This window comes from Aricia agestis, chromosome 11 (genome assembly GCF_905147365.1).
Source record: "Aricia agestis chromosome 11, ilAriAges1.1, whole genome shotgun sequence".
In the NCBI taxonomy this organism is placed as follows: domain Eukaryota; kingdom Metazoa; phylum Arthropoda; class Insecta; order Lepidoptera; family Lycaenidae; genus Aricia; species Aricia agestis.
Genome location: NC_056416.1, coordinates 15,867,687 through 15,928,634, shown reverse-complemented (window position 1 = coordinate 15,928,634; position 60,948 = coordinate 15,867,687). Strand labels below are relative to the sequence as shown.

At 36.6% G+C, this 60,948-nt stretch overlaps 1 protein-coding gene across 3 annotated transcripts; it reads right to left on the bottom strand.

Moving 5' to 3' along the window:
* Nucleotides 1-15,088: 15,088 nt before the first annotated feature.
* Nucleotides 15,089-24,959, bottom strand: LOC121732017. Of its 3 annotated transcripts, XR_006036312.1 has the most exons (7): nucleotides 24,859-24,959; nucleotides 24,251-24,689; nucleotides 20,370-20,561; nucleotides 17,353-17,547; nucleotides 15,710-15,907; nucleotides 15,575-15,583; nucleotides 15,089-15,439 (listed from the first exon to the last, which is right to left on the bottom strand). XR_006036312.1 is itself a non-coding variant. In XM_042121757.1 (5 exons), the coding sequence occupies exons 2-5, from the start codon at nucleotides 24,683-24,685 to the stop codon at nucleotides 15,773-15,775; spliced, it is 957 nt and encodes a 318-aa protein (XP_041977691.1). In that variant the 5' UTR covers nucleotides 24,686-24,689; nucleotides 24,859-24,959; the 3' UTR covers nucleotides 15,576-15,772. The 3 variants fall into 3 exon arrangements, 1 of the variants encoding a protein (XP_041977691.1); XR_006036313.1 differs by lacking the exons at nucleotides 20,370-20,561; nucleotides 24,251-24,689; nucleotides 24,859-24,959 and adding an exon at nucleotides 18,197-18,630; XM_042121757.1 differs by lacking the exon at nucleotides 15,089-15,439 and having other exon boundaries at nucleotides 15,576-15,907.
* Between the last annotated feature and the right edge of the window lie 35,989 nt (nucleotides 24,960-60,948).

Sequence of the window (60,948 nt, the reverse complement as noted above, 5' to 3'; positions counted from 1 at the left end):
AATCACCATTTTAGAAAACTGCATTTTCCCTCATTTAATTCAGCTCACGCAATAGCGCACTTAGCCTAAAAACAGGGGCTGTCCTCGCAACCGCAAGTCGCACCAATTTCAAATGAGCTGAAAATTTGCAGAGCATTTGCAGAACACACAACATACAATAAAGGTAATGAGATAATGAGATTATGCTAATATAACCCTCCTCTTGGTCATGTGTGCAATTGTTAATATTATTTTTATGCAAACATAGGTTTTTTTGGCCAAACGAATAGTTTTATAGATCGCGAAGCACCTATACTGTATATAGATTATAGAAGGACCATAAGGACGCATTCAGACGTGCGCGTTTTCTGCGCGCGAGGTTTCAGTTCACGTGTTTTGTCCAAGATGACGAATGACGATGATGAAGAAGACAGCAAATGCGAATTGTTCTAAATACAACGTAGGCAGAACTTAGGAGCCAGCAGGCGGAATTATAGGTATACGGGGGAGAGCCATGCTTCAGCACGAATGGGCCGGCTCGACCGGAGAAATACCACGTTCTCACAGAAAACCGGCGTGAAACAGCGCTTGCGCTGTGTTTCGCCGAGTGAGTGAGTTTACCGGAGGCCCAATTCCCTTCCCTATGCTCCCCTATTCCCTTCCCTTCCCATCCCTACCCTTCCCTATTACCCTTTTCCCTCTTAAAAGGCCGGCAACGCGCAGGTGCGTTGAGTGTCCATGGGCGACGGAAGTTGCTTTCCATCAGGTGACCCGTTTGATCGTTGGCCCCTTCTTAAAAAAAAAAAAAAGTAAACTCTAATGTTATTTTTAACATGTTGCGTTGGAATTTATTTATCACGATCATTACATTTTTATATAATTATTTACTACATCTCCTTTCCCCGGGCGGAAACGATTTCCATCCTCGTACTCTCACATCATCATTGTAGTTGCAAGTATTTTTCCTGTTTTCTTTTTTTTTTTTTAAGTTTGCAGGTGGCAATCCTGCGCTCTGACTGTCAGCTAAAAGTGAACGAACGTTAATTATGTGGTATCAACACATAATATTTAATTTTCGTTTATAACCGATGATACGACATTACTAATTATTATTAGTTATTACGCTTTTCCATTGCGCAGTGCCGATTTTAGCACTACCAGCACCCTGAGCGAGATTTCTTCGGCGCCCAGGGTGCTGGTAGTGTATCTGGCGTAGCTTGCGCTTCGGCGCCCTGGGCGGTCGCCCAGCGTCGCCCCCCCCTGCCGCTACTGCTATGGAGGTAGTTCACTACTCACTAGTCACTGGCAACGATTGACAGTCAGTTTGGTATGCCGTCTAAATTGTAATAGTTCGGAAATCCCTTACTGGCAACAGTTTATAAAAAAAACAAAACGCGCGATAGAGTGAGAAGGATTTCCACTCATCAAGTGAATGAGAATGATAAACTTATTATGTATTATGTCGCATATAAGCGTATTGTTACAATTAGATACTATATTAGATAGGGCAATGTTGCAGGTTGTATGCGTCCGTCCTCGGAGCGTCCGTGAAATATAACCGATAGAGGAAAAAGAATAACTACATCTCCTTCTATACCTAATACCACAGGCCGGTAATACGTAGTTCCACGAGGTAAAACTAAAAAAAATAATCATTTAAGAAACGCTATGGCAATCAATAATTCTGACGCTAGAAACTGTTACTTAAGAGCTCACCTGACTCTAAAAATCAAACATCGTCCTCTCTTCACACTCACGCCCGTCTTTTATATGCCAGGTGAAAAAGGACGGCGCGGAATCATCGCCGAGTTAGTTTTACTCAATGAGTTTCTAAAATACTAGAGTAGCAATGTCTTACAAAAGATTCTCAGAAATGCGTAACCACTTTTTTGTTCAAAAGACAATGTCAAGTCATATATTCGTTATGTCATTATGTATGTGAGATATGCCTGCAGGCATCTTCGAAGTGGCAACGCGTTGCTACCGTAAACTTCCAATCTAGTTACGTTAGTAACATAGAATATCATTGGTTTTACTTGAATAAAAGACGAACTATAATGATTATGAAAAAAACGTTTTGAGAAAATTTAGGTTTTATCAATACCTTTTTAGATATTAAAAAATATTAAAGAAAAGACAGCAAACTTCGAAGATCCAAGCAAAAATGTGTCTCAAACAAGGTTTTTTGTAAAAAAGAAACTATCGAGCATTTTTTGAGTAATCGTGTCTTCGTCTTGAGCATTTAATCTTTATGAACTGAAGTTACTTGTGTCAAAAAATTAGTTTTCTAGACCTTACAGATTTTGAGATCTAGGTTAATGTATGTAGTCAAGTTAGGGTCATATGGGCTCTTAAGGCTTTAGCGCCCCGCCTATGAGATGAAAACGTTATTGAGTGCTTATTCTGAGTCTAGCGTCAAGACTCTAGAGCCTTGCTCGCCAAATTGCGGCCCGTGGCTGTTATCTGAGTTTGTTTATTTTGTAAATATTAAAGCAAATAAAATATATATAGAACAATAATTAATGGTATTTGGGTTATATTTAGTTAAAAACTACTTGTGGAAAATGAATATAATCATAAAAAACTGGTTTTGAGTGTGTAAAACACCCAATAAGTTTCAAGGCCCAATCTATGCTAAAAGGAAATAAATTGGTGTTAGCAGGACATGTAAGGGATGTAGAAGAGCTAAGAACTAATGGCAATGTTATTTAATACGAGCCAATATAATTCGCCGAACATCGGTGACTTTAGCACCAGTATGAAACAAGTTCAAACGTAAGTACTCAACCAACCAAAAAAAGGAACTAAACATTTGGATAAAGTAAGTCTAAACATTTTTATTCATTCTTACAGATAGATAATAATGATCGGCCATCGGGTTGGTGCTGGAGTAAAATGCAGCTGCGTTTATAATCAGCTCAGTAACAAAAATACGAGCAATACTTTATACTTGAAAAAAAAATGTAATGTTTTTAAAAATCTTGTTTTTATTTATTTTTTACAACATGAATACTCTTGAAGAAAATCGGAGTCTATAAATTTACTAAAACACTGCAAACATTCTTCATGTTTCTGAGTTAGGTACACTTTCAATCAATGAGTTTCTAAAATATTAACATAGAATATCATTGCTTTCACTATGGATTCTTACCTACTCGAGCAATATCATAAGTCCTTTCGGTTTCCTCTTGAGAGTACTCGTTTTATTTTGCTCAAAATGGGGGCACAATCATTTTAACTTTTTTACTCCTTTCATCTAAAACTTGCTACCTTGAAAAACCTTTTTTATTCAATACTCTATCTCCAGCTTCTAAAAGATCAGTTAAACCAGAAGTAGTATCTGGTTTATCGTCATATTTTGTGAGTCACTATTTCTTCCACCTGATAGGTACTTTGGATTTAAATGAAATATTCTATGAAACTATCACTGCAAGTTTTGTCCAGAGAGAGAGACCATGGTGATCCACCATTCATCAACACTAAAATAATAGTTAGGTACTCAATTAATATCTTTATAAAATGCAACTCAAATAAAATTGACTTGACTGATAATGCAATTTTAGATACTTTTTCATTTTTATAGCAGCTATCCATTTATATCTGATCTAATTTTCTAGTGGATTTAGGAAAAACATTAAATTTGTATACTGACTACCTATTTCTGCTGTTATTTTTGCAGTCTACGATACAAAAATAATGAAGACCTATTTCTAAAAATTTCAAAACAATATTGACAAGTTTGATAGACTATTAGCTGAGCCCCTTTGGTTGCATATTTTTGCCGCGGCAAGCGTGGCAATCGCTTTCTTTACCCCCTCCACCCACTTCGCACGCTCCGAATACAGCTCGACAAGGCTTTAAATGAACGTGGACGGGGCGCTGCTGGTAAAAGAGAACTGTCAAAAATGTCGTTTTTGTATGATAGAAGCGTTAATTTTTTTATGAAATAAGGGGGCAAACGAGCAAACGGGTCAGCTGATGGAAAGCAACTTCCGTAGCCCGTAGACACTCGCAGCATCAGAAGAGCTGCAGGTGCGTTGCCGGCCTTTTGAGAGAGAATATGGGAGGATAAGGAAGGGAATAGGGAAGGGTAGGGAAGGGAATAGAGTAGGGGATTGGGCCTCCGGTAAACTCACTCACTCGGCGAAACACAACACAAGCGCTGTATTCTGTGGTATTTCTCCGGTCGAGCCGGCCCATTCGTGCCGAAGCAGGGCTCTACCACGTTAAACGTTTATCGCCACGTTCGATTCATTTAACGCCTTGTCGAGCTGTACTACACAATGGTGTAATTGCGCCATATTTAATGAATTTAATGATAAACGTAACTGGCCAATTCTGGCCGGTCATCATTAATGTTTAGTTAACAAATGCCAAAACTCCTAGGTCCTGATTACACCTATCGAGTAGAGTGCCGAGACAGTGTTCTCGATCTCGACCAAAAAAAATTGCCGAGAGTACTGTCTCGCCACTCGGTAGGTGGAAAGAAGGCATTAGTGTGAAACTGCTCTTGAAGGGCCTACTCTGCGGCCCGGCGCGCGGCGCTGGCAGTGCTGGCACTCACATTGTCATATTGTGTGTAAAAAGTGACGAACGCTGCTTATGCCTGTTTTCACCAACGGTTTCCTAACGCTAAGTGTTCCCTAGCGATCTTTGCGGATCAAATATCTCATTTTAAAAAAGTAATGTTCTGCAAAAGTTCTTACGCCCTAAGGACGAACGTGACACAAAAATTCGTGAAATCTTGAAGGATATACATTATACAGGGTACATATCCTTCAAGATTTCACGAATTTTGGCCGCTAGGGGACCACTAAGCGTTAGGAGGCGGTTGGTGAAAACAGGCATCAGAGTCGCAATTCGGGTAGGACGTGCAAATGAATTAAGCAGTCAAGGTGATGGGATCGATGTGTCCGCTCATGCGCGCCGCGTACCCACGTGCTCTCAACAGATGGCTCTGCGCAGCACGGCGCATGCGCGGACGTATTGAGCGCACGCACACACGAACATGCACACAGACGCGCCGCGTACAGTTAAATTACCTTCGGGTTGGGTATAATGACGCAAATAGAGTTTCAAACGGAATTTAAACCCTAATCTGAGAAGATAAGGTTCATATTCAGTTGGGGGTGTTTCATGAGAAGAGGTTGAGTGAACTAAATAGCACGAACGGCAGACATCAATTATTATCACCGATGTGAAGTTTCTTTGTCTAATTTCATTCTTTCCAGCAATTAAGGTCGTTATTAAGTTGTAATTATTATTAATTGCCGTAGTAACTACAGCATAAATTACGCTGTTACGACAAAGACGTGAATATGAATGCTTTGAATTTATTTTTATTAAGATTGCAACGTGATACTTGTTATAAAATTCTTTACATTATTTTCACGTTTAATTGAGCAGGAAAAACGTTTCAAGTCTCGACTTTCCGTTGTTTTCTTTGTTGTGTTGTTTTGATGTTTTATTTTGTTTTTAATTTTCTGATCGTAGCTGGCCAGATTCTACAATGAGTAATGAACTAATGACATACGATTACATAATATTATACTTACTTAAGATGATTTATGTCACACATAAGTCATAAGTCATAACTCATAAGACGTCATACTCATAAGTCATAACACACATAAAATCAGCCAGTGTTTGAAGTTATTGAATCCTCAAATAAATATTAAATATTTAATAAGTACTTACTTAATGTTAATTTATCATCTTGTTAAGTTGTTAGTCTTTACTACATTTTCTGCACACATTACTCTACATTGCCATCCTTAAAAATTAAAAACATGTTTTTTAGTATGTACTTATAACTCAATGCTTGCGACACGACTCTACGCCTTAAAAGATAGGTAGATTAAACTGTTAAACCTTAAACTAAAGATTCTTTCTTTATAGGTATGCAATACATAAATTCCCCCTAACGCGGTTATGGGAATTTACAGGACTTGGAGTCTGCACTTCCATAACTTAAACAAAGAAACTTTGCAGACAGACTTCCGGAAACAGTAAAAAGTTTTTATTTATTATTTCCCGTTTTTTCTCAGACTTTCCCGTTTCAATTATATATACAGTTGATTCATAAAATATCATAAATGATTTCTTTTATATACAATTAAGATGTATATAAAAGAAATCTTGTTTAAGTACTATAAATACAAGAGCTAGGAATTCAATAAAATATACTCTTCAAAATTCTTACGTTATTATTATTATACTTAAATTTATATTATTTTACTGCACGGAGAATTTTTTTTTTTTCACAAAATATCAAATTAAAATTTTAAACTAAAAATAAACCTGTTAAACAAAACGACAAAAAACAAAACCATAAAACAAGAAATAAACCTGTTTTACAAAATGACAAAATATCAAGAAGGGAACATAAAAGTGTCGAAAACGAACAAGACAAGATTTCTTCACCACGACGATTCAATTTGAAGTTTCGTCGTAAAATGATAAAGAATTGATAAAACCGTCATTAAATTTTAATTAATTTCAAGGCGACAAATGCTCAATCGAATCTGGTGACATGTACTAGGACAGCAGAGGTAGAGAGCGGGTGACGCAATGCGACACGATATCTCTCTCTCGGGAATGTCTCCGCTCTCGAGACTCGAAGTCGATGGCCGATGCGGGTACAATACTGAATACAACGAAACGGCCTACTGTACATTTTATTCATTCATTATTTTTAATAATACTTCGTTAAAATTTTATGATTGGATAAATGTAAGTAGAACAACTTTCTCGCTAGAAATTTCTTTGTTTCTACACTGCTGTCGTGAGTCGTGACTCGTGACACGTGAGCTGTTAGAATAATTAGAAGAGCCACCTAAAAATTTTTGAAGACCAAGAATAATTATTATAAGGACGAGATAAATTAATAACACTGATAAGATATTCTGATAACAGTTACTTACCCCAAATATAATCCCTAATGATAATACTTAAAGATATTTTAAGCAGCGATTTTGCAGCAGACTTGCATTTTGCGATTTAAAAAAAATAATCATATTATGATTCTCTAAAGCGACCATTTTAGTCCCGCTGTTGTTTTTGTCTGTCTGAAATCTGAATGTAACTTTTCAATCCGCTATGTGCCTACCTAAATATTATTCACCATTATAATTTATGGAATAATCTTTCTATACTATTAGCACACAATACGTCATATTACTTATTAGTATTAGCCACTGGTTAAGAGTCCATACTTATACGAAATGTTGCCGAAATTTTGAAGAAAACGACAGAAATAATCTATATAGATAAAATTCGAGAAAAAAGAAAAAAAAAAACAAATTGTGCCAAAAAACACGATTCAAAACAACCGAAATCTCACATTATATTACTCGCCGCAAGGCTAATGTGAGATTTAGGTTGTGTTGAATCGTGTTTTTTAGCACAAATTGCTTTTCTTTTTTTTTCTCGAATTGGATAGAATTTTATCTAAGTATAGATTATTTCTGTCGTTTTCTTTTTATGCATTACAGCTCCAAGTTGCCGAAATTAACAGCAATTCTTTGCCCATTTTCTCTAAAATTCTGCCGAGTTACATATTTTTTTACTCAACTATTTCATATTAAAGTGGTAAAAAGTAATTCCAACATTGTATAGACGACTTTTTCAACAGTACATTGTATTTTTTTCATACCGTTAAGACGTCAATACAATCCATAAACAGGTGATATTCTAAACCTTTTACAGCAAAAATCACAAAACTGTAGCGGGTTTGAGTTGGATTATTTAAAAATACTTAAAAAAAAAAACAAAAATCTAGCTCCAACATTAGATTATCATTGAAATGATCTTACATGTTGTGCATTAAAACTTATAGAAATACTGTATTTAAACTGTTAAATCACGTCTGTTAATCAGCGAAATCGGCAAAATTTCGTATACGTACTCTTAATAATAAACTTAAATATACGAATCAGTATGAAGATAACCTTTCATTACTACAATCGTCTTTATTATTTTTTTTCCTACCAAGCTATCTAGGCAAACGTAGTCAGTAAATACGGGGTTATAAACTCAATAAATTATTAAAATTTATAGTTTTATACACAACATCATAATTATTATTGTCTCCAGTTATCCCGTATTGTTTCTGTCACTCCAAGATCCATGTTGAAACCCCTCCCCCCCTACCCCCGTAACGGTGGATGGGCGTGTGACGGTGACAGCTGTGACAGGAGGCGGTAATTTATTGACGCCGACTGTCACCCGTTTGACAGTTCCTCTTATTTATTCGATTTCGGTAGAAGGGTTGTTGCGTAAACATAAATAAATAAACAGTACTTTGATTTCGTAAACAATATGAGTTATGACGTGTACTTTGATCCTATCTGTCCTCCTCTTATCGTTTTCCACATGTCTGCCTCTCTTTCATAACCTTCTCCACGAGCCACTCGGAGAGGATGGCAGACTTGAGTGTGCTGCTGTCCTGCTCTCAAGAGACCAGCGGGGCTAAAATGGTCGCTTTGGAGAATCATATTATTCACACTGAGACGGGCCGTGCCGGGGCTCAGCGTGCCGGGGCTCATCGCAAAAATTCGCCTCCATACTATTTGTACGGAAGCGGATGCGCGTATCGCACACTGTGTCGGTGCGCAGCGGATTTCCGCTTCCATACAAATTATATGGAGGCGGATTTTTGCCCCGGCACGGCCCGTCTCAGTGTGCTCACTCCTTTACGAATCAAAACAGGTTTCATTTTTTTTTAATCGCTAAATGGTCACTCTGCTTGCAATTCATGTCTAGTAATTCGTACTTATTTGACATTGGTCAGTTTAACAGTTCTGACAATAATTTTCTGAATTGATTGAGAGGAATTGCTAAATGTGACCATTTTAGCCCCGCTGTTTAATACTAGATGACGCCCGCAACTCCGTTCCGCTAAAACTCGTTTATTGCGCGGGAACCGTACATTTTCCCGGGATAAAAAGTATCCTCTATGTCCTTTCCCGGACTCAAGGTATATTCTCTACCGACTCTACCTATATCAGCAAAATCGGTTCAGCGGTAGGCGTGAAGAGGTAACAGACAGGCAGACGGAGTTACGACTTGCGGGTGTTATCTAGTAAGGGCCTGTTTCACCACTTCCTGATAAGGATATCCACCAATTAACTTGACAGATCAAGTATGGAGAATCTGTCAAAACAGTTGTGAATAGCCTATTAGGCACTTTATCAGAAAGTGGTGAAACAGGCCCTAAGTATTGTAGTACGGCCTACGGGAGCCCTAGAACATTTTTTTTTATGACTAACAAGCTAATTTTTTGTGAGTAGCTTCATTTTGATAAGACAAACAACTTTTTTAATTTCGAAAAATTTCGTAATTGGTAGCTAACAGAGATAGAAAGGATTTCATACTTAGACTTGATGGTCCTAAAATATGGATAGTTCTATTTAGGACAATGTTACCCTTAAATTATATAACTATTAACCTACCAATATACAAAAAATCAGCTTGTTAGGGTTCAGTAGTCAACCAAGTTTTGTTGATTACAGAACAATCCAGATTTTAGGACCATCAAGTCAAAGTATGAAATCCTTTCTATCTCTGTTAGCTACCACTTTCGAGATATTTCGAAAATAAAAAAGTTGTTCGTCTTATCAAAATGAAGCTACTCACTAAAAATTAGCTTGTTAGTCATAAAAAAAAATGTTCTAGGGCTCCCGTACTATTTAATTGTTATAATGTTGCCGATAAATACTTCCTGAATGGTAAGCGGTTACCGTTACATCGGACGTTGGATTTGTGACATTAAAGACACCAATCAACCTGGTCTTTTCAATTGAGTTAGATTCCTTAACTTTAATGAATGCTTTGACTTAACTCCACACATTTTCTGTCAAATTCTTCATAATTCATCAAAATTAAAGTCATCATTAGTATTCTCTTAGCGCGGCCGTAACTCCCCAATCAACTCGGACGTCCAAACTGAGTTATTTTGATTATAATTTACGCCAGTTACTGTAACTCTTTAATAAAAGAAGCCATACAGCCTTATTAAGGAGTGCCCCAAGGTCCAGCGCCATAAACTGCAACCAGTCTGAGCTGAATAACGCCATAACTCTACCACAAGCCGCACTTAAATACTCATTTTATTAACCTTTACTTTTATTGCACACTCTTCTGTTTTCGAACGTAAATAGTAACTTACCTCCTTTTTTGAAAGGCGGTTAAAATAGATAATTAGTAATCACTAATGAGTACTTACTAATGAACGATTGAAGGACCCAATGATGAGGGTTCTTAGTCTTCGTTTTAAGACGATTGGGTTTAAATTTATTAACGGTGTAAAAACAAAAGTTCAGATCTAAAGATTTAAATACTGCATTAAATAATATAATATTTAGATCCGTGAGGCTAAAATAGTCGCTTCGGGAAATCATATTATGATTTATGAATCATTTAATATGATTCATTTTTTTAAAAATCGTAGAATTGACACTCTGTTTGCAATTCAGATGTCTAAAATCTAAATTTATACTAATTTGACTTTCGTGTGTTTGTCAGTTTTGACAATTCATTTTGTGCGCATCTTAATTCCTCTCAATCAATTCGATTGAGAGGAATTGAGATGCGCTTACACGAGCAATAATTGCGGCAATAATTGCTCGGCGACATGAATGGACCGATCTGGAGCAATTAGTGGAGCAATATAGAGCAATTTCAATAAATTGCGGATATTATATCGCTCAATGTCGCAGATACGAATTGACGTATATCCGATGGGCTTGGAAATTCCAGGCAATTGTATTGCGTAATATTGCTGCTTGTTGCTGATTGTTGCCGCAAATTGCTTGGTGTAGTCGTGACGAGAATTGACGAGAATTGTCTGGAATTGAGCAATTTTAGTTGCACTTATAAGCGTAACTTTATTGCTAAATATGACCATTTTAGCCCCACTGAATTGCTGCTTTGCATTTTTGTTGCGCCGAAGTGAGGATCAGAAGAGCTGCAGGTGCGTTGCCGGCCTTTTAAGAGGGAATACGCTCTCTTCTTGAAGGTTTGCAGGTCGTATAGGTCCGGAATAGAAACTATCCTGTACCCCTTTAATAGGACTTAAAAGTTTAGGTATACCCTTTAGAACCAGACCAGCTGAATAAGTATGGATGGAATATCTAGAATGTAACAAAACTAAGTGAACTTTAGGAACTAGGAAGTGTAGGGTACTGAGTACGTCACCGTAAAAATAGCAGCGCTGAAAGAGCAAATATTTTTTTGTAATTTGTATGGGCAAACTCATGAGTCATGACTCATGACGCTGGGGCGCTTGCACATACAAATCACAAAAAAAAATGCTCTATCAGCGCTGCTACTTTTACTGTGACCTTTGTACACAAGGGACACAAACACATCCTAAAGTATTATCACTTAGTTTTCGACATTCTGCCTTTATAACTGGTCACGTTTCTCAATTTCCTTACCACGAAGGAATCAATTACTTACAAAGATTTACATAAACTTCATTCTGCCGTCGTCATCTTACGCAATTATTTTTTCTTCCCATTCACTACGACCGTTTGTCCCGCGGACGTCAAGCGAGACGTGCGCCCTCTCTTTCGCACTTGCACAGGTGTATATCTCTGTCTCGTCCTCTGGAAGATTAGGGGAGCAGTGAGAAACCAGCAGATGTTTGGTGTTCAAGATCCGATAAAGTTGACAATTTGGTATTAATGGATTAGCTTGCGCCCAAAAGTTGTGTTGTGTAAACTTTGTCGTTTTTTACAACGTGACAAAAAAGGTTTTTTTAAGGATTTACGTCAAAAATATACTGGTGTTTCGACACATTAAAGCAGCTTATTTTTGTATATTACATACTTAAATAAGTTAGATTTTAGGATACAGAAGACAACTCACTGGATTTGAAGCGACTAGTTACCAACATTACCAAATACCAACATATTTTATATTATGGTTGCAACACATATTAGGTTGGGGAAAAAGTTTCTTCGCATTTTATATAAAAATTCAAAAGGTTTTTTGTTCGATAACTTTTTACCATCTTGTTAGTAGGGACATTATCCCATTGCTATAAAAATTTTGAGGCTTCTGATGAATAAACTGCGACAAGTGGTTTTAGCAGTTCTCTTGTGATGTCAACCTGACATTGCCTAAGGAATTCTGCAGCGAGTAGCGACCGAAACAGGTGGAAATCTGAAGGTGCAAAGTCAGGACTCAGGACTATACGGCGGATGCAGTAACTTGAGTTTTTCATATGTATAATATCATTGGTAACACCTCCCAGCCAAACACCCGTGATTTTTGCTGAGTGGCTAAAGATGTGTGAGGTTACTGAGGTAGCGTTATCATGGTGAAAAACCACACCCCTTCTGTTGATTAATTCCGGCCGCTTTCTCTCAACTTCTTGCTTTAATCTCATCAGTTGTTTGCAGTACAGTTCAGAATCGATGGTCCTGCCTGGCGGTAACAGCTCATAATGAATAATGTCGTTCCAATCCCACCACACACACAGCGTCACCTTGTTGCGAGTTAACCCGGGTTTCGCCACAGTCTGTGAAGCCTGACCGGCCTTTGACCACGATCTTTTTCGCAAGTTCTTGTCGTTAGACTTTTGCTTGTCCTAATACATCATGATTCATGCTATCCTGGTGATTAGAATGAGACAGTGCAGAACGAGTGATAAAGAGGAACGGAGAGAAAAAAATGTGAAAACCTCTACTTTGATACTCGATAGTGTTTGACGAAATCTCGATATCGTACGTAGTTTGTTCGAGTACGCTCACTAGGTCGTCGCCCGTGCGACAGAGATGGAACATACACAGTTAAGGCCGCTAGTAAGAGAGGTAGCATGAAAGTACGCTCGTAAAGTAAAAGTCGATCCTTGTTTTTTGTTGCTCACTTAGAAAACGAGGTTTTACAATATAAATCACCTATTGCGAAAGGTAAAATTAAACATGGCCCAAGTCCCAACCGGATTTGATAAGCACACCAACGCATATTGATTCTGTTGCGACTTGCGAATTATTCACTATTAAAAAAATGCATAATGGCCAGCTCATTTTGCAAAATGGCATTCCAGTGCATTACAGCTGCTGCAGTGCCCGTTTTCATTATTCGGTATTCCAATAATTATTTATAGTGGTGCTGATTGGCTCACTCGTTTGGATTTGGAATAATATAAAACGGCCATAAGTTTCATTTCATAATTTAAATTTTGAAAATCAACCAATGAGCCTTAGACGTCAAGCACTGAGCTCCTTACTTACTCCGTAGACCTTACAAATAATACAGGAGGTCACACGTAAGTACAGTAGTAGGTACCTAATGATTATTAATCATAATTAATTAAAATCACACGGAAAATGTGTAGATTCGTTAAATGAAGGTATCATCATAAAAATATATCGATGAAAAGTGAAAACGTTAAAATTTTAATATATTTTGAGCTGATAAGGTTTCGGAACGCTTTTATTTGCGTTTTGAACAATTTTCACGCGTTTTAACTTTTCGCTAAAAAATGTTCATCGACAGACATCAGACATAACGTACACCAAAAATAACTAAAAGGTATTCTTTTGTTTGTAGTTATTTTTGCCAATACACATTTGTGAATAAAGTGAATGCTAACTGCACTAAGGGCCAAAATGCAGATCTGAATACAAGAGTAGTATATTCCGGTCACAGCTCATGCATACTGAACAGGATTTCCAATGCGCCAGACATTTCAAGCTGTTTTCAATTTCAATGAAAATTTCATGGACTGAAATCGCTCCCGATTTCGTAATAAAGTATGAAAATAACTGTACTTTTCACGCTTGAGATGCTAACGGCACTTTTTATCATAAATCATAATAAGGGGAGATCGCAGAAGACATACTTTTTGTGCGATCGCGTCTGCGGCGCCCATACGCGGCCATGCCGACTGTATGCGGCACGTGCCGACTGGATGTCAAAAAAAAAAATGCTGCTGTCATGTATCACACGTCTCTTTTTACCACGTAGTGTTACTGATAGTGACATCTCTCTTGCTCAGGCCTTTGTTTCTCTATTCCGCTAGGTATACTTTATGCTCGTACCAATGTCTCCATCCTTAGTTAAAGATAAAAAACAAGACTGTCGTCGATATATGCCTAAGAAGAGTTTTGGATTTCTTTGGTCACATCGCAAGAAAGGATGGCCATAAGTCATAACCTTGAACAGCTTGTGGTTACAAAGTTGACGGTCGCCGCCAAAGAGGCCGAAGCCCTATCAGATGGTTCATGGTCTGACCAAGTGCGCACTACGCCTTCATGAATCATGACGCTCTCCATTCTGCCAAGGATCGCCACTGATGGCGTAATGTGGTCATTTCTAAACTCCTAAAGGGTAATCACGACCCTCGGCAATGAGGAATAGAAGGAATTTGTTGCGATAAGAAATATGCCGTGAAATATACTCGTAAGCTATGCTATTATAAGCCCTAAAATTCCGAGACACAAAGTATCCCCATGGCTTTCATCCAAATTAGTTCAAGGTTCATGCCGACCGACAGACAGACCGACAAAGTCAAACGCACTTTCGCATTTTCAATAATATTTAATGCTATAATTTAATTTGAATATTTTGTAAATACCTACCTAATACGAATTTCGATAAAGGTTTACGTGATATCACTTAAGATGTATAATAATAATATGATTTCGATAAAGGTTTTTAAATAATTTTTTTCTTAGAAATATAACATGTATTTATTTAAATTGGAAATAACCTAGCTATTAAATATCAATCTTATGCTTAGATAACATTAACATCACAATTAACCATTAAGTATTAAAATTAAAATTCAATACTTATTTTAGTTAAACATTGCAAACAATTTACAATAGGAGAAAAGACACAATTTTACACATTTACAATAGAAAATGTAATTTATATTATCACAAGAACATAAAATTATGTTCTTGTGAATTGTTATAGTTAATATTAATGAGCGTAACATGCTTTCTGTCCAAAATCCACCTTACTTTTTACAACCAAACTTATAACTTTCCTCTTCCATTAAAAAAAACAATTATCCTTACATAATATTAGCATTTTACAAAACAAAATTATTTAACGTAAAAGTTTTCATTTATTTGGCATTATTTTTAATTAAGTACTGTACTTAATATAAAAACTTAAGTATTTAAAATTTTGTATCACAAGATTTAATTCATGATGTCTTCTGTCATGATTCTGTCGTCACTCATCTGCCTGGCAAGTCGACGCTATTTCGCCAACACTCCTTGAAAATAATAACTACAAATCAGCATGGTCTATTAATGCTAAGCCTGTTTAGCCATCACTCCCTGCTCAACAAGGACCGTTCAATCAGCACATTCGTATTTCCCGGCTATTTAACCAACACTCCCTGGCAAATAATAACTATTCAATCAGCACTTTTAGTAAATATAGTCCAGACTTCTGGCTTAGCTAACTAAAATACTCTTCAATGGCACTGTCGTATGACAATATATTTCACTCCAATGCTAGGATTTGGCCTCCTAGATCTTTAGCCAATTTCCTGGGAAATACTTTGGTTGCCTGGAAGAGACTGCTTCCAGCAGTAAGGCCGCCATTTCAAACTGTTTTTTTTTCTCTTTCTTTGTAACCTTTGTCAACTGATTTGTTTCTTAATTCTTTAATGGTTTGAATAAAGAGTTTTTTATTATTTTATTATTATTAACTCTTCAATGGCACTGTCGTGTTCCATTATCCATTATATATTTCACTCTGATACCATAATCTAGCCTCCCTAGATCTTGTCCAGCAGGTCAGGCGTGGACAGCCGGGCCTGGCGCTATCCGCTGATGATGTTCACGTCCTCCTCCTCGCCAATGTTGAGGATGGCCTTCTGGATGATCCTCTTCAGCCGCTTTCTGGACTCGTCCGAGCGAAGCGTGCGAAGCTCAGACGCTACGAAGTCACCGAATATCTGGAAGAAATGTAGGTATATAGCGAAGCGTAAATATAAAAATTAAAAACCATCACAGGCGAATATGGCGAAATCAATGAATATAAGAATATTGTTCCTCCCATTATTCTCGGCTGTCAAAATCGGTATCGCTACTGACTAGTACTGCGTATCCGCACTAAGTTTGCATGTTTGCTGTGACCCATATCGGGGCAAATGTCAAAATTGACCGACCAAAAGCCACAATCCCGAAAGCTGAGACCGCATTTATTGGGCGAAATTGGATAATTTGTAAAAGCCCATAGCCTCATTGGGATTGTTGTCATTAGAATGTCAATGCAAATGAATTTTAATTTAGATGACCAATTTCAATATAAATTAATCCCCAACAAGAATTATAAGCATAACCTAATATTCTCAATATCCCAGATCCTTATCTTGGTTGCAAGTTACAACGTATTTACCAGCTTGGTTGCAAGTTACAACGTATTTGCAGTACCGTACTTTTTGCCATGTCCAATAAAATGGTAATGAACATTAATTGTTGTACATACGGAGCGCGTAATCACATGGAACACTGCCCACAATTAGCTGCCTTAAACGGAGCCCAAAACGCCACAAATCGCAATTAAAAGTTGAATGCATAAATTATACGGAAAGCGACGCAAGTTTCTGAGTTTTTGTGGAGTTTTTTTAACCGGGGAAAGGTGTTTTTGAGGAGAAATCGAATCTTATGTCAAGGACTGCATTGCATACCTATTAAAATTGCGAAGAAAGAAAAAGAAATGTTGTAGAAAAGTTGTTTTATTTTTGATACTACTTACAGATTTTAAGTGTAACATTAATGACCGGTTTATATTATCTAATCCAGTACTGAAACGGATTAGATACTGGATTCTCGTTTCCCGTTCGATACAATCCGTTTGATTTTGATTATAAAATACAAGATCATCAAAATATCAAATTTTAAAATTATAGCACCTTTTTTGATGTTAGGCAAATTGAATCGAAGCAAGAAAAGAGGTTGATGTTACAATAAATAAAATATAATCGTGATACTAGTTATCTTAAAGTAGGTAATAAACAAGGGTTTAAGCTTTTATAAACCAAATCAAACACCGAAAGCTTCAGGTGTTCCGGCCATCTGTTATCGTTAGAGGTCATTTATCATCCCCTTACCAGACTGTTTTAAGAGGAATTTCCCTAAACGTCAGACACATTTTAAAATTATTTGGCTTAGGTTTGAAGGCTTTGAACTACTTAATGAAGAAACACTAAGTTTAATGCTCTTCGATCATCAAAAAAGTTTATCCAGATTACCCATTTTTTAATGATCAGTAATCAGTAGAATATAACTGGTCACTGGATACATCTTAATTTTCAGGACGTTCCCTTGTGATGTCGTATGACGTCTTGATTGTCGATGGGTCAGGCGATCCGATAACTATCGTTGGAATGGATCTTACCTGGCACTCGTCAGCTCCGGGTCCAGGCCTGATCTTGGGTTGGGGTTCCTCAGGCCAGAACATGGGGTTAGCGCTCTGTGGCAGCGGCGGCGGCGCGGACGCTGCTACGCGCTGCGGCGCATAGACTTTAGGAGGTTGCGTCTGTGCCCGCGCTGAGCCGAATTCCAGTTCTTCTTCTGCTTGAAATTCCGCCAACTGAAACAATATTGTCATAATATAGAAATGTGAGGACATAATATTTTCACATTGTTTAATACATATTTTGTAGTCACTCGATTCTCGAAAGTTATTATATTTATTCTTATTAGTTAAGTATTAGTAAATCCCTCATTGACGTGATGTTTATTATGACGTACTATACAGGGTGCAATTAAACCTTCCTGCCAAATTTTTTCCAGGGCTTAGGTATCATTAGGAGAGTCCATTTAACCAAAAAAAATTGGGTGTTATATTTTTTTTATTTACATATTTTATCCCGTTTAAAATCGTTGCAGAACGGTCACTCGCAGCGCGAGGGAATGAAAGGGCGTAACGCGGGGGGAGGCACGCGCGCGGGGTCACATCACGCGCGGGCGACACGTCGTGCCCATTAATTGTAGTGTTTTTTAGGATAACTTTCGAAAGCTATTTCTCAACATTTTAGTACTGAGTGATAATAAAAGAAAAAATACGTGTATTTTTAGTTTTAACAAGGATCAATATATCAAAATTTGGCAAGAAGGTTTAATTGCACCCTGTATATTGTGCACAGGCGAACAAGTTCGAAAGAATTAAGGAATTGAAGGTACAACGAATCATCTATCAGCTACCATTATACACTGAGAATTATATCGTCCCTCTTTACCTCGATATTAACATTTTCCATCGTAAGCGAAGTATCGAGAGACGGTTCCCGAAGCAGGAACAACAGCGAGTCAAAGTACTCCCACCCGCTGAGCCCCTGGTAGTTCGGACAATACCCGTTCTGTCGTTTCCTGATCTTCCGCAACTCTGTATTGAATTGGGACCTCAAATTGTGCACTTTTCTGCTAATCTCCTCCGTCGTGGTGCCGAATACCTCAGCTAAGTACTCCAGCTTCACCGCTCTAGCGTCCTTGTCCTTGTAATATGTATTTTTTGGGTCCCACAATTCCTTACACTCCTTGAACTCTTTAATCAGTTTGGTAGTGGCGGCGGAGTTCCAGTTGAATCGGACGTTGGTGGTTTCATCTTCGCTTTCGACTTTAATATATTCGAGAGTGTCGTTAGACATTGTTTAGTGTCGCGCGGTGTCGGCGAGCGCTCTAGCGAGACTACGGGCGGGGAGCGGTGAAGCGGGCGAAGCGGCAACGTCGCGCTCTGACGAGACCGCGGCCGGGTGTCGGAGGGTGGCGAGAGCGGTCTCGCTGCACGGCACGGCAACGTCGCACTCTCGTGCGGTATCCACGTGCGGTTAACATAATTCATAATAATATTTTGTTATTGTAATTTATGAGCTTAGAGACCGGCTCTTTGTTACTTGTTAAGTTGTTACGCATTGATTCGATAGTTATTCTACACATATTACTAATCATCACAAACATCTTGTCATTATATTTTAATAATACAAAATATATCTATGTATGTACTTTTTGGAACCCATTTGTCAGCGGTTTATCTGAACACTTTGAAAATCCGGGCTGTAATGTAAGTAGGTATAACCAAAGGTATACAAATCGATACATTGAACCCCTCCATTCAAAATGTCATAATTTAAGTCAAAAGTCAAAACTTAAGAACTCGAAATCAGGCAATTGTAATTATTGTAAGTTTGTCATGATACTGTATTGTCTATTTGTCTGTATTTGTTGATGGTCGACAGATATTAAACCTTTAGATACATTGTGCGTTTACCACTTTGTCTTTCGGCAATAACCGTTATTCAGTAGGTGGTAGTCAGTACCCATAATTACGAAGATTGCTGCTTGCTAGGAGCCATTAGGAACATACTTATTTATTAATCATCTATTTCTGGCCCATATTAATTACCTGGACTAACATACACATTATTAGAGTATTGACAAGAAAAAGACGGGTTGCACTCCGGGTGTGCCGGCAGAAGTGAAAACTTGATTATTAACGTTGTGCATTATTTTTTTTAACCCATTTTTATATTTTTATGAAAATCGGTTTTTAAAAAATCGATTTTTTTAATTAATCGAAACCCTTACAATTTTTTTAACCCATTTTTTATGAATTCGATTTTTTTGATTAATCGAAACCCTTACATTCGATAAAATTTTTAACCCATTTTTTATGAAAATCGATTTTTAAAAAATCGATTTTTTTAATTTATCGAAACCCTTACAAATCGATTAAAAAATATCGAAAATCGAAAAAACAATCGATTGTTCGAATCGATTTCGATGTTACAACACTACTCTCCAACCGTCTTACGGTTTTTCGATCAGCACGAGAATCTGACGCGAGTTTCACAGTTTTTATTTTTTACCCATCCCACAAAAGAGCTCAACGCCGCTAAAGAAGTTTTCACTTCAAAAATTACCATAATATTAAAATATGTAGGTAGGTACCTACATAGATGTAAGACAAAAACTAAAAGCTTGAAAGGTATCGAAGACAAGCGTGATAGAGGGAAAAGGTTATTCTTATGTTATTCTAGTTTTTTAATTAAGTGAACATTTTATTTTATTTTATCATACCCTACCTGGCAGGTCGGCACGCACTCGCGTACTAGCTGCCGCCGACCCGCCACGTAGGACCGTAGCACAAGTAGGGAATGAAATTTGCGTTCCTACCTGGCGCTATCGTTAGCACAGCCGTTGCGGCACTCTCGTCCCAATAGGCGCGATTTCAGCAGTTATCGTGTTAAGATTTTTTTTCTTATGTTATTCTACTTGTGGTTAAAAACCCATGAACATTTCGCACAATCAAGCACACATTCATTCATCAATTCAAGTTTTAATTGAGTGTATATCTCGGCATTGAAAAACACACTGGTCCTTCCTCTCCACCAGGGACCTTCTTAATAAGCTTACCTTTTCAAAATTCATTTCGATCTTGATCGGGTCTCTTGGGTCGCTGTCGAGGTCGCTTTCGTCGCTGGCCATATCATCATCCGGCAGGAATTCATCAAGTCTCTCCAGAGTCAAACTCAAACCATCATGGTTACGCTGGCTTCCACTCTCAGCTGCAGGATGGCTAACTTGAGTAGCTGGTTTGTACAGGGTCTGCGAAATAAATAATAATTATGGAATCTAAATTGTACAGCGACGTTTCACCACTATTACATATAAAATACCTACCCAATTCCCAAAAAATATTCTAATAGAAAAAATATTTTTTTAGGGTGTGTGTCAAGTCACACATTTAAATCATCACTTAGTTTTGTTACATTCTGTATAAATTACGTCCATCAATGCAATTTTGCGAGCTTGCCTTGCGCTGTTGCCGCAGCCCGCAGCCGAGGCATGGTCCGCGACGCTCGGCGTGCTCTCGCGTAAAAATTGAAACACTAGTACCAGGAGCGCAGAAGAGTGGAGGAGAGTCAACGTTGTCGAGCCTCTCTGTAATCTTTATTCTATGGCCAGTTGGCTACTTCACCTCCACAGATTTTTAGGGTTCCGTAGCCAAATGGCAAAAAACGGAACCCTTATAGATTCGTCATGTCTGTCTGTCTGTCTGTCCGTCCGTATGTCACAGCCACTTTTCTTCGAAACTATAAGAGCTATACTATTGAAACTTGGTGAGTATATGTAGTCTGTGAACCGCTTTAAGATTTTGATAGAAAAATTAAAAAATTAAGTATTTAAAAATTTTAGGGGTCCCCAATTCCCTATAGATACAACTGAAACAAAAAAAAAATATTTCATCTAACCTATTCGTATGGGGTATCTATGGATAGGTCTTCAAAAATCATATTGAGGTTTCTAATACCATTTTTTTCTAACCTGAATAGTTTGCGGGAGATACTCTTCCAAAGTGGTAAAATGTGTGTCGTCCCCCCCCCCCCCCCCCCCCCCTCTAACTTCTAAAGTAGGGGCATGATAAGTCTTAAAAAATATATGATGTACATGTAATTGGTTGGAATGAGATCTAGCCAGTAGTTTTTTTATACGTCATAAATGGTAAACCTTAATTTAACTTTCATTAAATCAACTGAAATATAAAAATAAATCAAAAACCTCTTAATTTCATAAAAATAAACCTTATTGCTGCTGCCGGAACCCTTCATGGGCGAGTCCAACTCGCACTTGGCCGGTTTTTATTTTCTGTTCTATGTTCACCTCACACGTCTGTATTTTGTTGTGAAGCTGACTGCCACCCAAGTGTTCGATTTTCAAAAATATCAATACATAGTCCGCATAGAATTAATATATTACCTATATACTACGTAGTATAATATATTAATTCCATGATAGTCCGTGATTCACTGTCTCATGGATATTAATTATTAAGTAATTAATAATTAAAAACGTTGTCACTCTAGTGGACACTATACTATAAAGTTCATAATAATATTATATACAGCAAATTGAGGCATACTTAATTTGTGCCTCGTTACAAATAAGTATTGATTTGTTTGATCTGTACCATAAAGTTAATGTACCTAGCAGAATAGAGAAACAAAGGCCTGAGCAAGAGAGATGTCACTATCAGTAACACTGCGTGGTAAAAAGAGACGTGTGATACATGACAGTAGCATTCTTTTTTTGACGTCCAGTCGGCACGTGCCGCACGTTGACAATTTAATTAGAAATCATGTTCAATCATGCTTGTGTGTGTATACGTACACATATTTTTACACACAGATGAAACCAATTTCGGTTACGTTTGACAGCTCGAGATTGTTGCTCTATTCCGCTAGGTATAATATTAACTTTATGATCTGTACTGTACGTTACATACGGTATACCTTACTCTTTCTCGGGAATCTTGTTATGTATAAATATGTAATTCAAAATTTTTATTAAACAAATTAAAAAAGATACAGCCGAACATAACATAACAATAACTGAAAAGTATCGACAAGCGCTATGTATGTTCAATGTTTTTAAACTACCTTGTAATATGTAATATACACTGGTTTAAAACAAAAGACATATTATGTACACAGATTAAAATCAATCAAAGCTAAAAGACAAAAACTGATTAGTTTAAAACCCAAGTAAACTGTAAAACCACTAACTAGCAATAAAATGGGCGTGTAGAAATAGAACAGAGAACACACAACAAAGAAGGAAATAAAATAGAATAACAGCCCTTTTCTGTATCTGGGAACTGGAACCAGGGAAAATCCCGGGGTTACACTGCAGCACTGATAGAACTTGACGTTTTAATTATCGCCATTTTGTGTGCAATTTGGCGGATTCGTTTACCAATTTGATAAAAGAACATTTCCAATAGACCATCGCTTGAATAAGAGATATACCATAGTTGTTGCATTATTATTTAAGTATCATATTTACGGCGGCACTCAGAGACATTTAATGACGATTAAACTTTAATTTAATGAAGAGTTTGACAGATAGTGTATAATGTATAGGATGTAAGTATATTGTATAAGTGGTCAAAATCTTCATATTTTAATTAATACAATAATTAGGTACTTACTTAATTAATATTCGTCTCTGGGTTATTCTATAACACTACACAATGTCAGTCAATGATAGCAAAATAATTACAATAGTGAGATTGATCTATGTCTGTGGTGAGAACACTGTACCTACATCATAATAATATATAATATATTATGCAGAATATAAAATACTTTAAATACCTATATAATTATATTCAACACTAATATAGACTATAGTGTGGGCCAAGTGCCAAATGCCAATGGAAGAATGTTATGACTTATGATTTATGAATAAAAAGGTAACATAATATTATGTCCATCTATATTCGTTTGAATTTATTGTCCCCGGAGATTCGTTATTCTACGGAAATAGTTTCGAAAGTGAAGTGCGGACAACATCTAGTACCCTACGTGGATGAGCCATGCTTCGGCACGAATGGGCCGGCTTGACCGGAGAAATACCACGTTCTCAGAGAAAACCGGCGTGAAACAGCGCTTGTGCTGTGTTTCGCCGAGTGAGTGAGTTTACCGGAGGCCCAATCCCCTACCCTATTCCCTTCCCTACCCTCCCCTATTACCCTATTCCCTCTTAAAAGGCCGGCAACGCACCTGCAGCTCTTCTGATGCTGCGAGTGTCCATGGGCGACGGAAGTTGCTTTCTATCAGGTGACCCGTTTGCTCGTTTGCCCCCTTATTTTCATTAAAAAAAAATAAAAAATACTGAAACAATAAAAAATACTCAAAACCTTAAACTAAAATAGTGATTATTATTGTTTAAACTATAAGTACCTAGTAGGAAAATTTAATGAAGGTTTATTCACAATTCACAAAGACACTGCTAACCGCTTATAGTTTAACGCGCAATTTCCGTCAAGTGACCAATTACGGGACAAATAAACACGCGCTCGTGGGGCCAGGGATTAGGGCCGGGAGGGCCCCAAAGAGGGCCCGCTCCTACCTCTAATATCATTAGTAAGCTTTGAATAAATTAAAGGGTCTGTGTTACGACTTTACGAGACTTCTATAATTATGTGCCAGCTTCTATAATGTGAAACGTAGTTCTCCTATTGAACATATTTTCCTTGTTTATGTTTTCAAGACTAATAAAGTAAACAAGGTGCTTGCCGTCAGTTTTTAGTTAGTAACATTATTAGTTTCTTGTACTAAACTTATTACTTACTTAAGTATAAACTAACTATTATAAATATTTATTTTTATACTTTTCCTAAGTAGGATTAGATGTAAGAATAATATTATAATGTGGAGACACGAAATTGCATTTTCTGGTTAGCATGTGAACGTTGTTTGTCTTTACCCCTTTCTAAATACAAAAAATCTTACCAAATCGAATACAGTATGATGGTCACTCCGTTCCCCGGGCTTGGTGAGGAGTTCGGGGTGTCGATTCAGGAACCCGCGTACCCAGTCGTAGCCCGCCCTGCCCGACGACTTAACAAACTGGTTCTTGATGTTGTTAGCAGTGGCGTACTCGAATGCCAGCACCCTCAAGTCGTTCCTAGTCACTTCCGAGCCTTTGGCCTTTTTGCAGTACTCTATAAAGTCGTTCTCCTGTTCCTTATTGAAAGTCTGGTTGCGGCCTAGCGAGGACGCTACTACCCCATGGCTGAGCCGATTCCGCAGACCGGACACACTTGCACCGATCACTTTTGCCGCAAATCTGGTCGAGCAGCCATTTTGGACGAGCTGCTGCGCTGTTCTGAATTTCTCGTCTGATAGAATCGTTCGATCGGACTTCCTGATATACGTCCTTGGCATAATGCTATAAAAAATAATATGTTACAAAAAATATACGTAATATGTACCTAATCAACTGTATTTATAAAAGTGTTACGTAGTTAGCCTAGATTTTTACAAAAGGTCAATTTAACCTTGTAGCTTTCTTGTCTGAGTATTAATAAGTAAAATGGTTAAAAATGAAATTCACTTACCAGTAATAAACGCCACGCTTAAAACGCAATAATAATTTATATATCTTTCTAATTAGGGTACAATATTAATCGTGATATCGGCGAGCGTGGTGTCGCGTCGACTCTCATTGCCAACTGCGCGGCGGGGCAACAGCTCTCGCCCGCCCCGCTTCCCCCACTCCGCCGCACACACTTGTCCCGCGCGGTCAGTTACCCCGAATATTTTTAGAGACGCGCCGCCTGTAAAATATATTGGATCAAGCCTCAATCAGCAATCTACTATATCAATAAAATGTTGCTATTTATTATATGCGACCGCGATAACAATATATTTCCACGAATCCACGATACTTATGAATTCATTAATTAGTCTCTTTCAACTTTCGAGTCTTACCCATTTTTAGGGTTCCGTAGCCAAATGGCAAAAAACGGAACCCTTATAGATTCGTCATGTCTGTCTGTCTGTCCGTCCGTATGTCACAGCCACTTTTCTCCGAAACTATAAGAGCTATACTATTGAAAATTAGTAAGTAGATGAAGTTTGTGAACCGCATTAAGATGTTGATACAAAAATGGAAAAATTATTAAAAATTTTAGGGGTCCCCATAGGTACAACTGAAACAAAAAAATATTTTTTTCATCCAATCTATACGAGTGGGATATCTATGAATAGGTCTTCAAAAATCATATTGAAGTTTCTAGTATCATTTTTTTCTAACCTAGTTTGCGAGAGAGACTCTTCCAAAGTGGTAAAATGTGTGTCGTCCCCCCCCCCCCCTCTAACTTCTAAAGTATGATAATTCTAAAAAAATATATTATGATGTACATTTCTATAAAATCTACCAACGAAAATTGGTTTGAACGAGATCTAGCATGTAGTTTTTTTTATACGTCATAAATGGTAAATCTTAAACCAACAAAAAAAAATTTTTCCTCAAACCTATGCGTGTAGGGTATCTATGAATAGGTCTTAAAAATTATATTGAAGTTTCTATTATCATTTTTTTCTAACTTGAATAGTTTTCGAGAGAGACTATTCCAAAGTGGTAAAATGTGGGTCCCCCCCCCCCTCTAACTTCTAAAGTAGGGGCATGATAAGTCTAAAAAAAATATATGATGTACATTACTATAAAAACTACCAACGGAAATTGGTTTGAACGAAATCTATCAAGTAGTTTTTTTATACGTCATAAATAGTAAACCTTAAATAAACTTTCATTAAATCTACTGAAACATAAAAATAAATCAAAACCCTTTTAATTTCATAAAAATAAACCTTATTACTGCTGCGGAACTCTTCATGGGCGAGTCCAACTCGCACTTGGCCGGTTTTTAATAATTTTCTGAATCATTAGCTATTTAATAGCAAAAATATAATAATTTATAGTCGGATATACAACTGGATCTCAAAAGTTTAGACGTTCTTTAACATGCCTTCTTTCACATTCAACGGCTTTAAAACCTGAAACGAAAAAAAATCAAAACGTCAAAGGTGACCCGTTTTGGAACGAAAATGGAACGCGTGTTTTGCACAAGTCGGAATGTGGATTATAATAATCGCGCGTAAAACCTTTGAGCCCCTGTCGCATATTAATTAAAAACAGGCGACGGCTCGTGACGGAGGGAGAGGATTAATATCTAAATAATGAGGCGGTCGCCCCGCCCCGCGCCCTAGTACCGAGTACCGACAGACAGAAAAGCATACACAACTTTTCTTTTCCAAACGTTCCTCTTGAAAAACATTAAGACGCTCCCCTTGGGCCCCTACCGTTTTTAGAGCCTTATTAACTCATAATTTGAAAGCTACAAAATTATAATAAAAATACAGCAATAATCTTCAGTATATGAACGTTCCTTTCATAGTTATTAATTTCCTATTTTTGTTTTTTATACTCATTATATCAGCTTCCAAAGTAATACCAATTTATTTAAATTCAAGCATACATTCAGTATCTCCCTAGTATTTATAAATTACGGTTATAAGTATTTTGAATCACACGCCAATAGATCGATAATTTAATTAACTACATACTGGACGTTTGAATTTTTTTAGGTCAATTTTGAACTAAGAATAAAAAAATAGGATTAAGGCGCGATCTCGACAACGCGGCAAATGTATGGTCAAGGTCGTTTACTCAGGGGATGGCCTTAATACGACTTTTCTTTAAGGGTGGGTTGCACCAACTTACTTTAACTTATAACTGTTACTTTAACTATAACTACAATGCAAAATGTCAAATCTTTGATTAAAGTCAATAATAGACGCCATGTTTAACGATAACCTTGAGCTCGACAAGGCTTAAAATGAACGTGGCGAAAAAAGGAACTAACACTGTCATCATAAAAAAAATTACAGTTCTCCTTTACCAGCAGCGCCCCCGCCCACGTTCATTTAAAGCCTTGTCGAACCAGCTGTCATCTGCCAAATTCTGTGGTCAAAATTACGGTTAAAGTTAAAGTTAGCCTTAACTTAAACCATAACTTTGACCATAACTGTAACTATAACCACGCCTCTGTGCAAGTTGCAACCCACCCTTAGAAAAGTTCTTCAAAAACATTAAGAAGACTTTTTTTACGAAATTCTCGTAAAAAGTTTTAATTAAACAACGTCGTTTTCTATATCGTCAAGTCGAAAGTCTAGTTAAATTCTAGGATTTGTCAGTGAGTTCAAGTCAAGTTAGTTGATTCAATAAATACACTAGTCGCTTTACTATAAAATGTTGTTTTACGGTAAACAACTGTTTTAGGACTTTGAAGATTATAGTAAGTAGGTATATGTGATGTGTCATGTGTCTCACACACTTGTACCGCGTGCAAAAGGACGAAATAAGGTACCTTAATGATATTTCTAAAAGTTACATTAGAGCAATTTAGATTGTTTAATTTTCACTGACTCATGCACCTATAATATTAATATAATTTATTTACCGTACTAAAAAATATGTAATTTCAGACCAAATCTATTTAATAAACAATGAGCTGTCTGTCCGTACGTCCCTATCTCTCGAGACACTCCACGCAGGGTGACGCAGGGTGACGCAGGGTGACGCCGGGACGAGGAGCGGAAAAACGGGAGCCGTGATTTAGCGCCGGGCGCGTCGCTTTTCCGACTGATACGGGTGAGTAAAAAAATGTTGCAGAGAAAACCTTTAGTTAAATTTATAGTTAACTAATCTACTTTTAATGTAGGACAGCATACATTTTTGATATAAATATAATGTCTGTCTGTCACCTCTTCACGTCCAAACCACTAAAAAATTTTGCTGAAATTCAGTATAAGAGATACTTTAAGACTCTTTCTATTCAGGAAAAATGCACGGTTCCCACGTGATAAACGAATTTTTGGCGCAATGGAGTTAGACAAGTAAAGGACTATGCCCAAAAAAACCCATAGTCGATTAAAATAATTTATGTAAGTACAGCAAAGTAGAGCATGAATAGTAGATTGAAAATATGCAATTCATTTTTTTCTAAACCACAACCGAAACCGATAATTTGAAAAAATGAATCTGAGATACAGCGTGGTAGTATGTGTGGCATCTACTTCGAAGTTTGAATCAACTAGTTATTTCCTTTGTTTTTGTGATCTTTCTCGTGAAAGCGATATTGATAGACGATAATGTACAATTAAATAGAAAAAAAATCGGCCAAGTGCGAGTCGAATTCGCGCACGATATAGAGCGAAATCAGCGAAAAAATTGTTTTTTGTATGGAAGCCCCCCGTAATTATTTATTTTATTTTAATTTTGCGATTAAATATTAAAGTACACACATAATTGAGGATTTCGTAAAAAAATCATCTACATAATACATTAGGAGCCAAAAAGGGCAAAAAAATCACGTTTGTGGTATGGGAGCCTCCCTTGAATCTTAATTTTATTTACTTTTTAGTATCTGTTGTTATAGCGGCATCAGATATACACAATCTGTGAGGATTTCAGAAGTCTAGCTATAGCGGTTCTTGAGTAAGAGCCTGGAGACAGACAGACGGACAGACATCGAAGTCTCAGTAATAGTGTCCCGTTTTTACCTTTTGGGTACGGAACCCTAAAAAATAATGTCAATATAGTTGTTTTCCATCAAGTGACCCGTTTGCTCGTTTGCCCCCTTATTTTATAAAAATGATCATATAACCGATATCGTGTACTTAATAATCCTAAAAAAACAGTAAGTACATATTGTATACATATTATTTTCTATACCAAACTAACAATCATACTGTCAGATATAAAAGTGATTAATATTTAAACATTAAATCCATAAATACATAAAATTTAAAACACTGTACATATGTATTAAAAATGTTTTACTACGTACTAATCGCCACACTATCGTTTGTAGCATCGCGTCGTCCTGAATATCATAGATTCCTATAAGAAATGTCAATTAGTTACGATCGTTTTTGAAGTACTCGGTGATTGTTTAATCCAAAAAGGACATTGTATTTGGGATATAGTATAAGTAGTCTGCTATGCCACATATAAATGGTTTCAATCGATTACGGGTTTTTGGTCCATACATTTTTTGGGCATTCGCCTTTATACAATTAAAAATGAATGTTAAATTTTGTTAGCCTTGCTAAAACTTTGGAACGGCTGGAGTCTGGACCGATTTGGCAAAGTTTTTAAATATTCATGAAAGTCCAGGGAAGGATTTTATTATGCGGGAAGTGATACAAAGATCATCGGCTCCTCTAGTTTTTGATAAATTGAAAATCATGCCTAATTTTCTTCAGGAAAACTAAAACCTGGTACAGACCAGGTCTGCTCTGCAGTCATTAATCAAGAAGGCCTCTAAGTAATAATTACAGCATTTAGTTTAATTTTAAAATATTCATGCGAATCTGAACCAAATTGTAGCTTCTGCCACAGAATATATTAGTAGTGCCAACTTCTGCTAACAATCAAACAATTAAAATTGTACCGTAGTCCGTAGATGATATTAATAAATAAATAATAACAATACAATGGTTTCGTGGAGTCACAGTACATTTTATAATTTTTTTTTTCTTTTTTTTATCGTACGGTCTAATTTGAAAGTCTCATGCCCGATTTCTGAGACTTGTTTATAGAAGTTTCTAGAATTTTATTCTTCATACCCGAGACTAAATAGTATATTATAATTATCTGGTCTTGTTTATACAGTTTATCTTACGCTATTAGGTACATAAAATATACATAATAAATTAAAGAATTTGACAAGTCAAAAAACCTTTTACGCGTATTGCAGTTCTTTGGAATAAGTAGATAAAGTCAAACTAGCAAGCACTGTGTAAACTGTATTAAGAGGATACACCAGGGGCTAGAGAAATGAAAAAAAAGTACGTGTAATATCTATAGCTGTCTCCCTTACCTCAAGCCTATACCGCAGAACGCGATAGAGACAACTGCAGAAAATCCAGAAAATCAACGATTCGTTGTCCCCTGATTCCTTCTCCAAAACTTAACCGATTTAAGTACTTTTTTCATTAAAGATTAAAAAAAGGCTTGAGCTGTGTTCCTATGTTTTGCTTTTTTTGTATAATCTAGCCAAATCTGTTTTCTGGACGTTTGAACACAGCGGAAAATCTGGCCATTTTTTTAGGTTTTTGAACGTTCATATCTTATTTTATAATTAAATTATGAAAAAAAAGAAAACATAGGGACATTGTATTAGTGGCCGTAGATATTCAGGAAAATAATTATAACTCTACTAGCATTATCCAGGGAGGAAACAGGGGACAACGTTTGTATGGAAAAAATGGCGGTGTGGAATCCTCTTAAGGACCTACGGAGATTACGCAATTTACCGTATTTAGATTTTAGAGCCTTATAAACTCATAATTTGAAAGCTACAAGGTTATAATAAAAATACAGCAATAATCTTCGTATATCAACATTCCTTTCCCCGTTTTAAATTTTCTATTTTTGTTTATTATAAGTACTCATGATATTAGCTTCCAAAGTAATACCAATTTATTAAAATTGAAGCATACTATCAGCATCTCCCTAGTATTTACAAATTACGTTTATTTGAAACACACGATGATAGATAGACAATTTCATTAACTACATAATTCCCGCTTTAAATTTTTTTTAGATCAATTTTTAAATCAAGTTTGAGTTAATATACCTAGCGGAATAGAGCAACAATCTCGAGCTGTCAAACGTAACCAAAATTGGTTTTCATCTGTGTGAAAAATATGTGTACGTATACACATACACAAGCATGATTGAACATGAATTCTATGAGATTAAATTGTCGACGTGCGGCACGTGCCGACTGGACGTCAAAAAAAGAGTGCTGCTGTCATGTATCATACGTCTCATTTTACCACGCAGTGTTACTGATAGTGACATCTCCCTTGCTCAGGCCTTTGTTTTTCTATTCCGCTAGGTATATTAACTTTATGGTTTGAACTAAGATATATGTATGGTCAAGGTCGTTTGATCGGGGGATGGCCTTAATAAAGGAAAATTGAAAATCTGCTGTCTCAACATATTATAATAAAATGATTATATAGTTGATACTGTAACTTTAAGCGCGTGTGACAAACACAAGTGAAAAAAGCGCGTGTGACAAACACAAGTGAGAACAAAAACAAGTGATAATACTTTAGGGTGTGTATGTGTTCCTCGTAGAGAGTTCACTGTGAAAGTAGCAGCGCTGAAAGACTTTTTTTTTTTCACTTTTGTATGGGGAAACTCGTGACGCTCGGGCCCTTGTCCATACAAAAGTGAACATTTTTTTTTCGTCTTTCAGCGCTGCTACTTTCACAGTGAACTCTTTACAAGGAACACATACACACCCTAAAGTATTATCACTTGTTTTTGTTACATCCTGTATATATATATATATTTTAAGAAAATATATAAAATTATTATAAGTTTTACAAGTGCTGCTAATAGATGGCGCTGCGTATTGCAAAATCGATTGCAAACGAATATAACAATAAAACTGTTTCCAAATTCAAATTTTGACATTTGATTAATATGAAATGTCATTAATTATACAATCAAGTTGTATTTTTTTTCCTTTTCTAATGTTAGTAATAATTGAAAGAGATAATGGTACTTATTGCATGCAGCGTGCAGTGGAATGGCAGTGGAGACTGGAGAATGGAGATGTTCTTCTTTAATATTTTTCTGAAATTTCTGAGAAACTCAATATGTTCTTCTCCCTCCCTCCTACTTTGTTTCTCGTCTTGGAAGTGGATAAACGTGTCGCTTAAATCTAATTACTAGATGAAGCCCGCAACTCCGTTGCGCCAATATACGTTTATCGCGCGAGAGCCGTACTTACATTTTTTCGGGATAAAAATTATCCTTAGATGTCCTATCCCGGGACTCAAAGTACATAATATCTCGATACCAAATTTCAGCCGAATCGGCTCAGCGGTTTTGGCGTGAAGAGGTACCTAACAGACAGATAGACGGACAGACAGACATTTTGACATTTTAAATATTAGTAAGTATGGATTATATTTTATCTTTCTTACAAATAGTAACAAATAACAAGCCACATGCGGCCCAGAAATCCCAAAATATCGGTACATTTCGCAAGAATCTCACGTATGGCAAAACGATTATCATATCAAAGAGCTTGGGAAAGGAGCTGAAGAACAAAAACGAATCTCGGGACAAAAATATCCCGGGACAAAAAATCCCGGGATATATTTAATACCGGCGGCGACACAGACGGGTTATTTATCGCACGCCCTCTCTCTGCGCTTCAACGGCGATTCAAAAAACAACTCACATTAACCACCCGCAAACGATATTGAACTTTATCCTCTGTTAACAGAGTGTGTTATGGTATGACTGGATATATGAAATAAACGTGCGAGACTATAATCATTCGATGTCCGTTTCCAGTCCGACTTATCAAAGTTAGGGTGCAACGTAAAATCAACTTTAAGGTCATCAATACAAGGTTCTTATTCGAATGGGTTTCTCGGACAGCGATATTCTTGTATCGCGGCGCATTCCGATAATGAATTGGCATCGAAACAGGAACAAGTTCGGGGCAATTCACCCGAGTCGATCATGCGAACGTAGTGATGTGCTGCAGTCGATAACGATTGTAGGGAGATAATTCTGTATGTGCTACGTCGCGTCGATAACGGTCGATGACGCGAAATAATGTTGTGCCGACTGCCGAGGGATCTAACGATGAGCCGTCATTATTTTTGAGTTTTGACATAGCTTAGGTCAATAAACTATTAAGTAGGTATTTGGATTAGACCACTGAAAACGGTAGGCCGTAGATGTAGACTGAAACGTGTGTCTCGAGTTAGTAAAAGCAGTGTCTCTTGGCTGGAGTATTCTTATTTCTTATACTTACACGAGCAAAACCGTATGTGAGTACTCTGCATAAAACAATAGTAGGTATTATATTATAACTTATAAGCTGTAAGTTACAGCTTATAAGTTATAATACAATACCTACTATTGTTTTATGCAGAGTACTCACATACGGTTGTGCTTATAGTTGCAAAACTTCTGAAAAATTCCGAATAATTCCGGAATACTTCTGGGAAAGTTTCTTTAAATTTGAATTATTCAAAATGAATTTAATTAAAAAAAATCATATGAATTTTTATTTATGCTGAAAAATCGTATTTTGCATCAATCATCGATCGCCGCCGCGCATAGAGCGTCGCCCGCCGGCCGCTATCACCGCTTCGCACGCGCCGACTGCCACGGCGAAATATTCGACGGAAACATTCGAATCAAAAAAAAAAAAAAAAAAAATCAACCTCGACTCGTGCGAGCGGGCGACGGCGGCGCGGAAGGGAGATGCTCCCCGGAGAAGTTTTCCCTCACCCCACGGAAAGATTCGTACCCCGCATTCGAATGTTTCCGTCGAATATTTCGCCGGAATAATTCAATGGAAATATACGTGTTTGTTTGTGGTTTGTGGTGGTTGAGTGAATTATTTGTTCAGTGGCACATTACGTACTTAAGTAAAATATAAATTGTTTATCTATACCTACTTCTAGGTTTAATATTATAAATGCGAAAGTGCGTCTGTTTGCCTGTCTGTCTGTTACCTCTTCACGCTCGAACCGCTGAAACGATTTGGCTGAAAATTGACATGGAAATACTTTGAGTTCCGAGAAAGGACATAGGATAGTTTTTATCCCGGAAAAATGTACGGTTCCGGCGCGATAAACGAATTTTGGCGCAACGGAGTTGCGGGCGTCATCTAGTTTTATCATAAATTAGTAATGGCCAATGGGATTGATTAATCTATACTTACCTACTTATTACTTATATCCTATATATCCTATTGTAAGTAAATCAGAATAAAAACCATAAAAAATAAACGAACTTATATGATTAGGTATTATCAAAGAAAAGTAACAAGCCGTTACCAGCCGCTATTTATCGCTAGTAATGATAATAAGCCAAAAAAGCCGTTTCTCGCCGCTTGGCTAATAATGTTAGTACCCGGCATCACATATTCTTAGATACACAACTAAAGATGAATAGTTTACAACTTCCAAGCGCAATTTTCCTCGTTATTTTTGACAGTTGAAATATTCCCAAAGTTTCGGAATATTTCGGAATACTTCCGAAGTATTCGACGGGAATAATTCGGAATCTTTCCCGCCAGCATCTATAGTTGTGCTCGATAGTTTTACTCCAAATCGAGTAATAATTGCTGTGTGGACCGCAAACGGCAAAACTGACAGCTCGAAGGCTCGCATCGAGCCAGTCGAAGGTTCGCATCGAGCCGGCTTGATGGAATTAAATGTATCGATTTAGAGTAAAACCACAGAATAGATAATAGTACAAGGTAAAACTATCGAGCAATGCTGAATGTGCGAAAGTCCGAGCCGCGGGTTTTGCTTGACGTTATTGCTCAATTTACCGTATGTGAGTACTAACATTATAGTTTATTTCAGTTAATTCTATAAAAAACTACTATTTTGGCAATACATACAATATCAGGCTTTAAACTTTAAACTTTTACTTCTTTGTTTCATTCATCAATCAATAAAGAAATAATTAAAAACATCGACTATCTATCGATAGGTACATCACTACCGCAGTGGCACACGCATGTCTGCATACAAACGACCGGCATTGTACGGTGTACCACTTACTCTATAATCACCACGAGTGTGTACCAATGTTTAATTGTCTTTTTTACCCCTTTAGTAAGTTAAATATGCATTAAAATATCCATCTTATAAATATTTATCCAACAAGTACTTAACCGAGTTTGGTATCCCGGGACTCTAGTCTCGAAATCCCGGGATTTTAGTTGCGGACTGTACTATTTCCGGGACTGTGAAATTGTAAGTAATTCCTAAATCCTATACGTACTGTAAGTTATATTACATGATATATCCATACTTCCATACTAACATTATAAATATGAAAGTGTGTCTGTCTGTCTGTTACCTCTTCACGCCTAAACGGCTGAACCGATTGGACTGAAATTTGGTACAGAGATACTTTGAGTCCCGGGAAAGGTATAATCAAAGGTTTTAAGCCTCATATTCTCTCACTAAAAACAACTTAAAAACACACGGTCGCTATACATGATACAATGCACAAAATAAAAGGTTTACCTACCTTTTTCACGGAAGTATTCTGATTTCTGCAGAACCTTAGTAGCTTGTAAGCTGTAGTTGTAGACCGACTTTCCGAATTATTTCTGAAAACAACACAAAAACAACACATATTACAAATTCAATCTTACTCCATATTTACTTAAAAAAATTCGTATTTTTTAAAACATATTCAAAGATCAAAAGGGCCTACCTTATCCCTATAAATCCCATTAGGTCCTCCACAAGGGTTTTGCCCTCACGTAATAAACAAGCTCTTACCACCATTACTTATTCACAAAGAGAAAGAACCGTGAAATTGAAGCAGATTTAGTGTTAGCCGCAGACGTGAGGAAGAATACGGTGTGGCTTTACGAGTTTACTTTGTTATTTGTATATATTATTGACTATTGTGAATGTAAAGGGATATTTTGCAGAGGTTAGCCAATATTCAGTTAACCCATTTTAGCCAAATCAAAACGGCAAGAAAAAATTTAGAAACTTCTTAATTTTATAATAGTAAGGAATATAAATACTTAATTAAAAAAATGATTAAAAAAAATTAAAAATATATATTTTATTTAAATTATAGGGGTGTACCCAAATTGGCACAATGGCCACTTATGGGGTCGGCGTAGGTGGGTTTATGTGAAGCATTCCTACTCAATGCAAATTACTTTGTCAATAAATACACAGGATTCCAGTGAAATGATGATCAATTTCTACTCCAAGGCATCATCACTACCTTAGATAATCGTATTCAGCGCTTCCTCAATCCCACGGTAGCTGTTAGTGACACTATAAAGTCGTTAGCGATTCCTCATAATAATGTAAAAAAATAATTTTTCTTAGTAGGTATACATGTAGCCAGTGTACCAAAATTGGTACAGCAACGTTTCAGTTGCTATAAAATGGTAAAAAACGAATTTGAAAAAAACTTGTTATGTGCTTATAGGATACATTATTTATTGTATTTGAAGAATAATGTCTATGTACGATGATATAGTTAACGTGTAAAATATAATAATTACAATAAGGTAACTACCTCGACGTGTCATTCGAAAGCATATTTTAGCCAAATATTGCTATAAATGTATATAATATTTAACGAAACTATTTAATTTTATACGTAACGACAACACTTTCAAGTTTATTGTTATGTAAGATTTTTTCACATAATGTCAATATTTTTTTCATATACAATTAAAAACAAAGTGTTCCCAAATTGGCACGGTGGACATGAATGGGTTAATTGACTTTTAATACACACTTATATGGACATGGTCGCTATGGTTATTAAGTATTATTAAATTATGTATACTACTTAAATATTAACGTTTTGACTTTTTTATAACAAGTATAAACCTAATCTTAAATACTGTAAGTACGTCTGTAAACCACATCTAAGATAACTTAAAAAAGTAGGTACTGACTGCTGAGTATGCTAGAGGCAAACTGAATTAAAAATAATGTTTTTCGCTACGGCCTACGACTTACATACAAGTTACTGAGTTATTTGCTTGGTTTCTGATTTATTTTCTTAACTTTCCTCTTACATGTTAGAACAACAGAGTAGGTCTAAACCACCAAAGCTACATCAAACATTATCAAATCTACCCGACGCGACGCCTTCACACGCGTGGGAAAACAACACGTGTTACAACCAGGGCGTGAAAAAATATATTTTCTAAGTGATTCAGCGCGAACAACGAAATAGGTATGGTAAGTGTTTTCATTTTAGAGTAACAGTTAAAATTTAAAATTAATATAGGTACATTCATGGGCGTACCGAGGGGGGGGGGGGGCAGCTGCCCCCCCCTGAATCATGTTGACGTCCCTACTAAGTGTATTATCTAGTACTTTCATCTATAAAAATTAAAAATATTAAAACGATTTTTTGCCATTTGTTTGCAATACAATAAAAATTATTATTTTTTTATTCTTTATAAACACCTAGCTTATAAAAAATCTGGTTTGCCCTGGCCCAGAATCTACGTAATTTGCCCCCCCTGGCCCAGAATCTGGGTAATTTGCCCCCCCTGGCCTAGAACCTGGGTACGCCCATGGGTACATTATTCAAGCGGTAATACAAGTTGAATGCCGCTGTCGTAAACGCGTTAAAAGGTTTACCGCCTATGAATCTATACTAATATAATTATAAATGCGAAAGTGTGTCTGTCAGTCCGCCGCGTCGGCGCCTCGGGAAAGGACACGGGACACGTTTTATCCCGGAAAAATGTACGGTTCCCTCGCAATAAACGAATTTCTGCCCAACTGAGTTGGGATTTGGGAACATCAATTCTAGTCTTTCATAAAATTCCTCATATTGATTAATTTGTGCATCTTCTTATTTCTTCGTTTACACATACGCATACGAAACATGATGCCTTATTTTACGAAGCTTTTCCAGAGCTTTTTTCTGGACTATGGTAGAGACATGCTGAAGCATGTCTCTACCATAGTCCACAGGTAAACCTTCTGGCTGGTACAACTATTTTATACTGAAATCAAATCCCTTAAACCAGTCCCCCGTACAAATCAGTTCTTTATCACAGGTACTAGCAAACCCTTCGAAATTCGAACACGTGCGAGCAGTTTGGGGGAGCCTTTATTCTTCCATTGTACGTCGCCTAGCTACTGGTTAATGATGTTACACAGATGGTAACTTCTGACATCATTTACGATGTTATTAAAGTAGTTTTGTGAAGGTACGCCATACTATTATACAAGTGCTAAGTCTTTGTAAGGAGTTACGGTGTAAAGTTATTTTTAACAAACTTAGAATAATATAAGTACCTAGTACAGTACCTAGACTTTGTGTGAATCGTACAATTCTATGGTACAATGTTTTGAAAGAAAGTCACACCACATAATACATCACCTATTTGGACAGTGGACACAATAATATAATAATTATTATGAAAAACTCGAAATGGCCTATCTAGATTTTCAGTATTCCAGCTTCTTTGTAAACTTCTAATGATAAAAGGTGTCAATAGCTGGCGTTAGTTGAAGCGATTTACTAATATTAATAAAAATGAGAAAATTAGACTATGCCTTTTACCTTTTCACGTCGCGTTTGAACGTGATACCGCGACCGTTACGGCTTACGTGAAAACGAATTTGATAAAAGGCTGACGGCATTATCGTTTTACGATAAAGTCCTTTTTTTTCTAGATTAAACAAAAAAGGCTTTGTGTTCCGGGAAAGGACAAAGGATCGTTTTTATTGCGGAAATTTCTACGGCCTTCGCATGATTAATGAATTTCGCCGCTAAGAAGCCAACAGTAAAGGAATTCATTTTCCATTATGTGTCTTTTCAGTGTGTGTTCGGTGTTCACATGTGTCACTGGAGTGAATTTGCATATAAATTGATCAAGGAAAATAAACGAAAATGATCCGTCATATCGCATAGCTTTTCCTCTTATCCTGTAGACTTTTGCGACCCTGGTGATTTGTTCTGCCTCGAAACAATATACTAAGGAGTCATGATTCATGAATGGTATGTTATGCTCATTCTTATTGTTGTGGTATATTTATAGAAGATCTCATTAGTAGTCCGCACTCCGCACAACTTATCAGGCAACAACAAAAGTGTTGTGTGGACACTCAAGGTCGAACACATTACACTACACGCGTGTTTAGGGTTGCCACCCGTACTATATTATAAGGTATTGTACGTTATTTCAGGCAATTGCACTTTGTAATTTACGAAAATAATAAAGTACGCAAAAATACTTTATTTCAAACTAGATGACCCGATGAACCTCGTATCACTTATCTCTCGAGTTTTAAAGAACCTAACAAAGTACAGAATTCATTTTTATTTAAATACAGATAATTGTATTATGTGTACTTTATTTTTATACTGTGTACTGTTTTTTTTCTCACCTAAAGTAGCCAATGTTCTTTATTTGCAAAAAATAAAGGTGGCAACCCTACGCGTGTTGTCTATTGACTCAAGTCTCAGCGTTATCTTTGTTTACATTCTGTTGATGAAGAAACTAGATAACACCCGCAACTCCGTTTATAAATGCGAAAGTCTATGTATGTTTGTTACCTCTTATACTTTATAGTTACAGACAGACACACTTTCACATAATATATACCTAATTATTTCCCACCAGCAGTATTTCCGGACCTATACGACCTTTTTAGTTTTTATATATTTTTAATGGTCAATGAATGTACATTTATAACGTGTTTTACACTACTAACAACATCATCTCAGTAAGTAATACGTTTAAAAAGGAATTTGAACGAAAAGTTCCTTTAAACTTCTCCGAATAAATTTTATTTAGTTGAACGACTATATGTATATCCTACTCCCGTGAATTTTTTCACATTTCTAGAAGCAACTGTTAAGTTGGTAGAAGGACTCTAACGACTTTTTCCACTTTAAAACTTCATATTTCACAAATGGATCCCTAAATCGGAAAATGATGTTTGAACACTCATATTTTTTAAAAAAAACCTAAATCAACGACACCCCACACGGTAGGGTGGACAAAAAATTCCTTGTTGACTACGGAACCCTAAAAAAGCCCGGAGCTTAGTAGACTAAATTATTTATATTAATAATTTTAATTGCTTGTAAATTATTATGATTTAAATAATAACACACAACACATGAATAATTATTTAATAACACATACTGCCGCACTCAGAGTGGAACTCAAACTCAAACTAATTTAATTGAAGGTTAATCATAACTTAATGTCCCTGAGTACGGCGGTAAAACACACACAGAAATACTTTAGCTGAATACAGAAGCCACTGTACTCATTGTACAGTAAATAATCGTCATTACGGCTCTTTAATCTCACAATGGAATCGTAAAAAAAGTTGTTTTCTAAATCCAGTTGTCCTATTCTTCGCTCAGGCGCCATAAATTAATGTAAAACAGTCTTAACACTAGACAGTTTGTACAGTAAGTGCGTATTGTAAGTGCAAATAATGACAACAATAGCATAATGGTTCTTATTGTAATGGAGGTAGAGATGATAATTGTCTGATAAGTTAAAATATTGGTACGCACACGCCAACAAAACATGTTCATGTAAAGTGTTAAGTACGGATAGCAAAACAATATATTCTATTTTACTCAAGATAAATATTTAATTTGATTATATTTTCCTACATCTTTAAAAATGAAACAGCTAATTTGTGTATAATATATTATTAATGATAATAATATACAACTTATATAGAGACGTTTATACAGAAAAATAACTGTCACGCTCGAAAAATAGATCCTTAGTAAAATGAAGACATTGTGCGCTTTATCGTGGACGTCCGCGGCAAAACGATAACACAGGGAATTAAAATTTAAAATATTGTATGGATATAATTGGATATAAGACGATTTTAAATTTCCGTCGACGACAACGTTTTAACGTGCACGTTAGAGGCCATGACGACGTCTACACTCTTCTGAACCACACAAAATGTCCACGGTGCGTAAAATGAAAAGGGCATTTAAGGCCAGGTAGTCCCTAATAATTTACAATGACTTTGAATCAATAATAAACGAACAAATAGTGACTTTTAAAAGCCAAAAAATACATATTGTTGTTTACCTATGACATTTGTGGTTCGCAACATAGGTAATATTGAAAACATCACTAGATCAAAAATAACTCCAAAGAGGAGGCTAAATTCGAATATTTTGTGATATTTTTCTTATTTTTCATGAAGCTTATGATAGTTTCACTTTCAAAAATCATATCTACGAAAAGCTCATAACTTAAAGAAGAATAATATTGTTACAATATGGTTACATTTTGCATTTTGGTCTTTATCTAAGTGAAAAGTATAATTTTCTCCTATTTCGCCCTATCAAGAACGCGGCGAGCGTCATAACCGCCGCTGTACAAGGCGCGCTGATATGAATGTTATTTTAATGTCCTTTACATCGATATTCGTACTGACAGACATCGACCTGCTAATTTTAGGGACTATCTGGCCATAACGTGTCCTTTTATCGTTGAAGTCGGCGTCCACGATAACGTGACGTCCAGAATTATAAAAGCGCACATTCGATGACAAGAATAATTTATAAAAAGTTTTTTCAACACATGTTATAGTTCTTACGCCGGAAAATGTACGGTTTTGAGTATAATGGGGGTGTTAAATATTATCCAGCCTACGAACTTCCAGTACCTACATAATAAAAAAGAGAATATTTGATGAGAGAGAAGCGTTTTCAAAACACTTATCTCTAATAATTTTCCTTACATATTATTTTGCTGACTGTACCGTCAGACCTCAGTCAATAGGCTGTCATTTGCATTGGTAATGGTCGGCACGGGAACCAGCGGTTGACCCCCACACCTCACCCCACCCCACCACACCTCACCACATCATACACCACCCCATCATACCAAACAAGTAATAACACGTCAAGATTAGAACAAAAGTGTGTAGTTTAGGATGTAGAAAAGTATATCTAACTTATGACCAGATTCTGCGGTTTTTTTATCGGAGTGTTAAATAAAACTTTGTTGATTGGTGAACGTTTTGTTGTTCTGTTACGTCTGTTATAGGCCTGGAGATACTGACACAAAATTCTTGGTAATTTGTACCAGTATGGCGGTTTTACAGGGGTATAATTACGTAAAGGCAAAAAGGAAAATGATGGTCGTAGCGCTCGCACTGGCAGCCCAAACGCGTGGGCGTTAATCGAACGTGTCGGATAAATAACGAGCGTCGAACGATTTGTTCCACAAAAATGCTTGTATTTTCAGATAGTCGACAAAAAATAAGTAGGCGAAAGCGTAATGCCATACTTGTCGGGTGCGGCTTACAGCCCGCCATAGCGACGCGAATACGTTAATTTTAATAAAAAAATTGAACCATTTGTACCAGGCTAGTTTTTGCATAGCTAATCATCGTCGAGTAGCCATTCACGAAAATCACCTTGCCATACTTTTCCGACAGCGCCCAATGGCCGCCATACCACTGCAAAGGTGTAATTTTTTTTTCGCCGTTCAGTTCCGTTGCAACTTGCAAATGTTTTGCCGGTCTTTTAAAAGGGAATACGCTCTCTTCTTGAAAGTTTTTTCTTATAAATTCTTTCTTTGTTATTCTCGTATCATTAGCAAATGGCTTTATCACGATAGTATTATAGTATTATGATCGTGTATGTATGTACGGTGTACCGTGTCTAACGAACACTTTCTACACGCGCGCGGCACGCAGCACGACGCAGCGATAATGTGACTCGTGATCACATTTCACAGAGATGTGATGTATCTACGCAGGATCTACTGTCTAGTATCTATACAGTGTGTAACAAAAATAAGTGATAATACTTTAGGGTGTGTACGTGTTCCTTGTAGAGAGTTCACTGTGAAAGTACCAGCTCTGAAAGACGAAATTTTTTTTTCACTTTTGTATGGGCAAGGGGCCGAGCGTCACGAGTTTCCCCATACAAAAGTGAACAAAATTTTTTGGTCTTTCAGCGCTGCTACTTTCACGGTGAACTCTCTACAAGGAACACGTACACACCCTAAAGTATTATCACTTATTTTTGTTACACCTTGTATATCTACCATAACACCCGGTATATGAAGCCTGCATTTCCACCATTTTCATTTCATTTTCACGAATGGGCCGGCTCGACCGGATAAATACCACGTTCTCACAGAAAACCGGCGTGAAACAGCGCTTGCGCTGTGTTTCGCCGAGTGAGTGAGTTTACCGGAGGCCCAATCCCCTACCCTATTCCCTTCCCTTCCCTACCCTCCCCTACTACCCTATTCCCTCTTAAAAGGCCGGCAACGCACATGCAGCTCTTCTGATGCTGCGAGTGTCTATGGGCGACGGAAGTTGCTTTCCATCAGGTGACCCGTTTGCTCGCTTCGTTATTTCATAAAAAAAAAAAAACCAACGTTAAGCCAAAGTGTCAAAATTACCTAAACTAAATTGGATTTTTTGTAAATTTATGAAAAATGTTAAATTGTTTTCCCTCATGTTATTTTAATTTATTCTGTATACATAAATGATATTCACACACCATTGTTATGGTAGGATATGTTAGAACTTACAACTATTATAACCATGTAACCCTTTTGACTACATATCTGTGAATAATTAATGATCTTGATTCTTGATTCTTGGAACCATTCAAGTGACCACATTCTTAGTAATCTGTTATTTCACCAAAACTGAGGTAAAATGTGTTGTTAGGCATGTATTTTTTTCCAATAGAATAGTATCATTTGCCTCACCACCCTCATATTACAGCAGCGATTCTATTGCATCTTTGATCTTACACTGTATTCGAAACACAGCTCATCTCCGGTGGAAACGCAGCCTAAAAGCGTAATCATTTCAAAGACTCCACTACGTAGTTGGGCTTTTTTACATACTCGTATATGGATTAAGAGGAGTCCACACCGCCGTTTTTCCATACAAACGCTGTCCCCTGTTTCCTCCCTGGATAATGCCGGTAGAGTTATGATTTTTTTCCTGAATATCTATGGCCGCTATTAGCATGTCCCTATGTTTTCTTTTTTTTTCATATTTTTATTATTAAAAAAAATAAGAAGGTCCAAAAACCCAAAAAAATGCCAAGATTTTCCTCTGTGTTCAAACACCCAGAAAACAAAACTGGCTAAAATATACAAAAAAAAAACATAGGAACACAGCTCAAGCCTTGCTTTAATTCTTAATGAAAAAAGTACTTAAATCGGTTGAGTTTTGGAGGAGGAATCAGCGGACAACGAATCGAAGATTTTCTGTTCTTTTATTAGAACTTTTGTCGTATTGTCTCTATCGCGCTCTGCGGTGGGAGACTTGAGATTGGTGAGACAGCAATACATTTTCAAATACCTATTTTCAATTTCTCTCGCCCCTGGTGTATCCTCTTAAGTATATGCCTAGTATAGTTTTCCCACACCTAGATATACCTAGTTCCTACTGATCCAACCTAGGTTTACTAGGTAGTAGTTTGCGGCGAGTAACGCGGTTGCCGCAACTTTCTCTGCGCGGTCGGCGCGGGCCGCGGGCCGCGGCCGCACGATCGCAGTTTCACCGCAACGTCGTCATACTAATGATAGCTAGGGCTGCCATCTGCTGGTTAATTATACAGAAATTAAAATAAAATAGAACAAGGTATAATTCTCTAACGAATCGAAAGGAACTACTGAAGTGGACTTTACTACTCAGGGTATAATACAAGTATAATATCCATACGAACCTTCTAAAAGTGTTAACTTTGGTAACCTATTTAGAAATAAATATTTTGATTTTGATTTTTGAATATTATCAATGCGAAAGTGTGTCTGTCTGTATGTTACCTAGCTTCACGCCCAAACCGCTGAACCGATTTTGATGAAATTTGGTATGGGGATACTTGGAGACCCGAGAAAGGACATAGGATAGGACTTTTATCCCAGAAAAATGTACGTTGCTGCGCGTTAATCGAATTTTGGCGCAACGGCGTCGCAGGCGTCTTCTAGTTTAATACTATTATATAAAGAAGACTGACTTTTCTTCTATTTAACTTAAATATTGATAGGCTAACTATAATATAATATTATGCTAACTTATAACTACTTAAACCTGGCAAAGTCCGGCAACGCTCTTGCAAGTTGCAACCTTATACAGGGTGTAATAAAAATAAGTGATAATACTTCAGGGTGGTGTACAAAAAAATCGGTCTTTCAGTGCTGCTACTTTCACAGTGAACTCTCTATAAGGAACACGTACACACCCTAAAGTATTATCACTTATTTTTATTACACCCTGTATAATATATGACGTAGCGGGTGTCCCAGAAAAGAGATAACCGCTTTCCATCAGGCGATCTGCTTGGACCTTTGCCTCTCCAACTGCCGCACTCATAGACGAATATTAATTACTTAACTGTAATTAAGTGAAGATTTTTACATAGGCATTAGGCCCCATGGCCCATAAATATTCTGTCAAATCCTTCATTAAATTGAAGCTTAATCATAATTAAATATCTCTGAGTATGGCCGTATTTATAATATAAAAGCTATATGCGATCATTATTTTTGTTCTGTTGACTGATTGCATCTAACGGTATTCTTGTTTTGTATCTGAGAATTGACAGCCCTAATGATCGTCAGCGAAGTGACGCGAACGCGACATCATTGCCCTGTCCCACGGTCAATCATGATCATCACCCCTGATTATACCTACAAATTTAAAAAGCAGTTAAAGAACGTTTGTGTGCTAAAGCGTATTATAAAGGCAATGATTTCATCGAGGACAGCACACCTTGGGAATAGGGTGGCTCCATGCAGGGTTTTTTTTATATTTTTGTTACATAATACAACAATATAATACCATTGTCAATAGAGAGTGGAGAAGTAATTGATACAATATTATAAGTATCATGTCATGGTCTCACGTGGAAGTTTTAAATTGGCGGTCCGCCAAGTTTTCTCACTGCGAGCTAGTTCCGGCTGGAAACGTATTGTGTTGTTATAAGTACTAGAGATCGCCCAATGGTCGAAATTGGACCTTAGTTTCAACGATATTAGGACTACTACCTATATTTTGTAAAAAATATTGACCATATCATATATTTTTTCAACTCTTGTTTCTAGGACTTAGCTGATCTCAGACTGGCCGTGTAAGCATTGTCTAATAGTATCTTAGATTCAATAAAAAAAAAGTATACTTAATCCATTTTTAATTTGTCAACTTGTTGTCAACAGACTTCAACCATAAATAAAAGAGTATAATTCGTATGTATAGGTTTGTCACTCAAAAATCTGGCATTTCTCATGTGTGTGTGTTCTTGTAGTGTGTGTAATGTTTTATTTGTTAAAAAAATGTACGATAAAAGCATAATTTCAAAATAATATTAGTTCGATGCACTCCTTTACCATATAAACTATAACTGTGCAAAATGGTGCATGAACACCGACGTTTCCCCATTTTTCGTAAAAAGGGTTACAAAGTTTTTCGTTCGCGTATTAATATTATGATGATGGTATTTGTGTTGCTATAAGTATTACAATGTACAATGTGAATGTGTTTTTCGGTGGGGTTGATAATATCGTTCCCGCAACTTGTAGAGCATCATGGGGCTTAGTGGGTAAACCTCGGGGTATTGCCTACAGTGACATAGTATGTCTGTGCCCTGCCCGATGTCTCCAATCCGCCGGTGGTGCGTAAGCATTTCCAAATGTATGAAAAAAAAGGAAACGTAACGTATGTACTTCAAGTAGGGATATTAATGTAAGATTTTCCTGAGACTTCGGCAAAGGCCAAAGACGGCATGCCTCCAATTCGGAATAGATAACGAAATAGTTTTTTTTTACTTATATTTATTTATTTAATTCAGGCATCTTGGCCCATATTATAAATACTTTATAGACATACATAGACATACAATTATACTATAACTAAACACTAAACACGTATTGTCTGCATCGTGGGGCGCGACGTGTTCGGTAGCCGTCCTCGGTCCTCGGAACCTCCTGTAGACGACTCCAATCGGCCAGAACTCCTTCTCGAAGGTCGGTACATGATGCGTCGGGACCCTCACCACAAAAGAGCTAAAATTCACTTTGTGGCGGGACTCCAAGCGCTCGACCCTCAAGACGAAATCTTAGTGGGTCTTGCTCGATGTAGTTCACGACCTGCTCGACCGTCGTGGACCAGTGCAGCCTTATTTACTGTAATTTACATTTTCTACGTTTTTAACTTTTACATAGAATATAGATAATTTCAGAGAGGCAAGAGTGCTCTCGGTGCTCTGTCCCGGTGTTCCCTACACCGGGACAGAGCACCGATTAAACTGACAGTGCCGTTCAAAACGGGAACGTAGCCCGTAGGGGCCGTAGCGTAGGTATAACGTGACCAATGACCATATTTTTATTTTCATTAAAGCGGGACGTCACGGTCAGCTTTTTTATAATCATACAAATTTTTGGCGGCGCCGCGCGACCGTCGGCGGCTTCCCGCGACCAGTGTTGTAAAAGTTACCGATTTATCGGTAGATCCCCCAATTTTGGCAAACAAATACCGATAAAACGATTTTAGGGTATAATCTCCCGATTTACTCAATCTTAGAACATTAAACTTAATTTATATTCATTTTATACGTGGGAGAGCCATGCTTCGGCACGAATGGGCCGGCTCGACCGGATAAATACCACGTTCTCACAGAAAACCGGCGTGAAACAGCGCTTGCGCTGTGTTTCGCCGAGTGAGTGAGTTTACCGGAGGCCCAATCCCCTAACCCCTACCCTATTCCCTTCCCTACCCTCAATTATTCCCTTCCCTTCCCTTCCCTACCCTCCTCTATCCTATCCTATTCCCTCTTAAAAGGCCGGCAACGCACTTGCAGCTCTTCTGATGCTGCGAGTGTCCATGGGCGACGGAAGTTGCTTTCCATCAGGTGACCCGTCTGCTCGTTTGCCCCCTTATTTCATAAAAAAAAAAAAAAATGTAGTTTGTAACACCAAATTTAACATTTTTATTATTATTATTTTATTCCCCAAATTAGAGTTATTCCCCAAGGGGCAAGGCATTTTTTTTTAATAAACAAGAAAGAAAATACAATCACAAACTTAATCTAATACAGTGTAACATAAACTATTACTGGTTTTTCCGCACACTGCCATTCGTCTTCGACAGCTCTTTTTAAACAATAGTACTATTTATGACACCAACTAAGTATGTAAGTACTTAAATATAATATTATGGTCGCTTGTTAAGCATTAGTGCCTCAACCCACAATTTTTTGATATTAAAATATTTTGAATGCAGTCTTGTTCTAAATCATCTAAAGAACTCAATACGTAAATTTTTTTTTTGTTTTTTTTTTTTACAAATGCCTAAAGCGTCCATATAGCAAAAGATATATATGTTTTTTTTTTCAAAAACAAGTTATTAAGGATAATAAGACGTTTAACTGGCGAACCAAGGCACAACACTTCATAGGTGCATTAGATTGGCCTTTCAATAAACAAGCAAATTTAGGTTGTAATTCATACTCACTAAAATTGAATATTATTGTAGGGGAATATATATTTAAATACGTCGATATGAATGCGACAGGTTTCAAATTTTCAATTATCATTTTTCAATTTTTCATTTTCTAATCATTCGTCCGATACGCAACTTCCCATATTGTATTAACGCAAATCAAATGTCTAGTTCAGACCCAGACAGTGATTTTCCAACCACTAGTAGTGGACTAATGGTACGTGCGAAACAAAAAGAAAAAGATATACTACAAAAATATAAAAAAAGAGTGGGAAACACGCCCGGAGTTTGCTGGGTGGTTACAGGCAAGCAGTAATATTAAAGATACAAACTACGCCTATTGTCTAAGCTGCAAGAAGGTGGCTAATGATTAATAACTTTAACACGTGTTATAATTTGATTTATTTAGGCAGCAATCTCCCTATTTCTAGCGATTTTTTGTTGGTAACTATCTCCCTATTTCTCACGATTTTTAGTTGGTAGCAACACCGATTTCATAAATGTCATTTCTGCAACACAGCCCGCGACCGCGCGCGTCGTCGCGAGGTGCCGCGAGCACTTTCCGCCGACGGACGCGCGGTGCACACTTGCACAGTGGATCGAAAATCGAGTATCATAGACATAAGAACTCGGGTTAAATCGAGTTTTGTTTTTTTCTGAGTTGGCACATCACTTACCAAGCGTCGCCCAATTAATTAAAATTTGTTCCATTCCCGCTCAATAGATGGCGTTGCCATGATCAAACCGTGTAACAAACTGATATCGCTTTCCCCTCTGGCCCGGGGGCATCGTTATATCTGCCGCCAGAGCCACCCCCTGCGTTATAAATTACATCCAGGATTTCACACTCAGCACCAAATAAATCTTTAAATTGCTGAGTAAGTTTTTCGTTTACTTATATTTATTTGGAATCTGGAAAAGTTTGTAGTGTGGAGTAAAGACTAAAGACAACAATAATCGATATTTCAATGATAATATTACAGATAATAATGTAATGATAGTACTTCAAGGTAGTCCCCTAAGTCTAATGTAAAAGTTGTATTTTGCTCCATTTGTGCAAAAAAGTCAATTTTTTATCTAGAACTCGGGTATGATATACAATATACTCGTATTCTGATATCAGATAATTCATTCAATGCCGTACGTAATTACAATTATGCGAAAGTGTTAGTACTCTGTGAGACTACGAGTGTCGACTGTCGAGTGGAGTGGACTTATTACCAAGAGTGAAGACCTACTTGCACGGAACATAATTCATAATTAAACATACCGAAGCAGGTAGGCCTCATGTAGACGCGACGTTCTAAAAGTGTTGACTTTGTTAACCTATTTGGAAATAAATATTTTGATACGAAAAATAAGAGAAATAAGTTCAAAAACCACGGCTTGCTTTGACACAGACTGGCGGAAGTAAGCCTAAGATTTTCACTGATCGGTTAAAGTTAACCCTGGGTTAAAGTTCACGCTATCTTTTGGTCTTCATGAAAGATAGAGCATGATATTACCACAAGGTCAACTTTAACCGATCAGCACAAATAGGTGACTAGAACAGTGCACTTACAAGTTATAATTTACAAACCATGTAGAGCGAGTGCAAATAAGGTGCGTAATTACAATTCATCAGGCATCGGATCTCGCGTGAGCCATCACGACTCACGAGCGAAGCGAAGCGAAACTTAGGTTGGGTTGCACCAGAGGCGTGGTTAAAGTTAAAGTTAAAATTATGGTTATAGTTAAGGCAAATTTAACTTTAACTTTAACCTTAACTTTGACCGTAAATTGACAGATGACAGCTGGTCCAACAAGGTTATAAATGAACGTGGGCGGGGGCGCTGCTGGTAAAGGAGAACTGTCAAAAATTGCGTTTTTTGTATGATGACAGCGTTAGTTCCTTTTTTTCGCCACGCGCATTTAAAAACTTGTCGAGCTCTATAGTTATGGTTAAATATGGCGTCTTGATGGCGTCCATTTTTAACTTTAACCAAAGATTTGACATTTTGCATTGTAGTTAAAGTTACAGTTATAGTTAAAGTTAGTTGGTGCAACCCAACCTTAAGCAACTCGTTGTCGAGGAAGTGGGAACATGTATTAGCACAAGGCTGAATAATTTATTTAGCACTATTTATTTAGGTCACTGCAGAATGCAGATATACAATTTCAAGTTGGCCAACTATCGTACAACTAAATTGAGTAGTTTCAAAATTTAATTAGACAACTTTTTAATTGTGGGTAATCGAAAAAGAATCGCGGTTCTTATACGATTAGTGTCACCACTCACCGCAGACTTACAATTTAAAGTTGGCCGACTATCGTACAAGCCACAGAAATAGATCAAGATAGAAGCGCCATGTCGCTCCAATTTGTAGAGCACGAGCGTATGGCGCTTCTATCTTGATCTATTTCTGTGGTTTGCACGATAGTCGGCCAACTTTAAATTGTAAGTCTGCGGGGACCGACGATTTAACGATTATTTAGTTGCACAATCTAGTTAGAAAAATGTGCGAGCTCTCATAAGCCGCTATATAGCTGCTATTGGTATAAGTACTATACGATTTAGTTGGCCAACTTGAAATTGTAAGTCTGCTGAATTCTGTGGACTGTATTCCAATTCAATTTAAAGATGAGCCCTTCTAATATTGTCTGTCTGTTACCTCTCCAAACTTAAACTCTGAACCGATTTTATTAAAATTTGGTATGCAGCCACTCCGATTCCCGGAAATTGGGAAAGGACAAAGGGCAGTCTTTATACCGAAAAAACACAGCTTCCTTCTAATTTCTAAACTCTGGACATGCATGCAGCATGGTAAGCATATCTTTACTTTAAGGATTGATTCCTAGACAACCATGGACTAATATGCTCAACTTCTCTTTAACCGACTTCCAAAAAGGAGGAGGTTATATAAATATTCAACTGTATTTCATTATTTGATTGGTCTCACAACCGTGGCCTATCGTTAAGGTGACGCCGCGTTAAAGTAAAAAACCGAGTTGGATACGTTTTAGATTGCTTGTTTTATATTGAGAGGCCAGCCCGGCAAACAAGCAATGGAACAGCAAAAAATTGAAAGGGCGTAAGCGACAAAATGGTTTTTGTCGCGTAATTTAAAAACCATAAATACATTTCATATAAGCTATGGGCAAATTTAAGTGTATGCTTGAACCAATCTATGTACAAATTTTGGAAGCTTAAATCACTCTCCTCTGTTGGCAAAGTAGGAATCCCCTTTTTACAGAGGTCTTTTTGATTGATTATTCTGTGTTATAAAAGTTGACAAATCGTGTTATGCTATGGGTAATTCAAAGACAAAGACATGATGAATACAGACAATGAACTTTAATTTCTTAGCTTTAAAGTCATTGCTGAGAAAAGTCGAATATCGCTACAGCGAAATTATCAAGGCCTCCTTTTAAGGCGAGGCAAGTTCGCGGATTCTGGGAAAAGACTGATTTTTAAGCTTCCAGTCTGAAGAAATTATGTAGAATTCTCTTACACCAAAATTGATGTAGACTCAAAAAAGAACAAAGTAACAAAACAGCCGAACAGAATATTGAAAAATGGCATGGTAATTCTGTAAAAAAATCTTGAATATCACCATAAAAATACACTTCAAACTCGAACATATCGTAATTTTCAATGACAATGATATTATGTTTTTTTTTTGGATAGCTTTTTTATATTTCTAACAAAATAACCGAATAATTTTTTAATAAAATATGATTCGGTCTATCAAAGACGCGGCAAGCGTCGTAACCGCCACTGTACAGGGCGCGCTGATATGAATGTTATTTTAATGTCCTTTACATCGATATTCGTACTGACAGACATCGACCTGCTAATTTTAGGGACTACCTGACCTTAAGAGACGCCTTTAGTTTTTGAGTAAAATGAATACATTTTCAAATAACAGCCTCTATATAATAAGTAACTACTCGTCTAGAGTCTAGGACATAAGTAGTCAACTAGTGTTGTAGATGTCAGTATCGACTATCATAATTTAGATTTTCATACTCGCCAACATTACTTATACAATTTTTATTTAATTAATTTAAGCTTACCATTGCATGTGTAATATATACAGTATAATGTTATTTTAAATAAACTGATCAATAAAACATTGTCAAAGAACTTAAAATATCTAAATTATTATTTATTATGTGAATAAATCCATCATCAAAATTCCAATAGATGGCGCTGTGTATCTATTTCTTCATTCACTGGATCACAAAATTAATTGGATAGCTGCTAAAACATACTATACCTATTAAAACACCTTCTCCTAATCAGACTATTTTGAATGAGTATGAATTGTTATTTTTTTAGGTCTATTATAGCCTATATTATCGGGATTCGGGTAGTACTTAAGTTGAAACATACTTCGTCAGTTTTCTCACACAACTACTTATTCCATTAACGAAATTAAAAAACGAAGAGTCAAAAACTCACAAATCATTATAATAACCATTAAATTATAATAATCATTAAAATGCCGACACTTTTTAGCGCCGACAAAAAGACGACGACAAAAAATACGCGCCATGCCTACGTCGATGGTATCTTATTCTTGGAAGGGACGTTCTTTCTCGCTCTATCTTATTTGGAAGATATATTTTTATCTCTTTTACTTCCAATCGATAGCCGCCGCGCTAAGTGCCGGTAAGGGTAGGGTTGCACGAGCACGCAAAACAAATATTAGCTAAAATACCTATTTGTTCCCCTACACACGGACACATGATAAAAGGTTGCCATCACTAATATTTATAATTGCTAGTGTTGTCATGGTCCATTGTCTGTAATTGGGAAAATAAAGCTTGCTCTCACACTGCGTTCTTAATAATGATTTAGTGATGACTGTTGACGTAGGTCGTGTATATTAACGTCGTGTGTATTTTTTTCATAAACTATTCATTTAACGATTCGATTAGACATACTTGGTTACAGTTTACAGAAAATTTCATTTCAAGTCAACCGCTGCTTAAATATTTTGGTTGATTTTAACTTTCCATTCAACATTTCCATCCCAGCTGTAGATATGTAGCCCTTTTAATAGCTTTACTATTTCTAAAACAAGTTTACATTTTCTCTATCTATATAATTTATCACGAAATTACTCCACAATAACAAATACGTTCAGGCAGATGTCTTCCAAGTTCCAACACAATATTTACTATTTAAATATAACTCGATGTGGCATGTGGCATGGGCCATGGCAAACGCGCCCTTATTAATTCCCTCGTGCCAGCCCTGCGATGAATGAAAGTGCTTCCCCCCCCGCCGCGGAGGGCTATTTTTTATCTGTCCATTACAATCCTGGATGGTCGTAGGGATGGGAATGAAGGTGATTAAAACATCGACAGTAAAGTCTCAGATAAATATATTATCCCGATGTCAATAATTGTCTACAATTTTATCCAAAAATCGTTTCAATTTAATCTGTAAATAATTAATAAGTAAATAATTTTAATACTATATCTATTTTTGAGCATGTACTTATATCGTATTCTTGTAAAAAAAAATATATCGCGCAGGAACCGTACATATTTCCGGGACAAAAAGTATCCTATGTCCTTTCCCGGGACTCAAAGTATCTCGATGTCAAACAGCAAAATCGGTTCAGCGGTTTCGGCGTGAAGAGGCAACAGACAGACAGACAGACAGACACACTTTCGCATTTATAATAATATTAGTATATTAGTATGGAAGTATGGATTGCAAGAATTTTTTTTGTCGACATGATTGCCCTTCACTAGCGAGAGCGACGGGCGCGTCTTTTATCTTCAGTTTTATTTTACATATTGTTAGCATGTCACATAACTTAACGGCTTTATTAAAATAACCATTTTATGTGTTTATATTAAATATAATGACGTACACACGTAAAGCAATAATAAAATTTACATAGGAATGGATAATAATTATTATCAGGAATAATTATAATGAATTGATTTAAAGCTGTGATATTAATAAGTCTTTAATAATATAACTTTAATAAATGCATGACAGATTAGGTATATTGTATTGTAAACTCAATAACTTTTAATGAGAATTCGTATCACTATTAAAATGTACCTATACCCGGAGTCCGCACAGTGTACTCTAATAGTTTATTTACTATAGAACTCGCTTTAAGAAATGCAATTAATAAAACCTTTTTTTTTATAAAAAAAACGGCTAAAACAAAAGATACGAGTAATTATTATAAAATATTATTATTTAAAAACTAAAAGATAATTTAAGCATTTAAATGAGCTGCGTTTGTTAAATATTATGTACTTACCTATTATTATGACTTAAAACAATCAAATTATTGTGCATTATTATTATTTTCTTCTTAAATTGAACTTATTAGCAGACGGCAAGCAATATTGCTTGCCGTCTGCTTAAGTTCAAAACTGTAAAATAAAATATAAAAGTAACAGTACTAAACACTTTTAAAAACATTAATTATTCCGTGACCACCGATTTGTTTTTCTTATGATCAAAATCTGTAATACTCATAATAGTGTGAATCAAATCCGATAAAATAATATTTGTGTTCCACCAAGCGTTTTTACAGCCACGATTTTTTAGAAATTTCATCTCCGTCGCCGTCAAAACTTATTCAATATTAGGGGAGAGAATTTCGTTACATTGTAATTTTCTAAGTCGTATCAAAAACTTGGGCCCCGGGCAAAAGTTTTCCCCTCCAAGTGCTAAACCTTGTTAATAACTGCATGTCTATCAACGCTAACTTCGGAACTTTGTTTTTGGTTTGTTTAATCGTTTGTGAATTGTGATTCCACCCTCGTTCGAAGTTTCATAACAAATATAAGTATTAACATGGTATTAACTATTGACTACTAAGCTGTCTAAGCCAGTGAAGTTCTAAACATGTAGCTTAAAGCTATAATAAAATATATCCACACTTCACACTTGGATATATTATAATAGCTACTACTATAGTAAAATTACATACTAGGATAGTTTTGTTCCCGAAAAAGCAGAAAAATGCAAAGCCAAATTTTTGGCGCAACGAAGTTAAACCTCTTCAGCTCTTCTATTACTTCTATTTGTTTGTAAAAAAAATACTTAAAACTTACCCTCTGTTCAAATTGCCAGATTTATCCTAAATAATCGCAGTAAGCTGCATTTACCAAAAGGCAAAAGTTATTTTGCGTGTCTTACTGCCGCGCCGCACTCAGAGACGTAGGTATATGATATGATAATATAATTATATGTATCAGTAGGTCTACTACGAAACCGTTTTGAGACTCAATCGGACGAGAATGCTGCGTCCTGCTCTAACAACGTCATTTCACGTTTGTTAGAGTAGGACGAAACATTTTCGTACGATTGTTTGAGTCTCAAAACCGTTTCGTGGTACGGACCCTGAGTGCGGCAGTAAGACAAAGAATTTAAATATTGATTTTGACATGAGCCCTCTACATTATCTGTCAAACTCTTCATTAAATTGAAGGTAAAATCATCATTCAAATGTCACAGTGCAACCGTTCACTCTTGTCAAAATAATTTCCAGTATTTTAACTTCTACCCCCATTGGCAACAATAATTGATCCAATCTCAGCAACTCTATAAGATATTAACCGCCGCCGTAAAGTATCAATTACCTGCCGACCGGGGTAATTTGTCCCGGACTCCCGAGAATTGCCAATTACAGCCCCGTGTCGCTGTCACGGGTCTATACTCTATTCCCGTGACTGGTTACCCCGGCCTAGGGCTGCCAACCAGATTTCCCCGGATTTTTTCTAGTTGGCGTCCGGAAACTGTCCGGCGGGGTTTCTGAAAAGTGTCCGGCCCTAACCCGGACACTTTTGCTGGAAAGAGAGATCCAATTTTGTCTGGCAGATCTATTGCTAGAGTAAATTATTTTTTTTAAGTCATGCAAGAATAGAATAATTAAAGTATGAAACTTGCTAAACACACACACGGTTTGCTCTGATCAAAAGCAATACAAGTACGATTTCATTTTTCAAGGACCGAGTTTTTCAAATTTTTACAAATTCTTGTTAAAAAATATTTTAGCGAAAATCGGGAAGACTGAATAAAGAAATGAAAAAAATTTATCTCGTAAAAATTGGCCTCTCTTTTTAAGAGTTGTCCAGGAAAACCATAGTTCGTCTAAATATCCGAGATTTTTGCCGTGTAAACACAATAAATACTGCAACGAGAATTTAGGTGATGGCAGCCCTACCCGGGACTGTCCCGGTCATCCCGGGGACCGAGATTTCCGAGACTCGGGGGACATCTCGAGGGATTTTGCGGGTACGCTGCGGTTTTATTATTACCTTATTTTCACTTCTAAAATCTGTGATTATTACACTGCTGTGAACGTTGCAATCAATGATATTTTACTTACTTATACAGATCTGTTACGTTCATACTATTTTCCGGCTTAAATCTCTTCCGAACAACGTTGACAAATTTGACAGATAAGTGAAACAAAAGATACGAAATGCCATTTACACAAAAAAGACAGACTAAATAAAAGACGACCCAAATTGGGTCGTATTTGAAGCTTCACAACGCACGCGGTAGTAACATATCTGCTTTGAGTTTTTTATTATTATATCATTGGTTGCAATATTATTTATGTTGGATTAATAGGAGAGGATTTTCATTTTGCTCTTTGACCTGTAAAGTGTTGACCTGTAAAGTTTATGAACATAATATTAACGACGTTTGTCGACTATGCAATCAAAATGAAAGAATTAAATTAAACATAAAAGTGTACTTCATTATCGATCATTATAAGAATGACTGTATGTTTGATTGTTCGTTTAGCATGTATTATTGATCTGTGCTAATTAAATTAGAGTCCACATAAGGCATTACGCAACTGTGTTAACAATCAATTACCACTGCTGTACTTGTACAATGTACAGTCATTATGCAGTTTCTATCGATTTTATGATTCAAAGCTGTATTTTGGTACTAAAAGGTTAACTTTTTTTTCATTATTTCATTTAACTAAAAAAAATAGAAAATATATATTATCATGTATAAAATGAAGAGAAAAAGTACCTACTCCGTAAGTCCGTACTAGTCAACAATTTTTACACTACGACTTGTGTAGTACTTCTTAAATGCTTTCGCAGAACAGTGAGTAAGTAAATTAAATATAAATTACTCTATCAATGTTGCAGTTGTATGAGGAATATCTGGGGGCACGGCAGTGCCCCAGCCAAGCTTTTTAGCAAAGGCACGGCCGTACCATACTTTTCTCGAAGCGGTTCGCGGCTATATCACATCCCCTTTATCTTCAATGTTAACAAAGCTAGGGATTTAGAATTTTGGTCACTAAAAGCAAGTATTGAAACTAGCTTAACCTCCAAATTACATGAAATTTCAACAAATAGTTTAATAGTTACGGATGGTCAAAGTTACTACATTTTGTCACTCACTGACTCAAAATTCTAAGGTACTTCTAGCAGACTAAGAACCTTGAAATTTGGTACCCGGATAGATCTTTATTCACAATGAAAGGAAAAATTATGAAACCGGTCAAGTGCGAGTCGGACTGGCGTACATAGGGTTCCGTAGCGTAAATTTGTATGGGATAATAATATTTTTATTTAATTTTTATTATTAATTATAAAAGTTGAAATACAGTTGAGTATTTTCTGAAATTTTCAAAAACCTTACTGTTACCATTATGGATATAGAGCAAAAAAGGGGAAAAAATCGTGCCCTATTAATAATTTATTTTATTTTAATTGGACTATTAGCTTTTATAACGACACCAGAAATACATAATTTGTGAAAATTGCAACTATCTAGCTATTGCGGTTCTCGAGATCCAGCCTGGTGACATACGGATGGACGACGGACAAACAGAGAAGACTTATTAATAATAGGGTCCCGAATTCATCATTTGGACAGGAAAACCTAAACATTGAAAAATAATAGAAAAATATAATAATTTATCAAATAAGTACAAGAAAAGCTTTTTATGTTTGTAACTTTGCAAGAACAGTATGAGTTTCGACTGCATATTTGTTTTACGCATAAAAGGCTTTAAGAGGATACCACAGCGGCTAGAGAAATGAAAAAAAAAGTAAGTGTAATATCTATAGCTGTCTCCCTTACCTCAAGCCTATACCGCAGAACGCGATAGAGACAACTGCAGAAAATCCAGAAAATCAACGATTCGTTGTCCCCTGATTCCTTCTCCAAAACTTAACCGATTTAAGTACTTTTTTCATAAAAGATTAAAAAAAGGCTTGAGCTGTGTTCCTATGTTTTGCTTTTTTGTATAATCTATCCAAATCTGTTTTCTGGACGTTTGAACACAGTGGAAAATCTGGCCATTTTTTTGGGTTTTTGAACGTTCATATCTTATTTAATAATTAAATTATGAAAAAAAAGAAAACATAGGGACATTGTATTAGTGGCCGTTGATATTCAGGAAAAAAATTATAACTCTACTAGCATTATCCAGGGAGGAAACAGGGGACAACGTTTGTATGGAAAAAATGGCGGTGTGGAATCCTCTTAAGTTAGTTATGTACTTAATGAAATAGTATTAATTAAATAAAAAATAGTATTTACAACGTTTACAATGAAACAATAATTAGATTCGATTAAAATATAAATGTAATCAGTACTGCGATACACACTCCTTACTCGCTCGATATATGGGAGCACTAGAGAAATAATCAGTTTCAAAACCAATAATCAATTGGATTTATTGGGTACCATCGGCCACAGGCGTCGTTAACTCGTTACATACTAAAACATTTTACGCTTGCCATCTGTGTAAGTATGAACTCCTCCAAATATGCAGTTTTATATTTGTTTCTCATGTGCTCATTGCCAAGCCACTATAATAATTATAAAATAAAGAAATCTATTGATACGTTTACTGAATGTTGATTTACATTACAAAATGAGTTGAAGGCTTGGCTTGAATGTGATCTGAAAACTTTTTACGACAGAAGTTTTGAATAGCTATGCAATATTTTGCTTGGCTCCTTTTACATTTCATTTTTTTGGTGGGAATAGGACATACAATTAATATTTTTTAAACTGGATGACACCTGCAACATCGTTGCGTCACTTGCGCCATAATTCGCTTTTTGCGCGGAACTATTCATTTCTAAGTTGTAATATTATGTCAGCATGTACTTCTTACAATAAAACTAATAAAATAATAGTAATAAGTGCGAAAGTTTCCAGCAAGATTCCAGTTTCGAATCTCCAATTGACCATAGCCAGTATGTTATGGGTGTTTAACCCCATGGATTCATAAAATACGATATAAATTGGCGTTTTAATTGATAAAAATAAACCATCCCGAGGAACCCCGGACTCGAACCCGCGACCGACAATTTCACGGCCCATTTGATGCAGCAATCGATGGGCTGCAAGTGATTTTAGAATGTATTACATCAATATACAATTGAATTTCCAATGGAAACGTAGAACTTTGAGGTTGGAAATAAAACAATATTAGTTGATCACTGTTGACGGATGGTGAATGAAATATTTAGGTATTGTTTATGGGTTTTTACTTCTATAAATTGTATACTTTTAAGTAATGGTATAGTTTTATTGGTACAGTGTTTTTTATATGTAAAAGTGGATGCGAAGTGCGAACAGTGAAGTGTGCTGTCTTCTGTTATCTCTTCACGCTTGCACTTGACAAAGGAGTATTTTTTAAAATGTACAGACGGACAGACGGACAGACATCGAAGTCTTAGTAATAGGGTCCCATTTTTACCCTTTGGGTACGGAACCCTAAGAACACGACTTTTCATTCAGCCAAAACTTTTCACTGACAGGGTATTTTCGATTGCGGTCTGGTGATAATGATTCAGTATTTAGTAGACAATTTTACTATGTAGGTCTCGTTAGTGGTAGAAATTTGGACCACTTTATTCTTTCTCCTTTTGATGACATTTGATTTGGAGATTTTGAATCGGAGGACACTGGACAGGAATCCTGACCTTTAAATTGATCAGTATATTTTGTCTTTTTACGGAACAGTAATTACATAATATCTAAATATCTTAAGCCGCTATCCATAAGTCTAGTCAAAGCCACAATAGACATAACGACCAGTAGTTCGTCTGCAAAGAGACGGACAGGTTTCAATATCTGTCAAATTCGTCGGGTTTCACTAGGATTATGAACGGAATGTGCCTCGCGCTGGCTGATATAATTTATTTTTAAATATTTAAAATAAAGATTTCAAAATTGGATTCTGACAATTTTAATCGCATGTGCCAAAACACAAACAACAATACGACCAAAGAGGAACACGTCCATCGAATATGTCATAGTTTTAAATTCGTAGGTAACAAGTTAACAACCCTAGCGACGATTTTCGTCATAATACGTCAAATTTAAAAATTTCAACATCAGTTCTAAGTCGGTATACTCTATCATTCTGTCTACTCTGTCAAAGCCATGTAGGTATGTTGGCCACACTAAATATGGCGTTTATGGCAACATTGCCATGTACAGCCCGCATCAACCGGAGAAAAAACCTCATGAGGGCCTTTTAATGGCCGCTTTGTTTCGTAAGTTTATTTTTGTTTTATTTGTGTTGCTGCCTGTGACTTTGTACCGAAAATACCACAGTAATGATGCATTTTTCCGT

Excerpts from the sequence above, each read along its gene's own strand:
- LOC121732017 (XM_042121757.1), bottom strand. The coding sequence starts at position 24,685 with ATGCCAAGGACGTATATCAGGAAGTCCGATCGAACGATTCTATCAGAC. Across the intron at positions 17,548-20,369 it reads TCGAAATGAATTTTGAAAAG|TTGGCGGAATTTCAAGCAGA; the intron begins GTAAGCTTATTA and ends ATATTGTTTCAG. Across the intron at positions 15,908-17,352 it reads CCGGAGCTGACGAGTGCCAG|ATATTCGGTGACTTCGTAGC; the intron begins GTAAGATCCATT and ends CATTTCTTCCAG.